Below are 72,089 nucleotides of genomic sequence, written 5' to 3' on the forward strand. Positions count from 1 at the left end.
GAAACCAATCAAACCACATCCGATTGACCTCAAATTTTGCACACAAGTCATATTAAACACTACGGACCTACTCATACTTCCGGAATCGGAATCTGACCCCGATATAAAAAAGTTCACTACCGGTCAAAATCTCCAAAAATTTGATTTTTGCCATTTCAAACCTAAATAAGCTATGGACCTCCAAAACACAATCTGAATACGCCTCTAAGTCCAAAATCACCTAACGGAGCTAACAGAACCGACGGAATTTCATTCCGGAGTCGTCTTCACACAGTTCCGACTACTGTCCAAATCCTAAGGCTTAAACCTCCATTTAGGGACTAAGTGTCCCAAACACTCCAAAAACCAAAACAAAACCTCCCGGCAAGTCACAATAGCAAAAATAGATATGGGAGAAGCAGTAAATAGGGGATCGGGGCTATTACTCTCAAAATGATCAGCCGGGTCGTTACATCCTCCCCTTCTTAAAATAATCATTCATCCTTAAACGAGCATAGAGACATATCTGAAGTGGTGAAAAGATGAGGATAACGGATGCGCATATCTTGCTCGGTCTCCCAAGTCGCCTCCTTGACCGGTTGTCCCCTCCATTGAACCTTCACGGAAGCAATATTCTTTGACATTAGCTTTCTGACATGCCTGTCTAAAATGGCCACTAGCTCTTCAACATAAGATAGATCCTTGTCCAATTTGACTGAGCTAAAATCCAATACGTGAGCCGGATCACCGTGATACTTTTGGAGCATCGAAATGTGAAATACCGGATGAACTCCTGCTAGGCTGGGAGGTAAGGCAAGCTCATAAGCAACCTCACCAACACGCCGCAACACCTCAAAAGGACCAATGAACCTTGGGCTCAGCTTGCCCTTCTTTTCGAATCTCATAACGCCCTTCATAGGCAAAACCCGGAGCAAGACCTGCTCTCCAACCATGAATGCAGCGTCGCGAACCTTTCGGTCCGCGTAACTCTTCTGTTTGGATTGGTATGTACGAAGTCTATCCTGAATCATCTTAACCCTTTCCAAGGCATCCTAAACCAAGTACTTACCCAATAATCTAGCCTCGCCCGACTCGAACCAACCCACTGGGGACCGACACCGCCTACTATACAGAGCCTCATATGGTGCCATCTGAATGCTAGACTGATAACTGTTATTGTAAGCAAACTCCGCAAGTGGCAAGAACTGGTCCCAAGCACCCCCAAAATCTATCACACAAGTGTGAAGCATATCCTCCAGTATCTGAATAGTGTGCTCGGACTGTCCGTCCGTCTGAGGGTGAAATGATATGCTTAACTCAACGCGAGTACCCAACTCATGCTGTACAGCTCTCCAAAATCGTGATGTAAACTGTGTACCCCGGTCAGAGATGATAGATACTGGTACGCCATGAATCCTGACGATCTCACGGATGTAGATTCGAGCTAGCTGCTTGGAAGAATAGGTAGTCATCACAGGAATGAAATGAGCCGACTTGGTCAGCCTATCCACAATCACCTAAATTGCATCAAACCTCCACTGTGTCCGTGGGAGTCCAACAACAAAATCCATAGTGATCCGCTCCCATTTCCATTCCGGAATCTCCAACTTCTAAAGCAATCCACCTGGCCGCTGATGCTCATACTTTACCTGTTGGCAATTCAGACACCGAGCTACATATTCTACTATGTCCTTCTTCATTCCCCTCCACTAGTAATGCTGTCTCAAGTCCTGATACATTTTTGCGGCACCTGGATGAATAGAGTACCGCGAACTGTGAGCCTCCTGGAGAATCAACTCACGCAAACCGTCCACATTAGGCATACATAGCCTGCCTTGCATCCTCAATGCATCATCATCTCCAATATTGACCTCCTTAGCATCACCGTGCTGGACCGTGTCCTTAAGGACAAGCATATGGGGGTCATCATACTGACGCTCCCTGATACGATCATAAAGAGAAGACCAAGAGACCACACAAGCCAATACTCGACTCGGCTCAGAAATATCCAATTTCACAAACTGGCTGGCTAAGGCCTGAACATCCAACACCAATGGCATCTCTGCTACTGGTAGATATGCTAAACTCCCCAAATTCTCTGCCCGATGACTCAAAGCATCGGCCACCACATTGTCCTTTCCAGGATGGTACAAAATGGTGATGTCATAATCCTTAAGCAGCTCTAACCACCTCCTCTGATGCAAATTAAGATCCTTCTGCTTGAACATATGCTGCAAACTCCTATGATCAGTATAGATCTCATAAGGGACACCGTACAAATAGTGCCTCCAAATCTTCAAGGCATGAACAATGGATGCTAGCTCAAGGTCGTGGATAAGATAGTTCTTTTCATGTACCTTCAACTGTCTGGACACGTAGGCAATCACCCTACGGTCCTGCATCAACACCGCACCGAGACCAATCTGCGATGCATCACAATATACAATATAAGACCCCGAACCTATAGGCAATACCAATACTGGGGCTGTAGTCAAAGCTGTCTTGAGCTTCTAAAAGTTCTCCTCACATTCCTCTGTCCACCTGAACGTAGCACCTTTCTGGGTCAGCCTAATCATAGGTGCTACAATAGATGAGAAACCCTTTACAAATCGACGGTAATACCCGCCAAACTAAGAAAACTCCAGATCTCCGTAGCTGAGGACGGTCTGGGCCAACTATGCACTGCTTGAATCTTCTTCGGATCCACCTGGATACCCTCACTCGATACTATATGACCCAAGAATGCTACTGAGTCTAGCCAAAACTCACACTTTGAAAATTTTGCATATAACTTCTTTTCTCTCAAGGTCTAAAGTGCAGTCCTCAGGTGCTGCTCATGATCTTCCCAAGTCCGAAAGTACACCAGAATGTTGTCAATAAACACAATGACGAATGAATCAAGATAAGGTCGGAACATACTGTGCATCAAGTGCATAAAAGTTGTTGGGGCATTGGTCATCCCGAAAGACATAACAAAAAACTCATAGTAACCATATCTGGTCGTGAATGCAGTCTTCGGGATATCTAGCTCCCGAATCTTCTACTGATGATATCTTGAACGTAAGTCAATCTTGGAAAACACTCTAGCACCCTGTAATTGTTCAACTGGCGGTAATCAATACACATCCGCATCGAACCATCCTTCTTCTTCACAAATAAGACAGGAGCACCCCAAGGTGACACACTGAGCTGAATGAAGCCCTTATCAAGCAATTCCTGTAACTGCTCCTTCAACTCCTTCAATTCAAAAGGAGCCATACGATATGGAGGAATAGAGATGGGATGAGTGCCCGGTAACAAATAAATGCCAAATCAATATCTCTGTCGGGCGGCATGCCCAGAAGATTAGCTGGAAATACATCTGGAAATTCCCTCACTACTGGGACTGACTCAATTGTAGGGGTATCAATACTAACATCTCTCACATAAGCTAGATACGCGTCACACCTCTTCTCAACCATTCGTTGAGTTTTAAAAAATGAAATAACTCTGCTGGGAGTATACTCTAAGGTACCTCTCCAATCTAATCGCGGTAAACCTGGCATAGCCAGCATCACAGTTTTGGCATGACAATCAAGAATAGCATAATGGGGCGACAACCAGTCCATGCCCAAGATAACATCAAAATCTACCATGCTGAGCAATAATAAGTCGGCTCTGATCTCAAAACCACTAAGAGCAATCAAACACGACCGATACATGCGGTCCACAATAAGAGAATCTCCCACAAGAGTAGACACATAAACAGGGGAACTCAAAGAATCCCGCGATACTCCCAAATACGAGGCAAAATAAGAGGACACATAGGAATATGTAGAGCCTGGGTCAAATAATACTGACGCATCTCTATGACAGATTGGAACAATACCTATAATGACAGAATCAGAAGCAACTGCCTCTGTACTAGCAGGAATGGCATAATATCTTGCCTGGCCTCCCCCTCTAGGGCGACCTCTACCTCCCCGACCTCCACCTCGAGCTGGCTGAGCAGGTGGGGTGGCAGCTGGTGCTGTAATCATGGCCTGAGGACCCGATGGAGCATGTTGTGGCTGAGAAGTCTCTGTAGGTGCACCCCTCCTAAATATAGGGCAATCCCTCACCATATGGCGAGTGTCGCCACACTCAAAACAAGTTATGGGAGGGCGTGGCTGCTATGACTGGCTCTGGCTAGATATGCTGGACTGGCCGCTAGGAACACCCCGTGCAGGAGGCACACTAGATAATGGCGGTGCATAATTAGGCTCTTGGGGCCTAGAAGGGACCGGAATACCACTGGCGGCTGGAAGAGCAGAATGGACAGGGTGACTCACATAACCCCTACCATGGCGAGCTGCTTGGGCATGAGCACCAGAATAAGAACCAGTCTCTCGAGACCTCTTGGCCTCCCTCTTCTCTCTATCCCAGGCAAGCATGCCCTCCAATATCTTGGCGATACTCATAACCTGCTGATAAGAAATATCCATCTCCAACTGGGGTAAAGTCCCTCAATAAATTGTCGAACCCTCTCTCGAACTGTGGCAACCAAGGCCGGTGCATGTCAGGCCAAAACACTTAAGCGAATTGCATACTCTGACACAATCATAGCACCCTGGCGCACCTGCTCAAACTCCGCGCGCCATGAGTCCCTGAGGCTCTGAGGGACATACTCTCTCAAAAACATGTCTGAGAACTGAGTCCATGTAAGTGAAGCTGCCTCAGCCGGACTACTCAACTCATAAGCACGCCACCACTGATAGGCTGCTCCTTTAAGCTGGAATGTCATAAAAGAAACCCCGCTCGTATCTGCTACGCCCATAGTATGGAGAATACGATGACACTCCTCCCGAAAACCCTGAGCATTATCTGTAGCCAATCCGTTGAAGGTAGGTGGGTGGTACTTCTTGTACCTCTCAAGTCTGAGCTGCTCCACTTCAGAAGTTGCTGCCCTAACCTCGGGCTGAGCTGGAGCTACCGGCTGCATTGGTACAATCTCTGGAACCTAGTCGACCTGAACTCGCTGCTCTGGAGTACCGGCAACGGGAGTCTGTGCTCCTCCCCCGGCCTGAGATGTGGCAGGAGCAAGTGGAATCAAACCAGCCTGAGCTAAGGTGTTGAACATGCTCAGAAACTGAGCTAGAGTCTCCTGGAGGGCTGGTGTAGGAACAGGTGCCTCAGGTGTCTGCCCTCCAGCTGGAGCTACTGAGGGCTCCTCTGTAGCAGCTCGTGCGGGTGCTCTGGCTGCACCAAGTGGACGTCCTCGGCTTCTACACCGGCCCCAGCCTCTCGCGGCTCTAGCAGGGGCGCGTGTGCCTAGTCATCAGATCCGCTTGTATGTGTCCTCACCATCTTTGAGAGAATGGAATACAGAAGTTTAGAGTTTTTGAAGTCAACAATTTTCGCACGACAAGGAATCAAAGTAGTGAAATTTTCCTAACAGTTCCACGGCCTCCCGAATATAAGTACAGACATCTCCATACCGATCCGCGACACTCTAATAAATCGGCTTGTGACTCACGACACCTATGAACCTAGAGCTCTGATACCAACTTGTCACGACCCAATTTCCACTCTGTGTGACGTCGTGACGACACCTAGTCTCTACAACTAGGTAAGCCTAACATTTTGTGGAATAATAAAATGAAAATATAAATTTAACCAACTATTCAAAAATACACAACAATCCAAAAACCCGAAAAATCGTAAATCACAAACTACAAAAGGAAAAATCTAGTACCTCTATACATCAAAGTCTAACAAAAGAAAAATACAGATGATAATGGATGTGGGGAAGAGTAGAAGGGGACTCCGAGGTCTGCGGACACGGCAGATATACCTTGAAGTCTCCAAAGCTGTCCCGACTCATTGATAGTGCCGGCTGATAAGGAGCACCTGGATCTGCACACGAAAAACAAGTGCAGAAGAGTAGCATGAGTACACCACAATCGGTACCCAGTAAGTGTCAAGCCTAACCTCGGTAGAGTAGTGACGAGGTCAGGTCCGGGCCCTACTGGAATATGATAATAAAGCAAGGCAAAAATGAAATATCGCAGTAAAATAAAGACTGAAATTTAACAAGAAAGAATTCATAGAAGGTAACAGCTCAATACACAGAGATAACAACACGGGATCTTCCGAGATACCGTCTTGTAGTACCAAACATAAATGTGCAGGGGGGATCTCCCGGAATACCGTTCAGTAATCCCAAAGTAAATATGCAAGACAGGGGGGTCTCTCGGAATACCATTCCGTAGTCCCAAAGTAAATATGCAGTACAGGGGGATCTCCCAGAATACCGTTCCATAGTCCCAAAGTAAATATGCAGCGAAAATAGATATACAACTACATCATGAAATCTTACATTTTATACTAAGTACCAGTCAGGGAAGAAGCAGGAAATTCACTAAGCATGCTGCACAGAGTTCACATAAGCAATTAAGACACGTAGACATGTTGTATTAGACTAAAAAAGATAGCTACACATATTGGAATAACTCAATTAAGAATGAAAATAGATTAATACTCATTAAAATGGTATAACTCAAAATAAAAGGAAAATAGGTTGCTGCTCAGTAAGAAAATCGGGTTTTTCCACAACTAGCCCGTATATGTACTCGTCACTTCACGTACAAGGCGCTCACATATCACAATAGTTCTAAATCTTAAGGGTATTTCCCCCACACAAAGTTAGGCAAGCCATTTACCTCGAACCAAGCTCAATTAATCGGTCAAAATGCCTTTACCACGAATATCCGACTCCGAATGGCCCAAATCTAGCCAAAATAATTACATATCATAAATACAACTATAATAGACTAATTTAATTAATGAAATTAAGATTTTAATAAAAATTCCGAAATTCATCCTAAAAAGTTGACCCGGGCCCACTTCTCGAAATTGGGTAAAAGTCATAAAATACGAACACTCATTCATTCACGAGTCTAACCATATAAAAATTACTCAAATCTGACCGCAAATCCCCTTACAAAACTCAAAATCTTTGTTAAAGAAGTTCTTCCATTTTCCTCCCAATTTCAACCACAAAATTCGAAATTTAGAAGGAAATTAATTATAGATTAGTGAAATATAACCAAAATGGAGTGTAGAATCATTACCCAATCGATATCTCTGAAACTCCCTCAAAATCTCGTCCAAATCCGAGCTCCCAACTCAAGTTTTTGATAAAATGGCAAAACCCCCGTTTTGGAATGTTTAAGTACTGCCCAGGAAATCCTTCTTCACGAACGCAGCCATCTCCTCGCATTCGCGTAGAACAAAAATCCACTTATCAAAATTCCTCTTTCGCGAACGTGAGAGTCCTCTCGCGAACGCGTAGCTTCACCTGCCAGACACTTCGCGAACGCGTTCTCCTCTACGCGAATGCGTAAAACAAATCCTTGGGGTCCCGATTGTTCCATTTTTCCTCTATGTGAACGCGTCCTACTCCTCGTGTTCGCGATGCTTCCACTGGCCATGCCTTCGCGAATGCGAGCTCTTCTTCGCGAACGCGAAGAACAAACTTATGCAACAAAAAAATTAGAAAAATCTGCTATCTTTCCAAAGTCCAAAATGATCCGTTGAGCATCTGAAACACACTCGAGGCCCCCGGGATGTCAACCAATCATACCGACAAGTCCTAAAATACCTTGCGAACTTAGTCGAGCCCTCAAATCACATCAAACAGCGCAAAAATCACGAATCACCCTCCAATTCAAACTTAAAGAAATTTGAAACTTCCAAATTCGATTACTGATGCCGAAACCAACCAAACCACGTCCAATTGACCTCAAATTTTGTACACAAGTCATATTCAACACTACGGACCTACTCCAACTTTCGGAATCGGAATCCAACCCCGATATCAAAAAGTCCACTACCGGTCAAAATCTCCAAAAATTTAATTTTTGCCATTTCAAGCCTAAATAAGCTACGGGCCTCCAAAACACAATCCGGATACTCCCCTAAGTCCAAAATCACCTAGCAGAGCTAACGGAACCGACAGAATTCCATTTCGGAGTCATCTTCACACAGTTCCTACTACAGTCCAAATCCTAAGGCTTAACCTCCATTTAGGGTCTAAGTGTCCCAAAACACTCCAAAACCCAACACGAAACCTCCCGGCAAGTCACAGTAGCATAAATAGATATGGGAGAAGCTGAAATAGGGGATCTGAGCTATGACTCTCAAAATGACCGGTCGGGTCGTTACAATCACTTGAACCATTTCAGATCGGAAGGATCATTAGGTGTCCTTGTGTGAAGTGCAAGTGTTTGCATTCTTTTTAATCGAAGGATGTTAAGACTCATCTTAATAAAAAGGATTTATGGATAATTATTTTGTGTGGACTAGTCATGGAGAGGTTAATGGTAGTGATGGTGTATTTCATAACATAGTTGTTGGTAAAAGTAGTAGGTCGGTGGGGAATAACGTTCAACATCCTAGATACCATAAAATGGTTGCAGATTCTTTTTGGATGCACTTCGAGTTTGAACCCCATGAAAGTGTTGAACAAGCTCCTAACGAAGAGGCAAAACATTTTTATGAAGAGTTAGAGGCCGCTAGTCGTCCACTAAGTTAAGAGAGTATGCACTCTCAGTTGTTTGTTGCAGTAATATTATTAAGTATCAAATCAGATACCAATATTTCTCAAGCGGGAATGGATTCTTTCATTGGCCTTTTGAGTGAACTAGTTGACCCAACTTTCAATATACCTGAAGATTTCTATAAGGCTAAAAGATTTGTTTCTAAGTTAGGACTCTCATCTATGAGAATTGATTGTTGTGAAGATGGTTGCATGTTGTATTATAAGGGTGATGCAGATTTAGAAAGTTGTAAATTTTGTAAAAAATCTCGTTTTAAGCGGGTTTCCAGCAGGAAGAAGTTTGTTGTGTAGTCGATGCATTATTTACCTCTTATTCCTAGATTAAAGAGGTTGTACGCATCGATGAGTTCCACTCCTCATATGAGATGGCACTATGAAAATAGAAGGCCGCCTGGTGTTATGTGTCATCCTTCAAATGGGGAAGCTTGGAAGTATTTTGATAGAACATATCCGGATTATGCTAGTGAATCGATGAATGTTTGGTTGGGTTTGTGTGCTGATGGTTTCACGCCATTTTCTATTTCTGCAACACCATATTCATGATGGCTAGCCTTTATTACGTCGTATAATCTTTCGCCTGAAATGTGTATGATTATCCCATATATTTTCTTAAATTGTATTATTCCCAGTCCCCGCAATCCAAAGAGTTTGATTGATGTATATTTGCAACCTCTGATTGATGAGCTAAAACAGTTGTGGTATGATGGAGTTGAGACATGGTCTAGAGTCTGGATCGCAGTAAGGGTCTAGATCGCAGCAGGGGTCTAGATCGCATCCATCTTCATCAGCGACCCCGTCTCCCTCTCCACCGAGTTCGTCTCCTAGCATTTCTAGACTTCGCCTTCGGGATAGTAGCGCTGAGCTAGATGCCTCCCCTTCTACGCACGCTTCAGATTCATCGGAGGATGATGATCCAGAGGAAGTGCGGTATGATCGTTATCATAGGATGATCATCAGGCCTGAGGGCAATGGGTAAGATTTATTTATTACTTCTTTGTTTTTGCTGAATTATAATAGCTAGTCTTGTTTATTTAATATAATTGTTATGTTGCAGGTTCAGACCAAGTCATCAGACTACAAAGATAATCACTGAAGCTCTTGGCCGATTGTATGATGCATTCTATGCGACTTGGAGTGAATTTTCACCGGAGTTCATGGAGCGAATTTTCAACCAATTTAAGATTTTAATATAATTCTTATCTATTTAAGCATTATATTAACAATAATTTCATCTAACGTTACACACTTCATTTGCAGACTAAGTGTGCCTGGGAGGACCGGCATAACAGTGCCATTCTTGCAAATTTTGAGTTCAAATGTCGTAAGAGACTATTTGATTCCTTTTGTTCTGCTCAGAAGAAGAGCAAGAAGCCTTCATCGGTTCTACCGCACATATGTGAGGATCTTCTGATGCAGTGGACTACTGAGACATTTGAGAAGAGGAGTGAACAGAGAAAGAAGGCCCAAGCATCTAAGAAGGGTGGCTCCTTGCACTGTGTGGGTGCAAGGAGCATGGGGAGTACGAGGAGACTACTGGTAATTCCTTAAAATATTTAATTCTATTTTTATTGAACTATATTTATATATTTTAATTTAGTTAACATGTTTTATTATATTTGTAGGAAATAAAATATGGGAGGAAGATGACTCATGATGAGTTCTTCATGGAGACTCACATCCGGAAGAAGAAGGCACCGACAGATCTAACTAGATGGGTCGAGGACCGGGCGAAGACTACATATGTAAGTTTCATAACTACTATAACTTGAAATTAGTGTTTATAATATTATATAGTTAATAATTTTCTATCTTCTAAATAAAGGGTCGCTACAAGACTAATGTGGAGGTGTACACTCAGAGCTTGCCACCGAATGAGCAAGGCGAGCGACCACCTCTTTCAGACGAAGAATCGCAAAAGATATGGTTGGATGTTGTCGGTGGTCCTAAAAAAGGGATAGCATATGACCTTCTAGAGAGCGCTAAAGGGCTGGATTGCAAAGTTTAGGGACTTCCGCCCAGGGCGAGGCAATTGATAGGTCGACTCTCTCGTCTATGGAGAAGAAGATCGCAAAGCTGACAGCAGAGCTTGAAGAGACAAAGGCTAGAGAACATAAGAGAGATAAACAATTTGATACCCTTCAAGTTCAGCTAGAAAAGAGGGACCAACAATTTAATGTCCTTCAAGGTTAGCTGGCCAACCTTCTTGCTAGTGGTGCTTTCCCCATTCCCCGGTCTCGTGAGCCTTCCCCAGATGTGTCTCCTTCTCGTCATGATCCTTCGAACCATGCCGACGATGAAGGTTCTAGTAGTGGAGATGGAGATGGTGCAGTACAAAACACTCATTGAATGATATTTGAACTTTTAACTTGTGAAACGTTTTGTTGTTGGGTATGATGTTTTGTTAATATAGTTTAGTGGAGATGGAGATGATATTTTGTTAATATAGTTTTGATAGTTGTTATTGTTGTTGTTATTGTTGTTCTTGTTGTTTTTGTTGATGTTGTTATTGGTTGAATGGCAGCAATGTAGTGGGTGTTTGGACATAAGAATTGTAAAATTTCAGAAAAAAGTGAAAAAAATTTCCAAGTGAAAGTGGTATTTGAAAACTAGAGATGTGTTTGGACATGAATGGGTTATTTTTTAAATTTTGTGAGTGATATAAGTGAAAATTTTAAAAAACAGCGTTTTGGAGTTTTTCAAATTTTTGAAAAATTTCAAAATCCATCTTTAAGTGAAAATTTGAAAAAAGTAAAAAAATTTTGGAAAAATCCATGTATGGCCAAACACTGATTTCGGAAAAAAGTAAAAAAATTTCGAAAAAAAGTAAAATTTTTCTTATGTCCAAACATGCTCGTAATACTGCCATTATAGATGATTGGTTGTTGGCAGGTGGTGCAACTATAAAACAGCAGTATTTTACCAAAAGCTTACCTAGAAAATCGACCGCCTACTGACCGAAGTCGGTCGGAAATGTTCAATTGATTTCCCAGAAATTTAAATTTATCGACCGACTTAGGTCGAAATTTTTGATTTTAAATATTAAATATTTTAATAATACCGACCGACTTCGGTCGGAATTTTTGATTTTAAATATTTTAATAATACCGACCGATTTCGGTCGGAATTGAACAATTTTTAAAAAATAAATAATTAAAATTCCGACCGAAGTTGGTCGCTAATTTTAAAAATAATTAAAAATTATTTTTAAGAATACCGACCGAATTTGGTCGGTAAGTTTATTTTATGTTAGAATATTTGATCAAAGTGCGTTGAAAATTACCGACCAACTTCGGTCGGAAATATCGATCGTATGCGGTCGATAGACGTTAGCGACCATTATTTTTTCGACGAATTGACAACAGTCGGAAATCGGTCGATTTTTATTCGATTCCAACCGATTTCGGTCAGTTTTTCTGGACGCTTTTTGACAGTTTTTTAGTAGTGTCTATTGTTAGATTAGCGTCAAATGCAAAACATATACTCCCCGTTTCAAATTAGATGAGGTACCCTTTTTAGTATGTTCCTAAATAAATGACACATTTTTAAATTTGGAAATAATTCAACTTTAAACTCTTCATTTTACCATTTACCCTTAATGAGAAATTTTATAACCACGCAAATGTCATGGTCCCACAAAACTTTTATCCCTTAAACTTTTAAGATCACAAGTTTCAAAAAGAAAAATCTTCTTAAACTTTGTACCAAGTCAAACTACCTATTTCTATCATATTTATTTTGTTCTAGTTTAAATCCGTCACTAACGATAAAGATTAGTGAGTTAAAACTTGAATATAGCAAGAAAGAAAAGACAATTAGTTCTTTAATTCTCCGCACGCACCCACCCATTTAATGCTGTCTAGGCTGAATGCGGTGCAAAGAATCGAACAAAGGGTATAATGAGCAATAGCATCAGTAGTTGGTATTGTTCCCCTCCCTCCCAATTTCAATCTCAGGAGTTTGAAAAGGAAAAAAAAAAACTTTAGATATTATGGTCTAAAAAAATTACTCCCTCCGTTTCAAATTAGATGAGTTACTTTCGTTTTTAGTCTATTTCAAAATAAATGACACATTTCTAAATTTGAAAATAATTCAACTTTAAATTCTTCATTTTACCCATTTTACCCTTAATGAGAAACTTTTATAATCACACAAATGTCATGACCTCACAAAAAACCCCTTAAACTTTTAAGACCACAAGTTTCAAAAGTCTTTTTATTTCTTAAATTTCGTGTCGAGTCAAACTAGCCCATCTAAATTGAAAAGGAGGGAGTACTATATAAGTATTTGTGTGACCGCAAACTCATTCATTAAAGAAAAATATTATTTTAAATAAAAAAATATAACATTAAAAAAATATTACCTAAATTGAGACGGATTAAATACTACTATTTATTTACTCGCCACATGTATCCAATTATGTCAATAGGTTAATAGCCTATTTGGCCAAGCCTCTAAAATTAGCTTATTTTGAGAAGTGTTTTTAAAAAAAATACTTTTGGTGAGAAACAATTTGTGTTTGGCTACTTAGTTTGAAAAGCACTTTTGAATAGCAATTAATATATAGCCAAACTTTTAAAAAGTGCTTATAAATGTATTTTTTTTAAAGTGTTTTTCAAAAAAGTACTTTTTGGAGAGAAACTACTTTCTTCTGCTTCTCAAAAACTGCTTTTGCTTCTTCTCAAAAGCACTCTTTCCTTTCAAAAGCTTTGTCAAACACCTTAATTAAAAAAAAATACTTTTGACAAAAAAACACACGTTTGCTTCAAAAAAACTTGTTCAAACTTTAGAACGAACAAGATGCCAGAAGAGTGAAGGTGGAGCACGATGGTTCCTGTATACAAGAATAAGGGTGATATCTAAAATTGCAATAACTTTTGGGGTATCAAGCTGCTTAGCCATACTGTGAAAGTCTGAGAGAGAGTGGTAGAGCTGAGGGCGAGGAGGAGTGTGTCTATTTTCGAGAACCAGTTTGGGTTTATGCCGGGGGCGTTCGACTACAGAAACCATCCACCTTGTTAGGAGATTGATGGAGCAGTATAGGGAGAGAAAGAAAGACTTGCATATGGTGTTCATCGACTTAGAAAATACGTACGATAAAGTCCCGATGGAGGTTTTATGGAGATGTTTGGAGGCTAGAGGTGTTCCTGTTGCCTACCTTAGGTTGATTAAGGACATGTATGATGGAGTAAAGACCCGAGTGAGGACGGTGGGTGGGGATTCAGACCATTTTCCGGTTATGATGGGGTTGCATCAGGGGTCGACACTCAGCCCTTTTTTGTTTGCTATGGTGATGGACGTACTGACGCGCCAAATCCAAGGGGAAGTGCCGTAGTGCATGCTATTTGCAGATGATATTGTATTTATTGACGAGTCGCGAGACGGTGTGAACGCGCAATTAGAGGTATGGAGGCAGACCTTAGAATCTAAAAGTTTCAAGTTGAGCAAGACCAAGACAGAATACTTGGAGTGTAAGTTCAGTGGCGAGACTCAAGGAGAGGAAAGGGAAGTGAGGCTGGACTCGCAGGTCATCCCTAGGAGAGGGAGTTTTAAGTACATTGGGTCTATTATTCAGGGAGATGGGGAGATTGATGAAGATGTCACACATCATATTGGGGAGGGATGGATGAAATGGAGACTCGCTTCCGGTGTTTTGTGTGACAAGAAGGTGCCACCGAAATATAAGGGTAAGTTCTACAGAGTGGTGGTTAGACCAACAATATTTTATGGGGTTGAGTGTTGGCCAGTCAAGATCGCTTATGTCCAGAAGATGAAGGTAGCATAGATGAGGATGTTGAGATGGATGTGCGGTCACACCAGGTTAGATAGGATAAAAAATGAGGTTAATCACGACAAGGTAGGTGTGGCCCCTATTGAGGACAAGATACGGGAAGCGTGGCTTAGGTGATTTGGTCATGTGAGGAGGAGCACAGACGCCCCGGTTAGGAGGTGTGAGAGGTTGACATTGGAGGGCCTACAGAGAGGTAGAGGTAGGCCAAAGAAAAGGTGGGGAAAGGTGATTAGGCAAAACATGACGTAGCTTCAGCTGACCGAGGACATGACCCTTGATAAGAAGGTATGGAGGTCGATGATTAGGGTAGTAGAGTAGGTAGTCTAGAGTGTTCATAACAGTAGTATTGGCACGCAGTCTTGCTTTCTGTTGGTAGTAGGTTTTTATGACTAACCATTGTTTTCTTTCATTGTTGATCACCTTACTGTCTTGTTGTTTTTATTCTGCTTTTTGTCTATATTTTCATTAATGTGGTGCTTATGTTTTCTTTTTTAATGTGGTGCTTATACTTTCCTGAGCCGAGGGTCTATTGGAAACACCCTCTCTATCCTCACAAGGTATGGGTAAAGTCTGCGCACACACTACCCTCCCCAAATTCTACGGTGTAGGATAATATTGGATATGTTGTTGCTGTTGTTGCTGTAAACACCTTAATTTTAAGAAGAAAAATAAACTTTTGACGAAAAAAAATACTTTTATCTCAAAAAAAAACTTGGTCAAATATGCTATAAATCTTACAAATTTGTCCTTACACTGTACCCCACGTAACATGGACCAGCCTTATCACAGTTAACACCTCTCCTCGGTAGTGTTGAATTCAACACTTGTCAACCTGCATGCTTGCAGAGTTTCAAACTCATCAAAAATTCCCCCGCTAAATCAAAGATCTCTTCATCAAAACTTCCGAATGAGCTTCCATCACAGTTCAAAATTCATAACTATGGCAATTTTCACTAAACCAAAGCTCTTATTTCTCTTCTTCTTGATCCTCTCAATCTTTCTTTCTTCTCAATGTGATGAAGAAGAGAACAATCCCTACTTATTTGAGTCACAGAGGTTCAGATCTCGATTTAAATCAAAACATGGTGAATTTCGAGTCCTTGAGAAATTCACTGAAAGATCTGAACTTCTTGGAGGACTAGAGAAGTATGGAGTTGCAGTCCTTGAATTTGAACCTCTGTCTTTCATGTTTCCTCATCACTGTGATGCTGAAATCATACTTTTTGTTGTTAGAGGTAAGTCCCTTTTGCTTGTATATTTGCTCATGGTTCATACTAAAACGACTAGGCGAACTCTGTGAATTACTACGTACGGAGTAATTGTTTTTCTTTCTTTTCAGGAAGAGGAACAATAAGTATAGCGGAACAAGAAGAGAAGAACTCCTTCAACTTGGAAAATGGAGATGTAATCAGAGTGAATGCTGGTTCAACAATCTACATGATCAACAGGAATAACAATGAAAGGTTCTTTGTTTACGTGCTAGCCAAGACCGTTCATATTCCTGGCCAATTTCAGGTAACCATAGTCCCTCCTATTTCAATTGATATGGCTTAATTTGATCTAACACGGAGTTTAGAGGTAGATTGTCACGACCTGGCGAGGGTCATGACCGGCGCTAAGTGGGTCTAAGACCACTAACTCTTTCTGTTTCATGTCAAAAATCCGGCAAGAGTCTCCTCTGTACCGGTAGCAATCCAAAACTTTAAACGTGTCAGCAAACCCAAACTCGACACACCATAACTACAATAACAGTAAAGTACAAAGTCTAAAATAAATATCAACAACACAAAGCCACATGATTCAACATCAACTTTACACGTCTCAAGCTACTCTATTACTACGCAAGCCAAAATATAAGTCCAAGACCGACTTAAGGAGCAGAACTCTAGGATTTAAACCAACAACATGCCAAAAGGTCTAAGCAAAATGACAACCCACGCGAAGCAAGTGCGAGGCTTACGGGATCCATGGTCAGCTCTGTCAATCACTATACCTGAGTCGAAATGTCAGCTTCAGCTATATTATCTGTGGTATGGAAAAAAAAAAAAAGAAACACGGCACCGATTGAGAGTAATAATGTCAACCATAGTAATTATTTGGAACAAGCATATATCAGAAATCATGTATCTCATAAGATCTTCAACAATAGTTTATTAACCCAACACAATAATTCATGTATGAAATGATAAATCAAGGGAGTGAAAACATGCTCATAATTATATTTTTCTATAATCTCTTTAAAATGAGAGATACTTAAGCTAGAGTCACCATGGGTCTACCATGGCCGTCTGACAACCCCGTCAGCTAGGTTCCCTTCTAGAGCGCATAAGTGTGATATACACCGGTCTATCATACCAGGTGCACCAGGTCTTTAGATAACGGCGATCTGGCCAAGTTGATTCTCAAAGCCATTTCCTTTATAGCACAGTATATTTTTACACTTCTTCTATCAAGAATTAAATCCAAAATAAGGAGAAGAAATCATAAATAAACTAACTCCAAAGCATATTAATTGTAAAAGACATCATGTATTAAAGCGTCATTTAGCATATATCAACATACCGAATTATACTATTGCTTGTCCATATGCAAGTAAATAAGCTTTTGTCAAATATTTTTGATGCAAGAAACTAGTTTCAAATATGCTATAGTTGAAAATCAACTATGGAAGAGTCATCACTCGCAATACTATTGCCGAACAACTTCAAGTTGCTTCCGATAATCGTGTCGTCAAATATCATTATCTAAAATACAATACAAGGTTTGATTAATTATTCTTAAACTCATGAAATTACATATTTCTAGTGATAAAAACTTATAATTTCTGATTCCCACTTCAACTATTGCACCAAGTCACTTCTCTGTACAAATAGTTTGAGTGGCAACTCTAGCATTCCTACCTAAATTTTTGTTCTAAAAATAATTTCAACATTCTTTAATAGCAGGTTATAAAAATTGTGCTTCATACTCGGAAAAGTTTATATTCGGCTGGTGTGTACATCAATTTATTTATTCCTAGCCATCTTCAAAAGGACTTGCGGTCTTTATTCTATTCTGGAAAAGAATATCTTTTCTCTTCTTTGCTTCCTGATAATTTGCTACCCGATTACTTTGCCCCAAAGTTGAAGTTTCCCCATTTTCATAATTGACTTTGTAAGTTTCAGCTATTACGTATTACTCCTAGAAAAAGAAGAGATCGATTGATGGGTAAATATTTTTTTCATACACACCTGAATGAAGGAGCAATAACAGAGTAAGGAATTTAGGTGTTTGCCGGGAGCGTTAGCCTTAGATTTTGCTTCTAGGTTTCTGGTTCTTGCTATTCTTTCCTTAATATTCTCTCTCTTCTTTTTCTTTTTCTTTTTCTTGGAGAGTTGCTGCCAACTTCACGATGAAACCAGCAAAGCTGGTTTTTCTTCTTCTTTTATAAACCTTCATAGACCGCCTCTTTTGTTCCCTCTCTCACCGCCTCTTTCTCTTTCTTTCTTTTTCCCTTTTTGTTTGTTTGTTACTTTGTTATAATATTTGTCTTATTAACTTAATTAGTTTCGTGGGCCAAGCCCCAGTTCGTTGGTCATTACATAGATGAAGATTTTTGAAATATATGGTATTAAGTCATAATATAAATAATTGTTTTTTTTTTATAATTTGTAATTTTAAATATATCATAATATTCGTGTGATTATAAGCTTGTATGAACGAACGGTAGAATAGAAATTTAAATTAAATTTGTTTAAATTTTGAAATGTGTTCCTTTTTTGGAAAGGATCTAATAAAGAAAGAGTGTCATTCTTTTGGATCGGAGGGAGTAGAATTGAAGATAATAGGCCCCAAAATTTTGTCTCTCCCCTGGGAAATTATTTTATTCAACCTTTTAAATTTGGGAGGGAATATTTTTATAATTGTTTAATATTTCTATTCTTGACCTGCAAATTTGGTCAAATGAGACTTCATACAAAATACCGACAATTTGGGACATGGTAGTGTAAGATGTTTTTGGATACTAATATAATATCTGAATTCAGGAATATTTTAGTGGTGGAGGTGAAAATCCAGAATCCTTCTACAGAGCTTTCAGCAGTGAGATTCTGGAGACTGCTTTCAATGTAAGCCAGCTGCTGCTTAATTCAGCAAAAGAATTACTCCTCTTTAATTCAGTGTTTTGATTCACGTTACTTGCAATCTTAATTACTTGTAAATTGTATTTGCTCTTATAATTCATTAGATCCCAAGGGACACGATAGAGGGGCTATTTGGACAACAAAGAAAGGGAATATTTGTCAAAGCCTCTGAAGAGCAAATTAGAGCAATAAGCGAACACGCTTCACGCTCCACTAAGCAACAAACTAGAGGTCCTTTCAATCTATTGAATGAACGCCCATTACTTGGAAACAGATTTGGACAGTACTTTGAAGCAACCCCAGAGAGATTCGAACAGTTGAGGGATTTGGATGCTGCTGCTGGTATCATGAACATAAACCAAGTAAGCGACTTTTCAATTTAAATAATTTCAGAGATGACCTCACATTGGATTTTGCTTCCTAACACTAACATCCCATGGACATATACTGAATGGAGCGATATGGACGATGAAGATTTATATAGCCGAACCTTACTTTTGAACGTTCTAGAATTAATTTTGCAGGGTGGAATGTTATTACCAGTCTACTGTACAAGGACAACATGGTTTGTCATGGTTGTAGAAGGAAATGGGCGCTTTGAAATGGCATGCCCTCATCTTGGTAGCCAAAGCCAGAGACAGGGGCGCCACTACCAGAAAGTCCAAGGTTCTCTATCAGTTGGTGATGTTCTGATAATTCGTGCAGGCCATCCTATTACCGTTGTAGCCACCGGGGATTCAGATCTCAGAATGGTTGGTATTGGATTCAATGCTCATAACAACAGAATGAACTTCCTTGCAGGTATGGTATTACTTTCCTCATTTCTTTATTACTTGACATAGTTGGAACATCTTATTTTTCATGGTACTAATTCCACTTTCTCTAAACAATTACGTGTAATTATTTACACTATCATTGTACAGAATTAAACTCTCTTTTTTATATTCTTGGCTGGTTTGAAATTTAAGGTCGACAAAGCATATGGAGAAATATAGACAGAGAAGCAAAAGAAGTGTCATTCAACATGCCAGCAAGGGAGGTGGAAGAAATCTTGCAGAAGCAAGATCAGTCCTATTTTGTGGCAGGACCAGAGCAGCGACAGCAACAGATGAGGGAAGAAGCAACAAGGGAACGACAATATGTTTCTTCAAGTTTGGACTTCGTTTTCTAAGTTGTAGACAGCACGAGGCACCTTTGGCCTAAGGTAAATCCGCCCCCTTAGCACAAGGCAGCAAGAATGAAGTGAGAGCTTTGTGAGTAAATACGAAAATGGGTCCAAGAGTAGATGTACTAACTGCGTACTTAAAATAAATGGGCGTCGTCTGTGGCATAGCGTTAATGGCGTCTTCTAATATCTTCTCAAGTGCAATGTAACTTTTGTAACATAAATAAAGTTCCTCCTTTTAAAACAGAAGATAGAGAACCTTGTGCTGAGTTCCTCGTATCCTCTTCTTTCTGTGAAGAAAATTGCATTTAATCTCATTCTTATCCCAAAATCTTCAAGGACTTAGAGATTTAAAGTTAGAAATGTAGCCTACTAAAAATGTGGGAAAATGGAATTAATATGATTTTCGTAAGTAATTAAGTAACAAGTCACCGCAAATGGACACTGAAAATATAAAGTGATTATTAAATGGGAGCAACTTTAAAGTACAGAACATGGCTTCTCCTTTTTTATCCCAAAAGTTAGCATATTCTCCCAAAGTAAACAAATCGAATAGAGTCTGGAAACAGTTTGGTTTCTGAATTCAAGAAATTCACAATGGCCAAGTGCGCAACCTTAGTTCTTGGTTTTCTAGCATATCTTTCAGGTACTTTCACATCTTCAAGAAATCCAAACTAATAAGTACTCCTGCTACTTTAAGATAAAAATTTCCATTGTTAATTGGCATTAATTTCCATTTGAAGGATTCTTTTTTTATTTAACTTTTATACATTTTCAAAGGATTATAACACAATTAATGTATTTCATCTGGTTATAACGAGTAATCTGTCTTACAACTTGTTTGTATGGTTGTTACTTGTTGTATTGTATTATATTGTTACTTAAAATATAATGTTTGTTTTGATTGTTACTTAAATTTTATTGTATCGTATCGTTAAATCTGTCGTTACATAACGACGAAAAGTGTCACTTTATGGAACAACCGATTTGGTGTGGTTGCGTCATTATCTTATATTTTTTCTCTCATCTTGCCCTTCCTTTATTATTAAATAATCATATTTAATCTTTTATCCTACCTTTTTATATAATAATTCTACCTTGTACCTTATTTTTTTTTTATAATATAACAAGTTTATTCTTTATATTTGTATACGGTCAAAATCGGGCCCGATTTTGTATGGTTAATCGAGACCGGGATGGCAGATCGAGGTTCAATCCCAAATTATATTGGATCGTTACATGAATAAATATTGTCTAGTTCGTGATTCAGGGATTGATCGAGATCGAGACCAGCTAAGGTCGAGACCGAGAAGGATAGAGATCTAGCGAGATCGAAGGAAGCCTGCTAAGTCGAATAACAGAAAGCCGAGGAATCCGTGACCGGGCGAGGATTGTGGCGGAGATCTCGGCATGTATCAAGTCAAGACCGGTTGATTAGCCAATCAAGAGATTTCCTTCTGTATTTAGAATTGTACCATATGTAGAACTCATCTACTATATAAAGGGGGTTTCAATCATTTTGTAAGCACAGATTCACGCATAACAAAGCAATATATTACGTTTTCTCTCTTAAGTTCTCTTATTCAGTAGTTCAGTTCTTACTCTTCAATAATACACTTAGTTGGTGCGAGGGAAACCTAGCTCAAGGTCCAAAGCTGTATGATATATTGGTTTGCCTTATTTTACAGTTAATTTCTAACTTCAATTTTCATATTTCTCAATTTGTGTCAAGTGAAATCACATATCCTTAAAACCATTTACAAATCTAATTGTTATCCGATTTTAAGGGTAAACAATATTGTTGGTGCATGATACCATGAAACGACAGCAAACAATACAATATATCCAGACATTGTATATATCAAAACGATACGATACGATACAATACGCTACATAACAATGATGACTTCACCTTTCACAATAGGTGAGCTGAATGTGAAAAAGTTATTTGCGCTGTTAGCATATTAAGTTTAACTCTTTTTTTTAACCCAGTTTTGGTAGCGGAAAGTATGGTATGCTTGCTATTTAGACAGTATACCAGGTGGTTGTGTTTACCGAAAAAATCGGATAACGTTAGATTTGTGTATGGTTCTAAGGATATGCGATGCAATTCGATATAAATCACGTAGAGAAATGGAAATATGTGTATTGTTGACTGTGAGGATGAAAATAATAAGCGAAAAGAATGAATAATTAAAACGAGCACAAGGGGATAACTGTCAATATAAGAAGTGATCTTCCTTTTGTTTTTCTCTTTTAGCTTACAAGAATTCTCCCTTTTATAGAAGAGGGTGATTACAAAAAAATAATAAAATAAAACATATAGTGGAAGGCCCATGATGACTTGTCTCTTCCTTGATTCCTGCCAAGATTTTCTCTCTTGGTGCGGTTGCAACGGCTCTTGTCTGTGAGCTCGATACTAGCTCGAACTCGTTACTTGGTCGGGCCCTTCGGTCTTGGATCGAGTTCGACCTTCGAGATGGGCGTCGCGCATTTCCGACCTCGGAGCAGTGCCTTGAGGATCGATTCGGTCACGGGCTCGATAGGATTATCGAGCCGCCTCCTCGAGTGACCTTCGGGCTCGAGGTTCGTTAGTATCGACCTCAGAGCTCACTCCCAAAATCTCATTCCGACTTTTTAACACTCGAACTCGATCGAACGTAGGAAGGCCGAAATCTATTTTGACCGTATACAGATAGTCCCCTCGTTTCTTGAAAAAGGATGTGGTGAGAAACGATATGATTTCCCAGCAGCTCGATCAGATATACACTAATGTTTTTATCGATCCCGACCATGACGTATGTAATGCTCGATCATCTTATGCGTCTTTACAGTCCCCGACTTTATCGAGGATACCCGAATTTTTTCTTCCCCTGTGGGAATTTCCAGTTACCTTCGGTCCTTGGTGACCGGAGAAGATCAATCAGTGATGAATGCGGTAGGGCCCGCCTGTCTTTTCAACGAGGCCCAACATGCTTTGAATCGTGTAACTTCTGATGACATTTTCACCGCTTCTTTTACACAGAGTTGTAGGTAATTCTAATGTTTCTCCTTTTGTTTACAGGCTTCGATGTTGAAGTTAATCAAGCCAAAGCCGTGGGCATGGTCGAACATGCAAAGTGGCAGGCTCGGAGAGAGGCTCTCAAAGGGGTCAAAGCTCAGGTCTTCGACATTGGGGCCGAGATTGAAGTCGCCAGGGCGGAGGAGAACAGAGCTCGGAGGTTGGCCTTTCCTGAGGAGGACTCCGATGACTCGGGGGAGTCTAAAGAAGAGGACGATGCCGAGAATACGGCCTCCGATGAAGATTGAGTCGTTTAGGGCCTTAGGTCGATCGCTGCGTTATTGTGATACCGCTTTCGATTTTTGTATAAAGAACTTCCTTTCGGAAGAGTAGCCGCCTCTGTAAGAAAAATTTGTAAATACAAATTTTTCTTATTTTTAAAGAGAAATGGCCTTTCAAACTAAATAGATAGTTTGAATTTAAATCTCCGTTGCCTTCGGGCCTCGTAGGTAGTCCCCTTTGCTTTATCGGGCTCGAGCGTCCTTCAGCTTAAATAGTCAAGTGTTTGTTTTAATTCGAAGAAATGAGTAGTTTTGCTCGAAATAATGTAGCCCGTAGGCGTAATAGTCGAGCGAGTGATTGCTCGAACTCGAAATAAAGGTAACCTGTAGGCTTGGCAGTCGAGCGAATGATTCGAACTCGATGCGATGTAGCCCGCAGACGTAATAGTCAAAGTAGCCCGTAGGCTTAATGATCGAGTGAGTGATTGCTCGAACTCGAAATAAAGGTAGCCCGTAGGCTTGGCAGTCGAGCGAATGATTCGAACTCGATGCGATGTAGCCCGTAGGCATAATAGTCAAAGTGGCCCGTAGGCTTAATGGTTGAGTGAGTGATTGCTCGAACTCGAAATAAAGGTAGCCCGTAGGCTTGGCAGTCGAGCGAATGATTCGAACTCGATGCGATGTAGCCCGTAGGCATAATAGTCAAAGTAGCCCATAGGCTTAATGGTCGAGTGAGTGATTGCTCGAACTCGAAATAAAGGTAGCCCGTAGGCTTGGTAGTCGAGCGAATGATTCGAACTCGATGCAATGTAGCCCGTAGGCGTAATAGTTGAAGTAGCCCGTAGGCTTAATGGTCGAGTGAGTGATTTCTCGAACTCGAAATAAAGGTAGCCCGTAGGCTTGGCAGTCGAGCGAATGAATCGAACTCGATCCTATTTGCATAATAAATCTTGAACATAGGATATCGGTAAAGAAGAGAGCTTTCTTTGCAAGTCATTATACATGGGTTCATGTTTTGCGTCAAGGCTCGGGCCAACTATATAAGCATGGTTCGTTTTGACCATTTGGCCTATACGACGTTTCCCATTGAGACACTGTTTGTCATGAAATAACGAAGTAACTTCCTTTGCACCGAACTTGATAATCATCACAGATGCGTTCAATGATAAAGCCCCCCTGTGTACGAGGTTGATTTTAAAGAGGCCTCGAATACTGAGCAGTAGTATCGTTCCCGCTATATGGCTGATATCGATCTCTGGCCGACTTTTGCTTTTTCGTAATGGACCTAGAAGTCAACTGGTCATCTTCGACTCTTATTTTGGATTGATATCGATTGTGCACATTGGTCCAAGTAATAGCTGGGTACTCAATCAGATTTTGCTTCAGCCGCCGTGAAGCCCTCGAGCTCCACTCATTTAGACCTTGAGTGAAAGCTTGAACAACCCAATCGTCTGTGACTGGTGGCAGATCCATTCGTTCCATTTGCAAACGAGCTACGAACTCCCTTAGCATCTCGTTATTCTTTTCTATTACCTTGAACAGGTCCGACTTTCTGGTTTCGACCTTTATGGCTCCGGCATGTGCATTTACGAAGCAATCTGCAAGCATAGCAAAAGAATTAATGGAGTTAGATGGTAAATTATGATACCATATCATTGCCCCCTTTGACAGGGTTTCACCGAATGTTTTCAATAATACAGATTCGATCTCATCATCTTCCAAATCATTGCCCTTGATAGCACACGTGTAAGAAGTGACGTGCTCGTTGGAATCGGTCGTTCCGTTATATTTGGGTATTTCGGGCATACGAAATTTTTTGGGGATTGGTTTTGGGGCTACACTTGAGGGAAAAGGCTTTTGAATGAATTTTTTCGAATCTAGACCTTTTATCATTGGTGGAGCTCCCGGGATCTGATCGACCCTGGAATTATATGTCTCTATTTTTTTATCGTTGGCTTCGACTCGTTTTGTGAGTTCCTCGAGCAATTTAGTAATTTCGGGAGTAGTCCCCGATTCTTGCTCATTTGACTTCTCTATGGCTGGTTCCGTTCTGTGGGTTACTTCTCGAAGCGGATTGGGCTCTGGCCTGCTTTGTACCTGAGTTTGGCTCTGCAACTGAGCTATCGCTATTTGCTGGGCTTGTAACATCTCGAAGATCATCCGTAAGCTGACTCCGATCTCCTCCACGTTATGGGTGTCTCGAGCTACGGATCGAGTACTACCCTGAATGCTTCTTTCCGGTTCGGAACGTTGATTCGCCCCTAGAGCTATTTGTGAATTGACATCCAATGGTACTTCGGCTCGAATTTCGGGTGCTTCGATTCGAGTCTCAGTGCCATCATCGAGTGGCCTTCCGGCCCCGGGTGCCAAGTTGTTGGCTTCATCTTGAAGGCCGGCTTCGTGGTCGATGGGTGAAGCCATTGCTGATTTGAAGTTGCAAACTGGCGTGTACTTTAGATTTATATCAAACAATCACTGTTATCCTTAGCCCCACGGTGGGCGCCAAACTGTTTACCGAAAAAATCGGATAACGTTAGATTTGCGTATGGTTCTAAGGATATGCGATGCAATTCGATATAAATCGCGTAGAGAAATGGAAATATGTGTATTGTTGACTGTGAGGATGAAAATAATAAGCGAAAAGAATGAATAATTAAAACGAGCATAAGGGGATAACTGTCAATATAAGAAGTGATCTTCCTTTTATTTTTCTCTTTTAGCTTACAAGGATTCCCCATTTTATAGAAGAGGGTGATTACAAAAAACAATAAAATAAAACATATAGTGGAAGGTCCATGATGATTTGTCTCTTCCTTGATTCATGCCAAGATTTTCTCTCTTGGTGCGGTTGCAACGGCTTTTGTCTGTGAGCTCGATACTAGCTCGAACTCGTTACTTGGTCGGGCCCTTCGGTCTTGGATCGAGTTCGACCTTCGAGATGGGCGTCGCGCATTTCCGACCTCGAAGCAGTGCCTTGCGGATCGATTCGGTCACGGGCTCGATAGGATTATCGAGCCGCCTCCTCGAGTGATCTTCGGGCTCGAGGTTCGTTAGTATCGACCTCAGAGCTCACTCCCAAAATCTCATTCCGACTTTTTAACACTCGAACTCGATCGAACGTAGGAAGGCCGAAATCTATTTCGACCGTATACAGGTTGCCCTGATAAAAATGCATGCTATGAAACTTGTAGACCTTGCTACAGAGGGATTGGACTATCAGGTGTACAGTACTTATTGTGTAGCACCTGGTGGAGGAATTTATTGGTGGAGATGCCGTTGTGATTTCATGAAGGGAGCACCTTGTCCACCAGTTGGACCACCTACTTGTCCTAAACCACCAGCTATGGCTCCTTATAACATCAATCACTGTCACTATTACAACGCAACCGCCGTTCTGGCGCCGCCTGCTACTGCTCTTGTCCACGGTGACATTGCTCTGGAGTCTCTTGCTTCAAACGAAAATCTGGAGTAGATCTGTTACCTGAGTTTTACTAGAGTGGTTCTTTTTTTTTGGGGGTTGCTTTTTGGATATACGAGCTTAAGAAAAGAATATGTAGTTTGCAAATCTGTTCTTCCTATTCTTTTAGGCGAATTTTATTTGACAGCTTCTCGTGTGTATTGATGGCATAGGAATGTTGAATCAGCTACAACAATCATGTCTCAATATCAAACTAATCAGGTTGCTATCGATATTGTTCTGATTAGAGCCGTCTTACAAGTTTAGGTCCTCTAACGTCACGGTTGAACCAATCAAAGAAAATTTAAAGTGTTTGATAAAAAGGGCTAATATATATATTTTTCTGTTAAAATGATTAAAATACCAATAATCTATTAATACTAAAAATAGCTTATTATTATTATAAGATATGTAATTTTAAATTGATTCAAATAAAAAATTCTCTTTAATTTTAAAATTGAATAGATAAGACACTACTAAAAAACTGCCAAAAAGCGTCCACAAAAACCGACCGAAATCGGTCGGAATCCATAAAAAATCGATCGATTTTTGACCGTTTTCAATTAGTCGATAAAACAATATATTTTCCGACTGAAGTCGGTCGGTAATTGTCAATGCACTTTGACCAAGTTGTATGAACACAAAATAAAGTTACCGACCGAATTCGGTCGGTATTGTTGAAAATAATTTTTAATTATCTTAAAAATACCAACCGAATTCGGTCGGAATTTTAATTATTTATTTTTTAAAAATTATTCAATTCCGACCGAAATCGGTTGGTATTTTTAAAATATATAATTATTCATTTTTATTTAAAATTATTAATTCCTGCCGAAATCGGTCGGTATTATTTAAATAATTAAAATTTAAAATCAAAAATTTCGATCAAAGCCAATCGATAAATTTGATTTTCTGGGAAATCAGATGAACATTTCCGACCGAAGTCGGTCGGTTTTCTGGGTAATGTTTTGGCAAAATACAGTTGTTTTATAGCTGCACCACCTGCCAACAACCAATCACCTATAATGGCAGCATTATATTGCAGACATTCAACCAATAACAACAACAACAATAATAACAACAACAATAACAACTATCAGAACTATATTAACAAAACATTATCACCAACTCCATCTCCACTAAACTATATTAACAAAATATCATACACAACAACAAAACGTTTCACAAGTTAAAAGTTCAAACATTATTCAGTGAGTGTTTTGTACTACATCATCTTCATCTCCACTACTATAGCATTCATCGTCGGCATAGTTCGAAGGATTAGCATCTGGGGAAGGCTCACGAGATCGGGGAATGGGGAAAGCACCACTAGCAAGAAGATTGACTAGCTGACCTTGAAGGATATTAAATTGTTGGTCTCTCTTTTCTAGCTGAACTTGAAGGGTATCAAATTGTTTATCTCTCTTTTGTTCTCTGGCCTTTATCTCTTCAAGCTTTGCTGTCAGCTTTGCGATCTTCTTCTCCATAGACGAGAAAGTCGACCTATCAATTGCCTCGCCCTGGGCGGAAGTCCCTATACCTTGCAATCCAGCCTTGTAACGCCGAAATGATCTCTCTGGAAGGCCGTATGCTATCCCCTTTTTAGGACCACCAAAAACATCCAACCATATCTTTTGTGCTTCTTCGTCCGAAATGGGTGGTCGCTCGCCTTGCTCATTCGGATGACAAGCTTTAAATGTACTCCTTCACAGTAGTCTTGTAGCGACCTTTTATTTAGAAGACAAAAATTATGAACTATATAATATTATAAATATTAATTTCAAGTTATAGTATTTATGAAACTTACATATGTAGTCTATGCCCCATCCTCGACCCATCTACTTGGATCTGTCAGTGCCTTCTTCTTCCGGATGTGAGTCTCCATGAAGAACTCATCATGAGTCATCTTCCTCGCATAGTTTTTTTCCTACAAATATAATAAAACATGTTAACTAAATTAAAATATATAAATATAGTTCGAGAAAAATATATGTAAATATTTTAAGAAATTACCAGTAGTCTCCTCGCAGTCCCCATGCTCCTTGCACCCACACAGTGCAAGGAGCCACCCTTCTCAGATGCTCGGGCCTTCTTTCCCTGTTCACTCATCTTCTTGAATTTCTCGGTGGTCCACTGCCTCAACAGATCCTCCCATATATGCGGTAGAACCCATGAAGTCTTCTTGTTCTTCTTTCGAGCTGAGCTGAACGAATTTGATAGTCTCTTACGGCATTTTAACACAAACTTTGCAAGAATTTCACTGTTATGTCGGTCCTTCTAGGCACACTTAGTCTACAAATGAAGTGTGTAACGTTAGATGAAAATATTGTTAATATAATGCTTAAATAGATAAGAATTGTATTAAAACCTTAAATTGGTTGAACACTTACTCCACGAGCTCCGGTGGAGATTCACTCCAAGTCGCATAGGGTGCATCATACAACCGGCCAAGAGCTTCAGTGATTATCTTTGGAGTTCGATGATTAGGTATGAACTGCAACATAGCAATTACATTAAATAAACAAGAGTAGCTATTATAATTCAGCAAAAATAAAGAAGTAATAAATAAATCTTACCCATTGCCCTCAGACCTGATGATCATCCTATCATGCCTGATGATACCGCACTTCATCTGGATCATCATCCTCCGATGAATCTGAAGCGTGCGCAGAAGGGGAGGCATCTGGCTCAGCGCTACTATCCCGAAGACGAAGTCTAGAAATGCTAGGAGACGAACTCTATGGAGAGGGAGACGGGGTCGCTGATGAAGATGGCTGCGATCCATACCCCTACAATGATCTAGACCCCTACTGCAATCCAGACCAATGTTGCGATCCGGCTGGCTGAAATCTAGATGGATGTGATCCAGATAGTGATGAAACAAATTGAGCAGATGATGGGCATATCACCACATGGCCCTGTGACTGCTGACTCGATAGACCTATGTAACTATATGCCAGATCATGTGGAGGAAGCGGGGTATAGCCCTGTGGCGGAGAATGGTAAGAATATTGATGGCCGGGTGAATGGTAGGTAGTCTGATGAGTAGATGGACAGGGGTGGATCTAGCGTATACTCTGCGGGTTCAATTGAACCCATAACTTTTGATGCAGAGTAAAAATTCATTAAAATTATAAAAATTAGTAGAGATGAACCTATAACTTTAAAATATAATGGGTTCAATGCTAAAAAATTTAAAATTTGAACCCATATGATTTAAATCCTGGATCCGCCTATGGATGTGGTGGAATATATGTGTGCCTAGAAGATTGTTGCCGGCCATCAACAACGGAGGGATGCAAGTGTGGAGTGGAAGGAAGCGAAGGTGTAGCACTATCATCATGATCAATAGGCCTCTTATTCTTCCTAGACCTACCTCGACCCCTACCAGTCATCTGCATAAATTTAAAAAAATGTTAGAATTGAGAATATAAATCTATATAAGTTGGGAGTTCTTGAAAAACTAACATGCTAGTCGTCTTCGAAGTATCCTTCCTTGTCCGATAATTCTTCCTCTTCACTTATTTCATTTTCATTAGGTGATTCTTCATTCTCATTTTCTATGATTGTTATTTCCTCCATATCAACTTCTTCTAATAAGCGTTGAGGATGCTCCAAGTCATTTTCTAACTGATCATCCACCATTTGGTTAACACTTGAGGTATCGTTTTGGTAAGCAACATCTAGAACATTTTCAACTTCCACCCTACCAACAGGCTTTGTTTTGATTACAACCAACCAATCAACCTTATCCCTCCACAATGGATCTAGAGCATAATATACTTGCCTGACTTTTTCTGCAATTATAAAAGGATCATAGAGATCATACTCCCTCTTTTTATTAACCTCAATTATGTTGTACTGCGAGTGTACATTTGTACCTCTTCTAGGTGTTGGGTCAAACCACTTGCATCGGAAAAGTATGATCTTCTTATTTGGCCAACCTGAATATGATAATTCTAGAATCTCTTTGATCACACCATAATAATCATTTTCCCCATCCTAGTTGTCTTCACCACCTTTGACACACACCCCACTATTATTGCATTTTTTATACTTGGAGCATTTCTCAGTGTGAAATTTGTAACCATTGACAAAATACTTAGACGTAGTTGTAACCGTAGGTACAGGTCCCCAAGATATGTCTTTCAAAAATTAATTAACACCGTTGTTTGGATTATTGACCTACATGTAATGTTAAATAAATCATAAGTGAGCAAGTATATTCACAAGTGACCAAATATGTATATTCACATGTGAGAAAGTATGTAAGATGCACTTACACACTCTTTAAACCATGCCTCAAATGTAGAATATACACCACCATGGCCAAATTGACTCACGAAGTCACTGAGCGACACATTAAAAATTTTGTTAGTTGCATCAACCAAATTAAATAGTAGTCCATGTAAATTAATCTTACATCAACACTTACTTAAGAAAGGGTTGAACTTCCAGACAAATTAGCAACATTTGAAGCTGATTTGTACTCCATACTACTTAGGCCGATTGGGCCACAATTTACGGGTTGATTGAATATGGACATTAGTGGATATAATGGATCAATCTCAATCATGATATTGTGCCGATTGGGCCTATTTCTAGCACATGGCACATGACTGTTGAAGTAGTAAGAACACAAATGGATTGTTTAACAAATCGTTTACACTTGCCAAAAGTCCTGCATATTGTCATATTAGACGATAACATTAAAGAAAATTACAAGAATAAATCATGATTTGATCATTACCTCTCGGATGGATACATCCACCTGTATTGAACCGGCCCTCCAAGTCGCGCCTCGTGTACAAGGTGAATTGGAAGGTGTTCCATCACATCAAAGAAACTACATGGAAAAATCCTTTCCAGCTTATTACTGATTACAGGAATATTCCGATTCATTTGAAATAGGTTTTCTTCTTTTAATGTGGTAGAACATAAGTCTTTGAATAACAAACTTAACTCTGTGATGGGTTTCCAGATATTTTCAGGTAAACCACAAAATGCAATAGGGATTAAGGTTTCCATGAAGATATGACAATCATGACTTTTCATATGAGTCAGCTTACCTTCAACCATATCGGCACATTTTTCCAGGTTTGAAGCATAGCCCTCGAGCATCTTTAGGTTTGCAACCCACTCACAAATATATCGTCTTTGTTCCAAAGTGAATGTGTAGCTGGCCTTGGGCTTGAACACCTTACCATTGTTCGCAGACTACAAATGTAATTTAGGTCGCCTGTAATATTCTTGTAAGTCCAGTCTAGCCTTCGGGTTATCTTTTGTCTTATTCTTATCATCCATCACTGTGTTGAACAAATTATCAAAATAGTTCTTCTCAATATGCATGACATCAAGATTGTATCGGAGAAGATTATCCTTCTAATATGGCAATTCCCAAAATATGCTCTATTTTGTCTAGTTATGAGTAACATCATATCCAGGAAATATTGATGGTGGGGCCTCAGTAACTTTAGTGAAGTTCCGAACCCTCTCCCAAATCTTCTCACCGGACAAAATTAGAGGTAGAAAATCACGTTCAACTGTGTTCTTTTTGAATGCGTTCTTCATCCTTCTGAACCTATGATCAACTGGCAAGAACTGACGATGACAATCAAACCATGACTGCTTTCGGCCATGTCTTAAAGTGATTGCTTTACCATTTTCCATGCAGTAAGGACATGCTAACTTTCCAGCAGTCATCCACCCAGACAACATTCCATACATAGGAAAATCATTAATGGTCCATATTAAGTTAGCACGCAAGTTGAAAGTTTGCTTAGTTGATATGTCATATGTCTCAACTCCATCACACCACAACTGTTTTAGCTTATTAATCAAAGTTTGCAAATATACATCAATCAAAATCTTTGGATTGCGGGGACTGGGAATAACACAATTTAAGAAAATATATGGACTAGTCATACATATTTCATGCAGAAGATTATACGGCGTAATAAAGACCAGCCAACATGAATATGGTGTTGTAACGACCCGACCGATCATTTTGAGCATTTGCATCCCGTTCATCTATTCGAAGTCTTGGGCAGCATCGTATTATGTATTATGACTGGTGTGAATCGTCGGTTTTGGCTTTCAGGCTATTCAAAATCGATTTGGAAGAATGAATTTCATTATTGAAGCTTTAAGTTGGAAGAGTTGATCAAGTTTGACTATTTAGTATTTGACCTCGGATTGGAGTTTTTACGGTTTCGTTAGATCCAGATGGTAATTTTGGACTCGGGCGTATGCCCGAATTTGTATTTGGATGTTCCTAGAAGGATTCGACACTAATTGGCGGAAGCTGGAAATTTGAAGGTTTGGAAAGTTTATAAGTTTGACGGGAAGTTGACTTTTGGATATTAGATTCAGATTATGGTTCCGGGAATTGGAATAGCTTTGTTATGTCATTTTGGACTTGTGTGCAAAATTTGGGTTCATTCCGAGTTGATTTTATATGTTTCGGTACGAGTTTTGGAAGTTGAAAGTTCAAAGTTCATCCAAGTTTGAATTGAGGTGTGATTCATCATTTCGAAGTTGTTATGCAAGATTTGAGGCCTCGAGTAGGTTTGTGTTATATTATGGGACTCGTTGGTATATTCGGACGGGGTCCAGAGTGACTCGGGTAAGTTTCGGACGAGGTTCGGATTTTGGCTAAATTGCTGGTGGCAGATATGGTGTGATCGCTCCTGCGGCTGGTTTGCGCAGGTGCGATGGTCGTAGAGGCGAGGTGAGGAAGACCGCAGTAGCGGCGATTTGGAGCGCATATGTGGATGCGCAGGAGCGAGGAATTTCGCAGGTACGAACACCTGCGATGTCGCAGAAGCAGATATTTTATCTGCATGTGCGAGGGTCGAGTTCTCAGCTGGTTTCGTAGAAGCATAGGTTATGTCTCAAAAGCGACGCCGCAGAAGCTGCTTATTTGTTCGCAAAAGCGAAGATGCTAGGCAAAATGCTATATTTAGAGATGTAGGACTCAAATTGAGGAGACTTTTGAAGCAATTTTTGTCACAAGGATTGGGGTAAGTGTTCTACACTTTATTTTGATTTTATTTGATGAATCCATCTTCATTTTTGGCAATTGGTAGATGAATTTTAAAGAGAAATTGGGGGTTTTTGTCTAAAACTTCATAAAGCGGATTTTTTAGTTTTGAACGTCGATTCGGAGTCGGATTTGAGTGAAACTAGTATGGTTGGGCTCATAATTGAATGGGTTGTCGGATTTAGTGAGTTTCATCGGGTTCCGAGGTGCGGGCCTAGGTTGGGCTTTTGGGTCGATTTTGGGATTTTAATTAAAGATTCGACCTTTATCATTTGGAATTGTTTCCTTAGGCATTAATTGATGCATTTGAGTTGCTTTTGGCTAGTTTCGAGGCGTTCAGAGGTCGGTACGCACGGGATGGCATTTGTCAAGCATCGCTTGGCCTGCTCGGTATTGGATTTGGCTTGTTCGAGGTAAGTAACACTTCTAAACTTGGTGCTGAGGGTATGAAACCCCGAATTACGTGTTATGTGTTTGGTGTTGAGGTGACGCACATGCTAGGTGACAGGCGTGTAGGCGTGCATCGTGTGAATTGTGACTCCGTTATTTTTCTGGTACTGTGTAGTTACCCGATCTTATCTGTAACCATGAAATCTCTACGTACTAGAGCTGTTGAGTTGTGATACATGTTAGAAACCATGTCTAGGCCACATGCTTATTTTGTTGGGACCCACTGAGGTCATTCCTGTTGTTGAGTTATTTGCTTAATGTAACGACCCGGCTGGTCGCTTTGAGTATTATAACCCTGTTTCCCCCATTTACTGCTCAATTTATGCTTTACAATTATTATGTGACTTGCTTGGGTGATTGGTTCGAGTCCGCTGAGGTTTTTGGAATGAATTGGAACACTTAGTTCAAAGGTGTAAAGCTTAAGTTAAAATAGTGAACGACTGTCGATTTATGTGTAAACGGCACCGGAATAAAGTTTTGATGATTCCAATAGCTCTGTATGGTGATTTTGGACTTAGGAGCTTGTCCAGAAAAGTTTGTGGAAGCTCGTAGCCAAATTAGGCTCGAAATGGCTAAAATAGAAATTTAAGTTTAGAAGTTTGACTAGGGAGTTGACTTTTGATATTTGAGTCGGAATCCAGTTTTGAAAATTTTCATAGCTCCATTATGTCATTTATGACTTGTGTGCAAAATTTTAGGCCAATCTGAATTGATTTGATATGTTTCGGCATCGAATGTAGAAGTTGGAAATTCTTAAGTTCCTTAAGCTTGAATTGGGATATGATTCGTGGTTTTAGCTTTGTTTTATGTGATTTGAGGTTTTGACTAAGTTCGTATGATGTTTTAGGATTTTTTGGTGTATTTGGTTGAGGTCCCGAGGGCCTCGGGTGAGTTTTGAATGGTTAACGGATCGAAATTTGGACTTAAACAGCTGCTGGAATTTTTTTGCTGGAAATCGGGGGAGAAATCGAGGGCAGCGATCAGGGGCAGCGATCGAGATAGAGATCGGGGGCAGCGATCGAGGCAGAGATCGGGGGCAGCGATCGAGGGCCACGCCTTGACAGAAACTTTAAGTTATAAAAAGGAAACTTCGTCCCATTTTCCATTTTTAACAAATTGGAACTTGGGGAAAGGCGATTTTTGAGAGATTTTCAAGGAAAAATATTGTGGTAAGTGATTTTAACTCGGATTTGGTCAATATACGCGAGTATATCATTGTTTTCATTATTTAATTAGTGTTTTGAGATGGAAATTTGTGAAATTTTTTAGAAATCTCATAAAATGAATTATTGAGATTTCGATGTCGATTCGTCGGATTTGAGTGAAACTAGATGGTTGGACTTGCAATTGAATGGGTTGTTGGATTTTATGAGTATTATCGGGTTCCGAGACATGGGCCCCACGAGCGAGTTTTGGGTGAAATTTCTGATTTTTATGAAAAATTTGTATTTTCATATGGAATTAATTTCTATAATTTTTATTGACTGAATCATATTATTTGTGGCTAGATTTGAGGCATTTGGAGGCCGATTCGCAAGGCAAAGACATTGCAGAATAAAGAATTACACGGTTTGAGGTAAGTAACAGTTCTAAATTTGGTCATGAGGGTATGAAACCCCAGATTATGTGTTATGTGATTTGTTTTGCGGTGACGCACATGCTAGATGACAGGCGTGTGGGTGTGCACCGTAGGAATTGTGACTTGGTCAATTCCATGAAGCTGTGTAGTAGAATAATCTGTTGATTCCGTACATTTACCACGTATTAGAGAAATCGAACTATAAATCATGTTTAAACCATGTATTTACACTGTTGGGACCCACATAGGTCGTGTGCTTGTGGAATTATCTGCTAAATTGCTATTTTGCACTCAGTCATAGTTTTATTTGCACATTTCATCTCAGTCTCTATTGTTCATTATTGATGCATCATATCATTGTTGTTTGGGCTCCTTATCATGATTTCTAAGAGCCCGAGAGACTGGAGAGGTTGATGATTGAGTGAGACTGAGGGCCTGATTGTGGGGATATTTATGGGATCGGGCTGCATGCCACAACATGTTTCATTTTTATATGCCATGATTGGCTTGTTATAGATCTTGGGCTGAAGGAGCCCCTCCGGAGTCTGTACACACCCCCAGTGAGCGCAGGTACCTACTGAGTGTGAGTGCCGAGTGATTGAGAGGAATGCGTGACTGTGAGAAATGAGTGAATGTGAGGAAAGAGTGACTATAAGGTTGGAGTGAATGGGAGGACTGAGTGACTGTTATTCTGAGAGGATGCATTGATTGCAATAATGTTGCATTTCAGTTATCATATATCACTGTTTTGGAAAACTCTGAAAGACATTATTTCTATTTCAGTCAAATTTGATATGAAATTACTATAGAGTTTTAAATGTTGAACTTGAAAGCATGCCTACCTTTTTATGTTGGAAATTACTGTATTTGGACTTAGCTGTGAAGCTCGTCACTACTTTCAGTTCTTTATTTATTATTGTTACTTACTAAGTATTGGTTGTACTCATACTACATCCTGCACTTCGCGTGCAGATCCGGGAGATCTCAGACACAGCGGGTGTTGATTCTTTCGCACAATTGATTTTCCATAGATTTCGAGGTAACTGCAGTGTTTCGCAAACCTTATGTCTCATTCCCTATCTCCTTGTTTACTGTATTTGGTCTCAGACTATTATAGACCATGTTTTCCAAACTTGTAATGTATAGATGCTCATGTACTTAGTGACACCGAGTTTTGGGAGTGTATTTATACCCAGTATTTGTGGGATTTTCTCTTAAACTTAAATTATTATATTTTTCTGTATTTAAAAGAAATCGTGGGTTTTTGATGTTGTAGGCTTGCCTAGTATTGAGATAGGCCCCATCACGATGGTTAGGATTTTGGGTCGTGACAAGTTGGTATCAGAGCCTAGGTTACATAGGTCTCACGAGTCCTGAGCAGGTTTAGTAGAGTCTTGCGGATCGGTACAGAGAAGTCTGTACTTATCTTCGAGAGGCTGTCGAACCCTCAGTAAATTTTTACTTTCTTGTATTCTTTCATGCGAATTATTTAATTCCGGAAACTAAAAATTCTGTTATTATATTCTCTCACAGATGTTGAGGACACGTACTACCGGATCAGGCGGTCAGCCACCAGTGCCACCAGTTAGGGCCGCGAGAGGTCGGGGCCGGGGCCGAGGTAAAGGTCGAGGTGTTGCTCGTACAACAGTGGAGCAGCACCTATAGCACTACGAGTTGCTCCAGCTCAGGAGCAGATTCTAGATATACTTGAGCCGGCGGGACCAGCTCAGGCACCAACTGTGCTTATTGTGATTCTAGGCCTTCTAGAGGCTCTAGCACATATATTGACTGTTTGCACAGGCCTTGCTCAGGTGGTTTCGGGTCAGGCCACACCAGCCACTTCTCAGGCTAGGGGATGTACTCATACCCCTGTTACCAGTAATCCAGAGCAGGTAGTGCATAACATCAGATACCGGGGGCACTACCAGCCCAGCCAGTTGCAGCTGATCAAACCCCGATAGTCCCTGTTATGGCAGATGATGAGCAGAGGAGACTTAAGAGATTTGGGAGGCTTTGACCTCCATCATTTAGTGGTGCTGAGTCAGAGGATGCTTAGGGTTTTTTGGACAAGTGCCAGCGGATGCTTCAGACAATAGGTATTCTGGAGACCAGGGGGGTCTCGTTCACTACTTTTCAGTTTTCTGGGGCTGCCTTTAGATGGTGGGAGGATTATGAGAGGAGCATGCCGATCGGTGCGGCACCACTTACATCACAGGAGTTCTCCGTTCTCTTTTTGGAGAAGATTGTTCCACAGTCTCACAGAGAGGAGCTGCGCAGATAGTTTGAGCAGCTTCGGAAGGATGGCATGTCTGTGACCCAGTATGAGATGAGGTTTTCTGAGTTGGCTTATCATGCAGTCTGGTTGGTTCCCACTGATAGGGAGAGGATTATGAGGTTCATTGATGGCCTCACATAGCAGCTTCGGTTACTTATGACCTCGGAGAGGGTATTTGGTGCTACTTTTGATGAGGTAGTTGACATTGCTCGGCAGATAGAGGTAGTCCGTAGTAAAGAGCGTGGTGAGAGGGAGGCCATGAGGCCTCGTGGACTAGGTGATTTCAGCGGTGTTCCTTCAGGGGGTCAGTTTTACCGCGGCAGGGGTCGTCCTTACAGGCACGCTCAGACGGGTCGTCCAGTTCACTGTGGTGCATCATCCAGCCATATTTCATAGAGTTCTCATTAGGGTCAGTCATATCTCAGTGCCCTTCTAGACCAGAGTTTGTCCTGTGCTCCTCCAGTTCAGGGTTCATTTGCACCGGATGCTTCAAGCGGTTATTCTGGTTCTCGGGACCTGATTTAGTCCGCACCACCACCAGTACCGAGGAGTTTGGGCATATGTGGAGACAATGTCCTTGTCGCCCTGGAGTTCTAGTGAGCAGAGGAGTCAGACTATGACTTCAACACCAGTTACTTCACCACCCGCCCAGCCAGCTCGGGGTGGGGGTCAATTAGCTAGGGGTCGCCCAAGAGGGGGAGGTCGATCAGGTGGCGGTCAGGCCCAATTCCATGCTTTTCCTTCCAGGCCAGATGTTATTGCTTCAGATGCAGTGATCATAGGTACTGTTTTAGTGTGCCACATGGAGGCTTCTATGTTATTTGACCATGGTTTCACTTATTCCTATGAATCATCGTATTTTGCTCATTATCTGGATACGCCCTGTGAGTCCTTAGTTTCACCTATTGATGTATCTACACTGGTGGGCGATACTATTACTGTGGACATGTGTATCGATCGTGTGTGGTAACTATTGGGGGACTGGAGACTAGAGTCGATCTTTTACTGCTCAGTATGGTTGATTTTGATGTAATTCTGGGTATGGATTGGTTGTCTCTATGTTATGCTATTCTGGACTGTCACGCAAAAACCGTGACATTAGCAATGCTAGGGTTGCCGAAGGTCGAATGGAGAGTTTGCTAGATTATGTTCCCAGTTGGGTAATTTCTTATCGGAAGGCCCAACGTATGGTTGAGAAAGGGTGTTTACCATATTTGGCCTTTGTGAGAGATGTTGATGCAGATACTCCTACAATTGATTCAGCACCAGTCGTGAGAGACTTTCTAGATGTATTTTCTGCATACCATCCGGGTATGCCACCCGATAGGGATATTGCTTTCGGTATTGACTTGGTGCCGGACACTCAGCCCATTTCTATTCCTTCGTATCGTATGGCACCAGCTGAATTGAAATAATTAAAATAGAAACTTCAGGAACTTCTCGATGAGGGGTTTATTAGGCCTAGTATGTCACCTTGGGGTGTACCGGTTCTGTTTGTGAAAAAGAAAGATGGTACTATACGGATATGCATCGATTATAGGCAGTTGAACAAAGTTACGGTCAAGAATAAGTATCCTTTGTCGCGTATTGATGATTTATTTGACCAACTTCAGGGAGCGAGGGTATTCTCCAAAATTGATTTGAGATTGGGGTATCACCAGTTGAAAATGCGGGATTCGGATATTCTAAAGACGGTATTCAGGACTCGTTATGGTCACTATGAATTTCTTGTGATGTCATTTGGGCTAACCAATACCCCAGCAATATTTATGCACTTGATGAATAACGTATTCCAGCCGTATCTTAACTTACCTATCGTGGTATTTATTGATGATATCCTGGTGTATTCACGTAGGCAGGAGGAGCATGCACAACACTTGTGTATTGTGTTGCAGAGGCCGAGAGAGGAGAAACTATATGCCAAATTCTCTAAGTGTGAATTCTTGCTTAGTTTGGTGGCATTCTTGGGACACATAGTGTCTAGTGAAGGAATTGAGGTGGATCCGAAGAAGATAGAGGTAGTCCAGAGTTGGCCCAAGCCATCCTCAGCTACTGAGATTTGGAGTTTTCTCGGCTTGGTCGGTTATTATCGACGCTTTGTGGAGGGTTTCTCGTTTATTGCATCGCCTATGACTAAATTAACCCAGAAAGGTGCTCCGTTCAGGTGGTCGGAAGAGTGTGAAGAGTGCTTTCAGAAGCTCAAGACGGCTTTGACTACAGCCCCAATATTGTGTTGCCTACAGGTTCAGAGTCTTATACCGTGTATTGTGATGCATCGCGTATTGGTCTTGGTGTAGTGCTGATGCAAGACGGTAGGGTGATTGCCTATGCATCCAGACAGTTAAAGGTACATGAGAAGAATTATCCGGTCCACGACCTTGAGTTAGCAGCTATTGTTCATGCCTTGAAGATTTAGCGGCATTATTTGTACGGTTTCCATTGTGAGGTTTAGACCGATCACCGGAGCCTACAACATCTGTTTAAACAGAAGGATCTTAATTTGCGGTAGCGAAGGTGGTTGGAGTTGCTTAAGGATTATGACATCGCCATTCCCTATCACCCCAGAAAGGCAAATGTGGTGGCCGATGCCTTGAGTTGTAAGGCGGAGAGTTTGGGCAGCTTAGCATACTTACCGGTAGTAGAGAGGCATTTAGCCTTAGATGTTCAGGCCTTGGCAACAAATTTGTTAGACTGGATGTTTTCGAGTCGAATCGAGTTTTGGCTTGTATGGTTTCTCAGTCTTCTCTTTATGATCGTATCAGAGAACATCAGTATGATGACCCCCCATCTGCTTTTCCTTAAGGACAAGGTTTAACACGGTGATGCCAAAGAGCTCACTATTGGGGATGACGGTGTATTACGGATGCAGGGAAGGCTATGTGTGCCTAATATAGATGGTTTGCGTGAGTTGATTCTATAGGAGGCTCACAATTCATGGTACTCCATTCATCCAGGTGTCGCGAAGATGTATCAGAATTTAAGGCAGCACTATTTGTGGAGGCGAATGAAGAAAGATATAGTTGGGTTTGTTGCTCGATGTTTAAATTGTCAACAAGTGGAATATGAGCATCAGAGACCGGGCGGATCCCTTCAGAAACTTGAGATTCCGGAGTGGAAATGGGAGCGTATTACCATGGACTTCGTAGTTGGGCTCCCACGGACTTTGAGAAAGTTTGATGTTGTTTGGGTGATTATAGATCGGTTGACCAAGTCCGTGCATTTCATTCCAGTTGGCACTACTTATTCTTCGGAGCGGTCGGCTGAGATTTATATCCGCAAGATTATTCGCCTACACGTGGTGCCAGTGTCCATCATTTCGGGCGGGGGCATGCAGTTTACATCACAGTTTTGGAGAGTAGTGCAGCGAGAATTGGGCACACAGGTTCGGTTGAGTACAACATTTCACCCTCAGACGGACGTACAGTCCGAGCGTACTATTCAGATATTGGAGGATATGCTACGCGCATGTGTCATTGATTTTGAGGGTTCTTGGAATCAATTTCTTCCACTGGCAGAGTTTTCTTACAATAACAGCTACCAATCGAGCATTCAGATAGCTCCGTATGAGCCTTTATATGGAAGACGGTGTCGGTCTCCGGTGGGTTGGTTTGAGTCGGGTGAGACTAGGCTATTGGGTACTGATTTGGTTCAGGATGCTTTGGGGAAGGTTAAATTAAATCAGGAGCGGCTTCGCACGTCGCAGTCTAGACAGAAGAGTTATGCCGACCAGAAGGTCCATTATGTTGCTTACATGGTTGGGGAAAAGGTTCTGCTCAAGATTTCACCCATGAAAGGTGTGTTGAGGTTCGTGAAGAAGGGAAAGTTGAGCCCTCGATATATTGGGCATTTTGAGATACTTAAGAAGATTGGAGAAATGGCTTATGAACTTGCTTTGCCACCTAGTCTATCGATTGTTCATCCGGTGTTTCATGTATCTATGCTCCGTAAGTATGTCGGGGGTCCGTCGCATATTTTGGATTTCAGCACAGTGCAGTTAGATGGTAATTTGACTTATGATGTGGAGCCGATGGCCATTTTAGACCGGCAGATTCGAAAGTTTAGATTAAAGAACATAGCTTCACTGAAAGTACAGTGGAGAGGCCAGCCAGTCAGAGAAGCTACTTGGGAGACTGAGCAGGAGATGCAGAGCAAATACCCATACCTATTTGAGACTCCAGGTATAATTCTAAACTCATTCGAGGACGAACGTTTGTTTTAGAGGGGGAGAATATAACGACCCGACCGGTCGCTTTGAGTATTACAACCTCGTTTCCCTATTTACTACTCAATTTATGCTTTACAGTTGTTATGTGACTTGCCATGGTGATTGGTTCGGGCCCGGTGAGGTTTTTGGGACGAATTGGAGCACATAGTGCCAAGGTTTAAAGCTTAAGTTAAAATAATGACCGGATATCGAATTATGTGTAAACGACCTCGGAATAAAGTTTTGATGATTTCAATAGCTCCGTATGGTGATTTTGGACTTAGGAGCATGTACGGAAAAAATTTTGGAAGCCCGTAGCTAAATTAGGCTCGAAATGGCTAAAATAGAAATTTAAGTTTGGAAGTTTGATCGGGGAGTTGACTTTTTGATATCGGAGTTGGAATCTAGTTCTGAAAATTTTTATAGCTCCATTATGTCATTTATGAATTGTGTGCAAAATTTGAGGCCAATCGGAACTGATTTGATAGGTTTCGGCATCGAATGTAGAAGTTGAAAATTCTTAAGTTCCTTAAGCTTGAATTGGGGTATGATTCGTCGTTTTAGCATTGTTTTATGTGATTTGAGGTTTTGACTAAGTTCGTATGATGTTTTAGGACTTATTGGTGTATTTGGTTGAGGTCCCGAGGGCCTCGGGTGAGTTTCGGATGGTTAACGGATCGAAATTTGGACTTAAACAGCTGCTGGAATTTTTCTACTGAAAATAGGGGGCAGAAATCGAGGGCAGCGATTGGGGTAGCGATCGAGGAAGTGATCGGGGGCAGCAATCGAGGGAAGTGATCGGGGCATCGATCGAGGCAGCGATCAGGGGCATCGATCGAGGGCAGCGCCTGGGTTGAAACTTTAAGTTATAAAAAGGGGACTTCGTCCCATTTTCCATTTTTGGAAATTTGAGCTTGGGGAGAGACGTTATTTGAGATATTTTCAAGGAAAAACGTTGGGGGTAAGTGATTCTAACTCGGATTTGGTCAATATACGTGAGTATATCATTGTTTTCATCATTTAATTAGTGTTTTGAGATGAAAATTTGGGAAAAATTATAGATATCTCATAAAATGAATTATTGAGATTTTGATGTCGATTCAGAGTCGGATTTGAGTGAAACTAGTATGGTTTGACTTGCAATTGAATGGGTTGTCAGATTTTGTGAGTTTTGTCGGATTCCGAGACGTGGGCCTCACGAGCGATTTTTGGGTGAAATTTTTGATTTTTATGGAAAATTTGTATTTTCATATGAAATTAATTCCTATAATTTTTATTGACTGAATCAGATTATTTCTGGCTAGATTCGAGGCGTTTGGAGGCTAATTCGCGAGGCGAAGGCATTTCAGAATAAAGAATTACATGGTTTGAGGTAAGTACCAGTTCTAAATTTGGTTCTGAGGGTATGAAACCACGGATTATGTGTTATATGATTGGTTTTGCTGTGACGCACATGCTAGGTGACGGGCGTGTGGGCGTGCACCGTAGAAATTGTGACTTGGTCAATTCCATGGAACGGTGTAGTTGAATAATCTGTTGATTCCGTACATTTTCCACGTATTAGAGAAATTAAACTATAAATCATGTTTAAACCATGTGTTTACACTGTTGGGACCCACATAGGTCGTGTACTTGTTGAATTATTTGCTAAATTATTGTTTTGCACTCAGTCACAGATTTATTTGCACATTTCATCTCTGTCTCTATTGTTCATTATTGATGCATCATATCATTGCTGTTTGGACTGCTTATCCTGATTTCTAAGAGCCCGAGAGACTGGAGAGGTTAATGACTGAGTGAGGCCGAGGGCCTGATTGTGAGGATATTTATGGAATCGGGCTGCACGCCGAAGCATGTTTCATTATCATATGCCATGATTGGCTTGTTATAGCGCTTGGGCTGAAGGAACCCCTCCGGAGTCTGTACACACCCCCAGTGAGCGCAGGTACCTACTGAGTGCGAGTGCCAAGTGAGAGTGATTGAGAGGAATGGGTGACTGTGAGGAATGAGTAAATTTGAGGAAAGAGTGACTGTGAGGTTGGAATGAATATGAGGAATGAGTGACTGTTACTCTGAGAGGATGCATTGATTCCATTATTGCTGTATTTCAGTTGTCATATATCATAGTTTTGGAAAACTCTAAAAGACATTATTTCTGTTTCAGTCAAATTTGATATGAAATTACTATGGAATTTTAAATGTTGAACTTGAAAGCATGCCTACCTTTTTATGTTGGAAATTACTGTATTTGGACTTACATGTGAAGCTCGTCACTTCTTTCAGCTCTTTATTTATTATTGTTACTTACTGAGTTGGTTGTACTCATACTACACCCTGCATTTCGTGTGCAGATCCAGGTGATCTCGGACACTACGAGTGTTGATTCTTTCGCACTATTGATTTTCCATAGATTTCGAGGTACCTGCAGTGTTTCACAGACCTTGTCTTTCCTTCCCTATCTCCTTGTTTACTGTATTTGGTCTCAGACTATTATAGACCGTGTTTTCCACCATCACGACGATTAGGATTTTGGGTCGTGACATTTACATTGCAGTTTCATACTCAGTCATGTTCATTCATTTCATATCATATCTCATTCTCTGTTGCTATATATTGACACATCATATCATTATTTTTGGGCTAGTTTCATGGCATTGTGATCCCGAGAGACTGGAGATATTCATAACCGAGTGAGGCCGAGGGATTGATTGTGAGTGATATTATAGGATAGGGCTGCACGCCGCAGCATGTTATATTGATTTATGCCTGGATTTGGATTATTATGGCGCTTGGGATGAAGGAGCCCCTCCAGAGTCTATACACACCCCCAGTGAGCGCAGTTGATTATATTGAGGGATTGATCTTCCCTGGGCATGGATCTTGCCCGAAGCATTTATATTTGGGAATGGATCTTCCCCGAGCTGGATTGGCCTTATACAATACTGAGTAATATTATTTGATATATATATATATATATATATATATATATATATATATATATATATATATATATATATATATATATATATATATATTTGGGATGGATCTTTCCTGGGCTGAATTGGCCATATACATTACTGAGTGATTGAGTGTGTCAAGTGATTGGGCATGATGAGTGGAAAGTATGAGACAGTGAGATTGAGTAGTTTGAGAGTGTGAGTACATGAGCTCATCACTGAGATACATTGCATTTGACATGCATACTTGAGATACATGCATAGAGATGCATTTCTTTCTGCCACTCCGGTTTTTGGTGCCATTCATGATTTCACCTGCATATTTTTTTTAAGCAACTATACCACTCGGCAGCACTTGCCTAGTGGCTAATATATAAATAAAATCCCAAAATGGGTCCAAAGCTTACAAGATGTCCAAACCAAAATAGAAGTTACATGAAGCTACTAGCTATTAAAAAGATAGAAAAGCTAAAATCTAATGAACTAGCTATTACAACATGATAAGTTGAATGCTTCCTTCTCCTATTAGTGTATGTGAATCCAATTGTCATTGGCAAATACCAAGCAACACCTATCAAGCTCTCACCAGGCGCCAGGGTATACTGCCCATAGGCTAAAATGAATTCCAAACATCTCCACCACAGAGTTGAAGCCAACATAGTCTTCCAAGTGTAGCTACTATATGATCTCCATATGCAGTGGACTGATTTTGTTCCAAGTATTAATCATGTGCTCACTCATCAAAATTAATGTGTAGAAGAGGAGCCTGGCTTTAGGTAGGCTTTTCAAGGCAAAATCCAGGCGTGAGCTGGCTTTAGGTAGGCTTTGCAAGGCAAAAACCAGGCTTGAGCTGGCTTTAGGCAGGCTTTGCAGGGCATATTGACATGTAAGCATAGAGATGTATTTTCTCATGCCATTTGATAATGAAACATCTTATCTATTGTTGAAATGGTTTTGGAAAAAATTATAGTTTTCAAACTTACTCATAAATTTGGTGATTTCGGTAAAGGAGTTGGCTTTTCATTGATATACTTGAAAGGCAAGCCTATTTTTCTGGAACTGTGAACGATCTGAGCATTTTATCTCTGAGCTACTTCTTTTATTATTTCTATTATGTTGTTATGAAATGTTGTTAGCTATTGGTGTTGGACCCCGACCGGTGTTCCAGCTCGTCACTACTTTTACCCTAATGTTAAGTTTCTTACTTATTGAGTACATAGGGTCGGTTGTACTCATACTACACTTCTGCACCTTGCGTGCCAATATTGGATGCTGATGTTGCTGTGATCGACGGGGGCTGGAGTTGAAGACTTGCCTGCGTTTCGTTTGTAGCTGCCTCTTATTCATGGTAGCCTTAGATTTATAAAAGTCTGTTTATGTATATTTCAGACAGATGATGTATTTATTTCATACCAGCTTTGTAAATTCTAATCTTAGAAGCTCATGATTTGTACTACCAGTCCTTGGGAAATTCTTGTATAAAAGCAGTTGTATTTTCATTTATTTTCTTAATAAATCTCATTTAAATTGAATAGTTGTTAATTGACTTACCTAGCGGGTTGGGTTAGGTGCCATCACGACTAGTTAGATTTTGGGTCGTGACAGGTGTTGCAGAAATAGAAAATGGAGTGAAACCATCAACACACAAACCCAACCGAACATTCCTCAGTTCACTAGCATAATCTGGATATGTTCTATTAAAATGCTTCCAAGCTTCCCCATCTGAAGGATGACACTTAACACCCGGCGACCTTCTATTTTCATAGTGCCATCTCATATGAGGAGCGGAACTCATCGATGCGTACAACCTCTTTAATCTTGGAATAAGAGGTAAGTAATGCATCGACTCCACAACAACCTTCTTCCCACTAGAAACCCACTTAAAACGAGATTTTTCACAAAATTTACAACTTTCTAAATCTGGATCACCCTTATAATACAACATGCAACCATCTTCACAACAATCGATTCTCATAGATGAGAGTCCTAACTTAGAAACCAATCTTTTAGCCTTATAGAAATCTTCCGGTATGTTGAAAGTTGGGTCAACTGGTTCACTCATAAGGCCAATGAAAGAATCCATTCCCGCTTGAGAAATATTGGTATATGATTTGATACTTAATAATCTAACCGCAATAGACAACTGAGAGTGCATACTCCCTTTACTTAGTGGACGACTAGCGGCCTCTAACTTTTCATAAAAATGTTTTGCCTCTTCATTAGGAGGTTGTTCAACACTTTCATGGGTTTCAAAATCGAAGTGCATCCCAAAAGCATCTACAACCATTTCATGGTATCTAGGATGTGGAACGCTATTCTTCACTGACCTACTACTTTCACTAACAATTACATTATGAAATATACCATCAACCTCTCCATGACTAGTCCACAAAAAATAATTATCCATAAACCCCTTTCTATAAAGATGAGTCGTAACATCCTCCGAACCCAAAAAATTTAAACACTTGCACTTCGTACAAGGATACCCAATCATCCCTTCAATTCGAAACGGTTCAAGTGACTTTGCATGCTTAATAAATTTCTTAACTCCTTCTATAAATTCCTCCCTCAAAAACCAATGATTAGGATAATACCTATTATATATCCATCCACGATATTCCATCTACATAAAAAACAAAAACATTACATGTTATATTAATCATAATTTAAATTAATTTATAGAATTAAGTTACATAATAAACTTTAGTTACAAGGTACAACATATAAATAATTTGAGTGCATATTAATTTGAATACAATATTATTCTAACCCTACCATTAAACATAATTAGACTCGCTAGAATATTTAATTAGTTAAGCCATTCAATTAGACTAACTCACTTACTATTAATCATAATTAATAAACCCTAAATCATAATTTAATATGCCTTAAATCATGAGCAATAAAATATAAAAATTAGATAATTAAGCAAGTACCTTACATGATATCATAAACAAAATCAATTAGAGTAAACCTTAAATCTAAAGAATTATAATCAATTGAAATAATCCCAAAATCCCAAATTGTAAACCCTAGTTTATACAATTGAAAGAATTTAAATAACTAAAATTAACAAGTATAGATAACTAACCTTCAAAGAGAGGAGAGGGGTATGGTTTTGGAAGTGGCACGGCAGTGGGCGGCGCAACAATGGTTGCGCGGCAGTGGGCGGAGGAGAAGTGGTGGGGAGGCAGGACCAATGGAGAACGGGGAGAGACAAAGTGGGGGCTTTGATTTTGGATGAGAAGGGAGTGATGAGTGGATTTTGGTAGAATTTGGGAAGGGTTAGCGGATGTGGAAGAAACCCGTTGCTGGGCACCCTAAATTATAAGTTTCTGACCGACTTCGGTCGGAAAATTCGGTCAGTATTTTAAGTGGAGTGTTTGACCGTTTGACCCCACGTTTCCAACCGAATTCGGTCGGTATTTCAATTTTAAATTTTTTATAATATTAATTTAATGAAAATACCGACCGAAGTCGGTCTATTTTAGTCAATTTATATAAATAGCTTTTAAATAAATAATATTTAATACTTAATTAATATATATATATATATATATATATATATATATATATATATATATATATATATATATATATATATATATAAAATATGTGTGTGTGTGTGTGTATTTTTAAAATTATTTTTATATGTACATAATATTTAATTGATTTAACATCCTAAATTATAATATTTAATATTTAATTAATTTTATATTTATACACACACACACACACACACACACACACACACACACACACACACATATATATATATATATATATATATATATATATATATATAATAGTCTTGAATATTTTATTCTCGATCACCTTATTAGTACTTTGCTCGGATACTTCATCAGTGGATCAATTGAAAATTCAATTATATTCGATTAAAACTTACTATAACACATTTAAAAACAAAGTGTATAGTTTTAAAAGATGTAGTGCTATATTAATACTTAAGTTTTAGCAACAACAACATATGAATATAGCATATATTAATATAGCATTAATATGTATACATATGTTGTTGTTGCTACAACTTAAGTATTAATATAGCTTATGTGTGTGTGTGTGTGTATATATATATATATATATATATATATATATATATATATATAGCTCTATAAGATGGAGAATGTAATGACCCGACTTGTTATTTTAAGAATTTATGCCCCGTTTAGTGACTTAAGGTCTCGAGCGACCTCGCAATATGTATTATGACCCGCGTGTGTGGTCGAGTTTGATTTACGGATGATTCAGAGAGACTTGAGACACTTAGTCCCTGAGATGGAAGCTTAAGTCTTAGGATTTTTACCGTAGTCAGAACTATGTAAAGACGACTTCGGAATAGAGTTTTGTCGGTTCCGTTGGGTGATTTTGGACTTAGGAGCATGTTCAGACTGTGAATCTGAGGTTTGTAGCCAATTTAGGTTTGAAATGGCGAAAGTCGAATTTTTGAGAAGTTTGACCGGGGGTTGACTTTTTGATATCGGGGTCGGAATGCGATTCCGAGAGTTGGAACAGCTCCATTATGTTATTTGGGACTTGCCTGAAAAATTTGACGTCATTCCGAGTTGGTTTGATAGGTTTCGGCACGAGTTTTAGAAGTTGGAAGTTTTGGAAGTTCATAATTCGATTCGATGCGCGATTCATAATTCCGGCATTGATTGATGTGGTTTGAAGCCTAGACTAAGTTATTATGATGTTTTTGGACTTGATGGTATTTTTGGTTGAGGTCCCGGGTGGCTCGGGTGAGTTTCAGAATGGTTTCGGATCATTTTTCCTTGTTTTGCAACTGCTAGAACTGATATCTAGTATTGTTCTTCGCGAATGTGAAGGGTCTCACGCATTCGCGAAGAAGGATTTTTGGACGGCTGGGATTTTCCCATCGCAAAGCGATGAAGAAGATGCGAACGCGAACAACGAGATGAGGAAAGCCTACGCGACGCGAGTGGTTAGACGCGAACGCGAAGAGGAAAGAGAGTTGGGGGCCTGCCTGGCGTTAAGCCTTCGCGAACACGACTCGTGTCTCGCGAACGCAAAAGGCAGAGGTCGGAAGGCATCGCGACGCGATGAGGATGGTCGCGAACGCGATGTAGGCACTTCTGGGCAGAATTAAATGTCCCAAAACGGGGGTTTGAGTTCATAACTCAAAATCAAATTTGGAGCTCGGTAGAAGGCGATTTATGGATAGATTCTTGCATGAGTGTTTGGGGTAAGTGATTCTTATCCAGTTTTGATTAATTTTCATGATTATGTCTTTGAATCCATCATTTAATTCGGATTTAATGGAGAAAAATTAAGATTTTTGTAAAATCTTCCAAAAAAGAAAATTTAAGATTTGGAAGTCGAATTGTTATTGGAATTCGATAAAATTGGTATGGTTGAATTTGTATCGGAATGGGTGTTCGGATTTCATGAAAATTATATCGGGTTCCGAGAGACGGGTCCCCGCATTGACTTTTGTTGACTTTTTGGAATAAATTTTTAAGTCGACGTATTATTATCCGGAATTATTTCCGATGAATATTTATGGAGTTATACAATTAATTTGGATAGATTTGAGCTGTCCGGAGGTCAATTCAAGCAAAAAGGCTATTTTGGAATATCAGCATAACTTCAAAGAGGTAAGTGTCTTGCTTAACCTCGCGTGAGAGAATTTTTCCTTAGGCATTGAGTCTTATGTGCAATTTGTGTAATTGAAAACCATGTACGCGAGGTGACGAATACATACTTGGTTTATATGCGCAAATTTTATTGAGTTAAAGTCTTGAGCATATTGTGTAGTAAATTGGATAATTATTGGCATATATTTAATCATCTACTTGTCGTGCCTAAATCCTTGTTGTTGACTTTGTTGTTATATGACAATTTGATGTGATTGTTATTTGATTATTTATGAAATTTCGTGAATTTGCTGGTTTGATAATTATTGAAATTTAATTTTATTTTGGATTTTCCCTCTGTAAATAATTAATTAAATGAGCTTAAGAAGAGGTGTTTATAGAATTATTGAAAATTTAATTTTTATGAAGACTTTGCTTTATGTTGAGTATTTTCTATCTCTATTGATTGTTTTTGGGTGTTGTACTCATTGTGTGGAGCTTTTGACTATTTATTGTGAAATTAATTGACTTGGTTGTAGCTTTGGAATTTGGTTGTGGCCATTGGGCAAATTGTGATATGAATTGATTTTTGTTATGTTGCTGTGATAATTTCTCGTGTAAATTATTGTGTTGTGTGAGTTGTTATTTTAGGAAGATAAGGGTGGCATTTCACCGTTGATATTATGTGGTTATAAGAGTGGTATTTCACTATTATTGTGTTTGTTGGAATATTGTCTGGGCGGAGCGATAAGGGTGGCTATAGAAGCGATAAAGGTGGCAATATCAGCGATAAGGGTGGCTATTGATATTGTCTGGGCGGAGCGATAATGGTGGCTATAGGAGTGATAAGGGTGGCAATAGGAGCGATAAGGGTGGCTATTGTCAGGGACGATATGTGATGATGTGGGGTTGTGGTGTTGATAATTTTTATGTGATATTGTGATTTTTCTTGTGTTTATTTTTATGCCTTGTGCAATTGGTCTTGTTGATAGTAAATTGATAACAATCTGTTTTATATTGAAATTGAGAGCCTGTGGCTATTGCCATGCGGATTATAAAATGAAATGTGGGCACGAGGTGTTGTGAGTAAATAATGAGAATATTTGGCACGTGATGATGGAAATTTAGGTCTTGACAAATGCTATATTAACATATGCTATATTAATATAAGCTATATTCTTATGTTGTTGTTGCTAAAACTTAAATATTAATATAGCACTACATCTTATAGAACTATACACTTTATTTTTATATGTGTTATAGTAAGTTTTAATCGAATATAATTAAATTTTCAATTGATCCACTGACGAAGTATCCGACCAAAGTACTAATAAGGTGATCGAGAATAAAACATTCAAGATTATGTGTGTGTGTGCGCATATATATATATATATATATATATATATATATATATATATATATATATATATATATGTGTGTGTGTGTGTGTGTGTGTGTGTATGTATGTATATAAATACAAAATTAATTAAATATTGAATATTACAATTTAGGATGTTAAATCAATTAAATATTATGTACATATATGTATATATACATACAGAGATAGGACATAGTATCCATATAAAAGTAATTTAAAAAATAAAATACACACACACACACACACACACACACTATATATATATATATATATATATATATATATATATATATATATATATATATATCAATTAAGTATTAAATATTATTTATTTAAAAGCTATTTATATAAATTGACTAAAACCGATCGACTTCGGTCGGTATTTTTATTAAATTAATATTTTAAAAAAATTAAAGTTAAATTTTAATATATATATGGATAAAAATAAATTTTATATATATATATATATATATATATATATATATATATATATATATATATATATATATAAAATTTTTGTTATATTAAAAAACCAATGGCCTTGGGCGGGAAAGAATAATTTCAAATATACCGACCGATTTCGGTCGGTATATTTGAAATTATTTTAATTAAATATTATTTTGTTAGATAATATGCAAGTATGACCAGGTTTTGGTCAAAGATTGACCAATTTCCGAGCTACATCGGTCGGAATATTTATATCTTTGTTGTGGGACCATTATTTCAGTTGTCAGAAATATTTTCTTTGACTTTTGCGACCAATTTACTTATTTTTCGATCGATTTCGGTTGGAATTCTGTGGACGGGTTTTGCTATTATTCTAGTAGTGAGATTATTTCAGATAGATATACAATATTTGTTGAAATTACATAATGAATGTATTTTGCTCAGTATTTAGCCTGTAACGTTTCAATCTATGAATCTAATTTCAAAAAGTAAACTTCATTATACAAGTCCACGCAAGGAGTGAATTTCTTATAAAACCTTCTATTTTATGTCTTGTGAATGAGAGACTATTGGCATTAGAATGCTTCGTATTAAAAAAGAAAATTAATCGGCAGATTGCTTCGTGAAAACCAGTCAACGGAAGAAATGAAATGAAATCTTACATGTTAATCATTTGACAACCTAATATGCTGGGTTAGAAATTTTGATAAGGCAAGACAATATGAAGGAGTAGTGAAAGATAATTTAGGGAATATAAATAAATACTAGGTAAAACAAAGTAAAATAATTGGTTTGACCAAATGAGTTGAGCAACCTCAACTTATGATTTTTGGCTTGTTTTGGCTTAAAAGTATTTTAGTACTCCACTTATCAAATACAAAAACAAGTCAAGAAATACTTTTAAGCTGGTTTGATCGGTTATTAGTGTAACGACCCGACCAATCGTTTTGAGAATTAACGTCCCGTTCGGCGGCTTACATCGGTTTCTTACTCGTGCAAAGGAACTCTTTCTTGACAACTTGGACAACTTATAACGATGTTTGTCCCGCATATCACTAGGAAGATCGGGATCTTTACAAAGGGCTCTTAGTTGAAGTCCAAACCCGTGTTCCTTTGCTCCTGCCTTCGCTTCCAGGAGGATCTCTTTTATGTATATAAGTTTTTCGATGAAAAGAGGGGATTATGATACCCTAGGAGCGTGTCAGAAAGATGGGTCTCAATCATGGGCGATTGAAGCAAATACAATAAAAAAATGCAAGGAAGGGTTCCCCCAGCAAAGGCATCTCGACTGCTCTTAAGGTCTCGAGCAGCTTCGTGTTATGTGTTATGACGTGCATGCGTGGTCGAGTTCGGATTTCGGATGATTCAGGATTAATTTGGAAGAAGGATTCTTGTTTTAGAGTAAGAGTTGACCGAAGTTTGACTTTTATGTAGATGACTCCGAAATGGCGTTTTGATGATTCCAATAGCTTTGTATGATAATTTTAGACTTAGGCGTGCGTCCGGATTTGGATTTGGAGGTCCGTAGGTTAATTTGAAGCATTTTGGCGAAAATTGAAAAGTTAAAATTTTGGAAGGTTAAGAGGTTTTGACCAGGAGTTGACTTGGTTGATATTGGGCTCAGATTGTGATTTCGAGAGTTGAATTAGCTCTGTTATGCCATTTGGGACTTGCATACAAAATTCGACGTCATTCCGGGTTGGTTTGATATGTTTTAGCATGAGTTTTGGAAGTTGGAAGATTTAAAAGTTTATAAGTTCGATTCGAGGTACGATTCGTAGTTTCGACATTGTTTGATGTAATTTGAGGCCTCGAGTAGGTCCGCGTTATGTTATGGAACTTGTTGGTATGTTTGGACGGGTCCCGAGGGCCCCCGGGTGTGTTTCGGACGAGCTTCGAATCATTTTCATGCTTTGGGCAGGTCTGGTTCTGGTGCTTCACACTTGCGACCTTTTGGAGCACAGGCACGGCTCCGCTTCTACATGAGTCTGGTTGCTTCTGCGATGATTGAGGCCTGGGAGGAAGTTTCGCTTCTGTGGAGTTTTGCATGCAGGTGCGATGGCCACTTTTGCGGCCCAGTGATCACATATGCGAAGTTGTTTGCTTGTGCGGCTTGTTTGGTGCTTCTATGCTGTCATTGGTGCGACTGTATTTTTTGCAGCTGCGGATCCTGGTCCGGTATGTTGTGTCCGCAGATGCGGCATTTCTGTTCGCAAATGCAAAAAATGTTGGGAAGAAAGGTTATATTCGAGGGTTTGCCATTTTTACCATATTTTGAGTTGTAGACCTTGGATTTGAGCGATGTTTGAGGGGTTCTTCACGCGTTCGATTGGGGTAAGTGCTCTATATCCGAAATTGATTACATTTTATGATTTCATACTTATTTATATCATTAAATTAGTGAATTGAATGGAAGAAAATGGAAAATTGTGTAAAAATCTTTTAAAATGTAAAATGAGGATTTAAAGGGGGATTCGATATCGAAAATTATTAATTTTGGTATGGTTGAAATCGTATCGGAACGGGTGTTCGGATTTTATAAATTTGTGCGAGTTCCAAGGTACGAGCTCGGGGCTGACTTTTGGGTTGACTTTTTAGTTTTAATTGAAAGCCAATATTTTATTATCCGAAATTATTTTCTATGAGTTTTATTTATGTTATGAAATTATTACGGCTAGATTTGAGCCTTTCGAAGATTGTTTCACATGAGAAGGTCATTTTAGAGTGTCAGCCTAGCTTCTTTGAGATAAGTATCTTGCCTAACTTTGTGTGAGGGAACTTCCCCTTAGGATTGAGTCATTTGTGCTAATTGGGTCATGTGAAGGCCGTGTACACGAGGTGACGAGTACGTACTCAGGTTTATTAGTGGAAATTTGATCGTTTAGGGCTCTTAGGTTCTTACGTTCATTAAATGTGAAGTTGTTTTAGCATGTTAAATCCTCTATTTCAAATTTGAACAAACAAAGATAAAATGGATTCAAACCACACAAGAAGGGTAGTTTTAGCCTTAATGAAGTATTCTCCCTCGATCCGGGCTCACTATGGCCAACACTGATGAACAAGAAAAAGAGATAATAATAGAGAAAGTAATAATATATTACTTTGGAATGCGTGTTACAGCATATCCCTTGAATAAAAATAATATCATTTATATAGTAGGAGAGTTTCATCCCTAGTACAATTAAAAAAGGTAAAAATCTTCTTTTTCGTTAACCACTAATCTGCTGCCGATACAGGCAGAGATCTGCGTCGTGATATCCGGTCGGGCGCGAATATTACGGCCCTTCATTAATCATGTGCAACCATTTGGTAAGGCTTTTACGAGGTCTTAGAGCTTGAACCGAATCCAAGGGCGTGGTCTCGATGGCTCCGGTTATAAGCGATCTGTTCGGACCCTAGCACGAGAGGTATATCTGGCCGGTCCAGGACATGACGTCCCTCCGTTGGTCATGCTTGATTTCCCGACAATGTTCTTCGAAGTCGTTCGAGGCTAGGACCAATTTCGAACCATGACTCGATGAGACTCTTGCCCCGATTCGGTCCCCTGTCATCTTGTCTCGAGCTTGGCTTATTTTGTCGGAGACCGAGGTGTACCATGAGCCCGATTTTAACCATATACAGATAATTCCCTCGTTATTCGGAGATTAAATGATGAGAAACGACATGAGCACCCGATTCTTATTCGACACATTACGGCAGAAAATGACAAAACATCCGAAATATATCGTCAGCCATGTCATAATCGCATTAAATGCATGTCAGCCGCCGGTCGTCCATCCCTAGACGTGAAACGTCGCTGAACTCCTATAAATACCCCCTCTCTTATCAATTTTTCCCTTTACACCAAATCTTCTACCTTCGTACCCTTAGGACTTCAATATTATCTAGCGTTTTCACCTCTGTTACCCAAGGTTCTTCAGTACTTTGCAAAAACTTTTACTCATCTCCTACTCAAGCCAACAAGTCTGATCTTTCAACTTTCACTCTTTCTCCATGTTTTCCAAACTTTTTCTTCCATAACAATGGCAAAAACCTCAAAATCCATTCTTCATAAGGATGCTCCTTCTTCCTCGCGTCTGGCCACTGAGGTCGAGAAGACCGTCTCCGATATGATTGTTGATGAACCGGTGGAAGAGCCCCCCTTGAAGATGTTCATTACCGGTGGTTGTTCGGTCATTGGCGACTTTAAGGTTGAAAAGCCTTCTTCTGTATAGGGTCGGGGTGAGGAGGCCTTGAGATACATCTACTCAATTACTGAAGAGGTCCTCCCCATGGTCCGAAAAGACTGTAACTGGGCCGACAAAGATATAGTGATCCCTGACCCCAAAGAGGCCATTACCACCTATGTCGAGGGATATCTAAGTGTTTATACTTATTCCTTTCCATTGGGCCCGGTAGACCCGATCATTTTAGACATCTGCAAAAGGTACAATATGTGTCTAGGCCAGATTCATCCATCATTGTGGAGGATCATGATCCTCCTCTGATTTTTTGTGAACAAAATTGATGGGTGCTCATTCACCATCAATCATCTACTCCGCTTATACAGTGCCCAAATCTTCCGAGGGGACTGATAAAGCCAGTACACCAGGCCAGCACTCGAGCATCGGCGAGGACCAAGATCGGGGTTGGCAAGCACATTTTATTCGAGTGAGGACCGTTGACCCGATACCCGCTGAGTGGAGGCCGTTCCCCGAAAGGTGGAACGTACCACGTAAGTATTCCCTTTAATCATCTATTTTAAAACTTATCTTCCCTTTTCTTATTTGTGCTTGTTATGTTATAACCCTTGCTCGGGTCCCGAATGCTATCTCTCGACTCAAGGAGTGGGTCGAGGGCATTGTGTCACAGATGCCCTACTCCGAGTGCTAATGGCGTAAACATTCAAAAGGCCGTTGGGAGGCCCGTTCCCATGGTAAGTTTCTTTTCTCGAACAAGTCGTAGTGAACATTTTCTTCAAACATCGCGTCCTTATCTTCTTTACTTTCCTTTGAAGATTTGCCTAAGAACGTCGAGCTTAGGCCGTCGGTTGGGGACAAGGACTTGCATGTTGAGTCTTCTTCTCCGGGGCAAGCCAGAGAGAAGAAGAGGAGGAGGGCTCCAAGTTCCTTGAGCTCTGAGCAAAAGAAAACAAGGAGAAGGCTGGTGCGCAAGCCAAAGGAAAACACCAGCTCCCCAGTACCAACTTCGGACTTGCTCTATCAGCTTAGGGATAAGCCCGAGGAGAAAGAGCCTTTTGTTTTTGTGGCCCACAAGCCTCGCCCCTTGAAGAGCAGGGGGCCGTCAAAATAGAGACCCGTGAGGCCATTCTACCTTAGGCCAGGGAGGTCGATAAGGAGACCGAGGCTGAGGCTTCTCGAGATGTGGGCAATGCCCCGAAGGAGGCACTTGGTGTGATAGACATCACCGAGTAACCTTCGTTTACCGAGTCGATGTACAACGAGGCCCAAACTGTGAACGAATGACCCAACAAGGGGGCCCATGGAGCGGACGATCCCCTCTGCTGTTGTTTTGATGGCGTGGATTCCACCGCCACGGAGGACGTCATCGAGTCAGATGACTTAGAGGTACAGAGGAAAAGTCCATCTTCGGGGGCAGGTGGGCCTAACTCGATCCCGAGACTGGTCAACCAGTTCCCTGCCTCGAGTGCAGATCCTAGTCGGAAGTGGTCAATTATCATCACTGTTCCGGAGGATGTCCGGGTTCTTTCCACCCCCGTAGGGATATCCAGTTACCTCCAGTGCCTGGTGACTGAGGAAGATCAGGCCAAAATGAACAAGGTAGACTCACCATGCCTGTTCAACGAAGCACAATAGATGCTGAACTGGGTAACTCTTGATAATCCCTGATGATTCCAATTATTCTTCTGATATTTGAACTAAGTTTTTCATAATTCTAATATCTTTCCTCGTATTTGCAGGTCTCGATTCTCCACCACGAGACCTTACTCCGGTACCGAGACGAGTTGAGCCAACTCGAGGCCGAAGCCAAAGAGCTTGCTGAGAAAAGAAACATGTATAAACATCTCAGCAAGCAATGTGAGGGTGAAATCAAGAGTCTCCTAGCCGAGTTGGATGCGGCTCATAAAGAACATGCCGACCTGTTGGAACAGGTAAATATTTTTGAAGTTAGTGATGATGAGCTAGACACGATTTCTAACGGTCAGAATCCACAGGTCTAGCAGAAGGTAGATCAGGTTGATGAGCTCCGGGCTGAGATGGACGAAGTCAAGGCCCTTCCGAGGAGTGGAAGGGCAAGATGGACCAGTTGACTTCTGAAAAGGAAACAGCCCGGGAGCAATTGGACTCGGCATAGGCCCAACTTCAATTGAGGAGCTCTAATCTCAATTGAGGAGCTCTAATCTCAACTGAGCTCGGTTGTTACCGATCGGGAAACCCTCACCAAGGAGCTTAAAGCAGCCAAGTCAGTAGCTGAAATAGCCAAAGTCGATGCCGATGAGATGGTGGACCTGTACAAAGCCGATGCTGAGGCTGCTCAGGAGCGCCTAAAGGCCATAGTCGATCATACGAAATAGCAGTCCCAGAGGGAGGCTCTCGAAGAGGTTCATGCCCGGGGGTTCGATTTATCGGTCAAGCTTGATAATGTTAAGAGGCTCGAGGCCGAGGCCGAGAAGTTGGTGTACCCCGAGGATGAGGAAGATTTTGAGGGTTCGGACGGGGAGTATTCCGACGGCCCCGGTGATGAGGCGGGCTCCGGTGAGGATTAGGCTTCTTAGGTGCCTTGTAGTTTTTTGCTTTTGTACCTTTGTATTTTATTTAGGCCGTTGGTGTTTATAAAAATTTGCATATTTATATATATATATATAGCTTTTTTCCCTTTGGCAATTTTCAAGCTTGATTCTTTTTGCTTTTTCTTTATGATTGCAAAGATTTTGGATGCCTCAGCATGTAATAATTAGGTCTTATTCAGAGGTTCGAACATTGTTCGCTTTCAATACTATTTTTCTTAAGGATGGTTGGGGGGGGGGGGGCTTGGTATGACCGGAAGCTTACCCCGAAATGTTCACTTAGGATTTTTTATAATTTTTCCGAGGGTAGTGTTCGAACAGGTTTAGAAATTTTGAAGGAATTATGTTTTGGTTACGGATCCCGGACGTCTCCGAGCCGTTCTAGGATGGCCATAGCCTTTTAAGTTTGGGTATTTCCCAATGGGATCGCTACCCTGAGTTATTCGAGCTTGCCCAGGATGATAGTTTCGAATGGGATGGTCGTGGCCTTTAGAGTTCGGGCACTACCTAATAAGCTTTGTGCCTTCGAGCTTTGATACCCCGGGTCGCCCGAGCCTGTCTTGGACGATGGTCCCCGAGTGAGGGTGACCTCTTGGATCCGGATAGAGATTGCCTTTGGGCTCGATATCTTTAGGGACCGAATGTAGAAATTTTTAAGGGAAAAAATATCTATCCGCAAGGAAAAACTTTCTTTCATTTCTATACAAGGCTACAAATGTGTACATGCTTCGTGTCAGATATTGGGTGGTCTATGTTGGCATAGTTCATTTGACCATTTGGCCCTTACAATAAATCCTATCCACAAAGCCTAGGTAGTTTGAAAATAAAGTCTCTCTTCTTGGCAAAATTATTATCCCAGGGTGATGTCCCACAATATCGGAGGCCGATCATATAGAGGCCTCTGATACTGCTGATGTGGTCCTTGAATCCGATCTTCGGTTCTAAGTTAGCATGATCCAGTGTTGCCTCGTTAAAAACCTTGCCGGAAAACCCATTTGGGACAAAACCGGTCCAAGAAAAAAAAAGTGCAACACATGCTTTCGGGCCTAATAGTTGTATCGTCCCTTGATTGTTACCTGCAAGTATTAGTCTAATATGTAAAGAAAACAAATGAATGGTGTCGTACCTCAACAATTGTATCGTTCTAAGTGGGCCACATTCTAGTTTTTCGGTGGTCGTTCACCATTCATTGCTTCGAGTTTGTATGATCCTTTGGCGGTGATCTCGATAATTCTATACGGGCCTTCCCAATTCGGCCCCAACTTCCCCTCATTCGGGTTTCGGGTGCTCAGTGTCACCTTCCTTAACACCAAGTCCCTGATACTGAAGTTTCAAAGATTGGCTCTTCGATTGTAATACCTTTCAATTTGTTGCCTTTGGGCGCCATCCTGTCGAGGGCGGCCTCACGCCTTTTATCTAGCAATTCCAGGCTCGTATTCATGGCCTCATCGTTTGACTCTTCGGTCACATATCGAAACCTAAGACTTGGTTCCCCTACTTCGACCGGTATTAGAGCTTCAACATCGTAAACCAACGAGAACGGGGTGGCCCCGGTACTAGACTTCGAGGTCATACGGTATGCCCGTAGGACTTCGGGAAAAATTTCTTTCCATTTTCCTTTGGCGTCAGTCAATCTCTTTTTGAGGTTTTAGAATATGGTTTTGTTGGTGGACTCTACTTGCCCGTTCACACTAGGGTGGTAGGTTGTTGATAGGATCCTTTTGATCTTATGATCTTCGAGGAACTTGCTTACTTTGTTGTCGATGAACTGTTTCCCATTGTCGCACACAATCTCAGCCGACATTCGGAACGGTCATATTATGTGGTCCCAAATGAAAAATAGTTCATCAGGGCTTCCACCCACTTAAAAAAATAGTCAGTCATAAATAATATAAATTGAGCCTTACCGAGTGCCCATGGAAGGGGGCCGACGATATCCATCCCCCATTTCATGAATGGCCAGGGTGAAAAGACCGAATGCAATAGCTCCAAGGGCTGATGAATCATCAGAGCATGCCTTTGACATTCGTCACATTTTCGTACGAATTCCTTCGCGTCCCTTTCCATATCGATTCAGTAGTAGCCGGCTCTGATTATTTTCCGAACTACTGATTCGGCGCCCAAATGATTTCCGCAGGTGCCTTCGTGGACCTGCCTTAGAACATACTCAGTATCTCCCGGTCCTAGACATATTGAGAGTGGGCCATCGAATGTTGGGTTGAACAGGGTACCATCTACGGACAAGCTGAACTGGGCCGCCTTTGTACGCAGAGCCCTCGATTCTTTAGGATCTGAGGGCAGTTTTCTTGTCTTCAGATACACTGTATATTTGTTTCTCCAGTACCAAGTTAGGCTTATTGAGTTTATCTCAGCGTGACCTTCTTCCACTACCGATCTCATGAGTTGCATGACCTCCCCCGAGTTGAACTCATCATCATCGACCGACGATCCCAAATTATCAAGCGCATCGGCCTCACTGTTTTGATCCCAAGGTACATGTTGTAGAGTCCACTCCATGAACCGATGTAACGTTATCTGCAGCTTATCCAGATATCTTTGCATTTGTTACTCTCTGACCTCGAACGTCCCATTATCTTGGTTCACCACAAGGAGGGAGTTGCACTTAGCTTCGATCACCTCTGCCCCCGAGCTTTTGGTCAGTTCGAGACCTGCAATTATGGCCTCATATTCGACCTCGTTGTTAGTCAATTTTAAAATCCTAATAGATTGTCTAACTACATTGCCTATTGGTAGCTTAAATACGATGCCAAGTCTGGACCCTTTTGCGTTCGAGGCACCCTCCATAAAGAGGGTCCAGACTCCCGAGGAGGTCCCCGAGTTTAACAAAAACTCTCTTTCCCCTCGGGTATTAAGGCCGACGTAAAGTCGACCACAAAGTCCGCCAAAATTTGAGATTTAATAGCGGTCCGGGGCTAATATTCGACATCGTACTCGTTGATCTCTATGGCCCATTTGGTCAATCGTCCCGAGAGCCTAGGTTTCTGCATTACATTCCTCAATGGGTAAGTAGTTACAACACATATGGGGTGACAATGTAAGTACAATTTCAGCTTCCTAGAGGTGCTTAGCAAAGCAAGCGTTAGTTTTTCTAGGTGAGGGTATCTAGTTTCGGCCTCGCCTAGAGTCCTGCTAACATAATAGATTGGAAGTTGCGTATCTTCCTCTTCTCGGACCAGGACTCCACTTACCGCTATATCGGATACTGCTAAGTACATGTATAGATGTTCGTCTGTCTTTGAACTATGAAGTAGAGGTGGGCTTGAGAGATACCACTTGAGTTCCTCCCAGGCTCGTTGGCACTCCGGGGTCCATCAGAAGTTATTCTTTTTCTTCAACAGTGAGAAGAACAGGCGGCTCTTGTCGGAGGACCTCGGGATAAATCGTCCCAGGGCGGCTATGCGTCCGGTTAACCTTTGAACAGACTTGACGTTATCCACAACAGTGATATCTTCGATGGCCTTGATCTTATCGAGATTAATCTCGATTCCCCGGTTGGATACCATGAACCCGAGGAACTTCCCGTACCCGACTCCAAATGTAAATTTCTCCGAGTTCAGCTTCATATTGTACTTATTCAATATACTGAAGGTTTCCTGCAAATATTTCAAATGGTCCTCTGCTCGCATGGACTTAACCAACATATTATCAATGTAAACCTTCATTTATTTTCCTATTTGTTCTTCGAATATCCGATTCACTAGGCGTTGGTAAGTGGCACCGGCATTTTTTAGTCCAAATGGCATCACGTTATAGCGGTAAGTGCAGTACTTAGTAATGAAAGAAGTTTTTTCCTGATCGCCTGGGTCCATCCGAATTTGGTTGTACTCGGAATAAGCGTCGAGAAAACTAAGGATCTCGTGACCGCCCGTTGCATCGATCATGCGATTGATATTAGGCAAAGGAAAGAGTCGTTGGGACATGCTTTATTCAAGTCTTTATAGTCTACATACATTCTTAATTTGTTTCGCTTTTTAGGGACTACTACTACGTTTGCTAACCAATTCGGGTACTTAACCTCCCGAATGGACCCTATTTTAAGGAGTTTAGATACCTCATCCTTGATGAACGCCTGCTTGACCTCGGACTACGGTCTCATCTTCTACTTGATCGGGCAAAACTTTGGGTCTAGGCTTAGCTTGTGAGTTGTTATTTCCGGCAGGATCCCTGTCATATCAAGGTGGGACCAAGCGAAATAATTTATGTTAGCTATAAGGAATTGAATGAGTTTTTTCTGAGCTCGGGACTCAACCCCATGCCCAGGTATACCTTTCGATTGGGCAAGTGCTAGATCAGTACGAATCTCTCCAGTTCCTCGACTGTCAATTTGGTAGCATCGGAATCGTCGAGGGCTATAAATGACCTGGGAACCCAGTAATGGTCATCTTCACTATTTTTCTGGTTGGGTCAGGGCCGGTACAGGTAATTTCTATTTGGCTTCTTGCTTGGCGACCGAACCCAGATCTTTTGTCGTTGTAAGTGCGGATACCGGGACCACCTCGTTGATCGCAAACTTCTCCTTTGCAGCCGGCATTGGGAATTTCAACACTTGGTGCAGAGTCGAGGGTACCGCCCTTATGTTGTGGATCCATGACCTTCTGAACAGAGCATTGTACCTTATGTCTTCTTCGATTACATAGAACTTGGCTTCCTGAATGGTCCCAACGACGTTCACCGGTAATTTTATCTCCCCTTTAGTGGTCTCACATGCCATGTTGAGTCCACTTAGATATCGGACTGTAGGCATGATCGGATCTTGTGATCGAGATCGAGCAGCTCCACGACCTCGATCTGATGATGTTGGCCGAGCTACCTGGATCAATTAATACATGCTTAACTCAAGATTTATTTATGAGTACATATATTACCAGTGCATCGTTGTGGGGCTGCACGATCCCTTTAGCATCCTCGTTGTTGAAAGACAAGGTTCCCTTTGGCACGTAATCCCGAGTCCATTTTTCCCTTGTGATGGATACTTTGGTGCACTTCAGCATTGGCCACTGGGAATGTCGACCGCGTCGATGATCATGTTAATGATGTGCTAAGGTTTCTCCTGCTCGATCTGTTTATTAGAATCTCTATTCCTGAAATGATTCTTGGCTCGATCGCTCAGGAACTCTCGGAGATGTCCATTGTTGAATAGCCGGGCTACTTCATCTCTTAATTATCGGCAGTCCTCCGTTCTGTGGCCGTGATGCCATGATATTTGCACATTAGGGTAGGATCCCTTTAGGCTGGATCATACTATAGAGGTTGAGGCCACTTGGTGTCTGATGCATCTGATGGCCGTTACGATAGCAGCAACATCGATGTTGAAGTTGTACTCTGATAATCTCGGTGCTTCCTTATGCCGATAGGCCCGTCAAAACTGTTTTTGCTCCTGAGTCCCCGGTTATTTTGACTCTGATAGCTTCTCCTTTCATTTCTCACAGGGTTTCGTCCAGATCCGTTACTCCTACGATCACCAATATACGGCTTATATTGGTCCCTACTTGGCCTTGGTTCACGATCAATGTCTCTTTTGGGTCTGTCACTGGTTCGGATAGGATAAACAAACCCAGAAGGGGCCCCAAGGTGATCATCTTCGACTCTAATTTTGACTGATATCGATTATGCACATCGGCCCAAGTTATATCCGGATATTCTACAAGATTTTGCTTCAATTGCTGCGAAGCCAACAAGATTCGAGTATGGAGTCCTTGGGTGAAGGCCTGAACGGCCCAATCGTCCATGACCGGAGGCAAGTCTATCCTTTCCATCTGAAACCGGGACACGAATTCTCTAAGCATCTCATTATCCATCTGTTTCACTTTGAAAAGGTACGACTTCCTGGTCTCGACCTTGATGGCCTCGACGTGTTCTTTTAAGAAGGAATCTGCAAACATAGCAAACGAGTCAATAGAGTTAGGAGGTAGGTTGTGATACCATATCATAGCCCCTTTTGACAAAGTCTCTCCGAACCTTTTCAGCAAGACAAATTTGATCTCATCATCTTCTAAGTCATTCCCCTTGATGGCACACATGTATGAGGTCACATGTTCATTTGGGTTAGTTGTCCCATTGTACTTAGGAATTTCAAGCATGCGAAACTTTTTGGGGATCGGCTTTAGGGCTACGCTCGGAGGGAAGGGTTTCTGAATAAACTTCTTGGCGTCTAGGCCTTTCAATATCGGTGACGCTACGGGAATTTGGTCGACCGTGGAGCTGTAAGTCTCCACCTTGTTGTCGTGGGCTTCGATTTTCTTTTCTCCCATTTCCACCCGCTTTTTCAATTCCTCTATCATCTTTATTATCTCGAGGTTGGTTCCGGGTTCAACTTTATTTGGCCTATCTGCAACTGGTTCATTTTTACGAGTGTTTTTCCAGGATGATTTGGGCTCAACTCTACTAGGAGCACAACTTCGGTTCTGAAGTTGGGCTATCATTGCCTATTGATCCTGCAATATTTCGAAGATCACCCGCAAGATGATCCCATATCCTGCATCGTCACGAGCATTTTGAGCTACAGACCGGACTCCTCCGCGGATGCTGTTCTCATGATCGGTGGGCAAATTCGTGTTGATGGCCACATGTGAGCTGGCATCGATCAGGTCCGCGACCGGAATTCCGTTGGGTTCGGCAGGGGGAACCTCGTTACCGGGCACTATATTGTTGTTCTCGCCATGGTGGCCACACTCAACATCCATGTTTAGAGGGACAGATTGGGAGTTCGATATTTTAAACGCAGACCTGACATCAAAGGCACTTCAAAGAATAAGTGTGAAGTAGGGTATATTATGGAAATTTATATCAAATCGCCGCTATCATCCTTAGTCCCACAGTGGGTGCCAAACTGTTTACCCTCAAAATCGGATAACAATTAAATTTGTAAGTTGTTTTAAAGATACGCGGATTAATTTGATACAGAGTAATAAATTAAGTCAAATTTGAACAAACAAAGATAAAATGGATTCAAACCACACAAGGAGGGTAGTTTCAACCTTAATGAATTATTCGCCCTCGATCCGGGCTCACTATTGATGAACAAGAGAAAGAGCTAATAATAGAGAAAATAATAATATATTGCTTTGGAATGGGTGTTACAATGTGTTCTTTGAATAAAAATCATATCTTTTATATAGTAGGAGAGTTTAATCCCTAGTACAATTCTAAAAAGGGTAAAAATCTTCTTTTTCGTTAACCATTGATCTGCTGCCGATACGGGTCGAGATCCGCTCCGTGATATCCGGTCAGGCGAGGATATCACGGCCCTTCATTAGTCATGTGCAACCGTTTGGTAAGACTTTTCCGAGGTCTTGGAGCTTGAACCGAATCCGAGGGCGTGGTCTCGATGGCTCCACTGATAAGCGATTTGTTCGGGCCCTAGCACGAGAGGTATATCCGGCCGGTCCAGGACATGACGGCCCTCCGTTGGTCGTGCTTGATTTCCCGACAATGTTCTTTGAAGTCGTTCGAGACTAGGACCGATTCCGAACCATGACTCGATGAGACTCTTTCCCTGATTTCTGTCATCATGTCTCGAGCTTGGCTTATTTTGTGGGAGGCCGGGGTATACCATGAGCCCGATTTTAACCGTATACAATTTTATTTTTATATTCGTGAAAAGTAAAGATAGTCACATTTAATCCCAATCTTAAATTAAACTCCTCTTCGATCCAAAAGAAAAAAATAGATATTGCATTTGCTACTTGCGTTACCTTCTTTTCTGGAAAAAGTAAAAAAAAAAAAAATGGAATATCACATTAATCCCATTCTTTTCCTAAAATCTATAATAATTTGAAATTTATTGTAAGATATGTGAACTCCAATAAATTTTGAAGAAAGCATTTAATACTCTGTTCATATGTTTGGTAACTAGAAAATATGACAACCATCAATAATATTAGATGGGATCACATGAGAATGGCTCTCCGATTCAGATAATCGCCAAAAATTTGCCTATAAAAGTTCCCTAAGCTAATTGAAATTCCAAGTTACTCTTTAAAACAGTTTGGTTTCTAATTCAAGCAGTTCAAAATGGCTAGGTACTCCACTTTGATTCTGGTTTTGCTGATATACCTCTCAGGTACATGTCAGAAACAGACAAACTAGCTCCTCTCTTTATTCTTTTATGTTAACTAATCTTAGTGTACGCGCGTTGCGCGTGTTTTCCATCTCAATAAGTAATTGTTTTGAAAGAAACTTACATATTTTAAAAAAATTACGTTTGAGTAATAAAATAAAGTGTAAGCTTAGGAAATTATTGAATATTGATCCTATATAACTAACACGATAAAAGAAAAAAATTTGTTCATATGAAAGTCCTCAATCATTTTATGTTTAATTTCATAAGTTATCATACTTTCTTTTTTAGTTTCGGTAAAACACATAGCCCTTGAAGATTTAAAAAATAATTATGATTTTTTTTCCAAAAGCTATTCTCAAGTTCATTCGAGAAGACACAAACATGGTATAGACTTTTATTATGATTCTTTAAAGATTTATCAAATAACATATATTAAAAAATTTAAATCATACGTTTTCTCAATTTATCTCTCTTCAAATGTTTCAACGTTACCCATTTAGTGAAGTTTTAGTTGTTGAAACAAAAAAAATATATAATAGGAGTACCTAACTTTGTCTAAACATGTGTGCGCAAAGTAAGTATTGTTAAAATATGAAAATTTTATAGAAAGAATAAATTACTATAACAAGTTATTGAATTCACTAAGTGCGTGTGTGACTATATATATATTAATTTAGATATTTTCTTATATATAATTTATTTTTAATTCCTAAATATTTGAACTTCCTACGTAGTTCAAATAAGAAAAGATTCAATAAGTAAAATTCTAATTGATCTTAAGATCTTAAAAATTAGTAAAATATTTTTATTAAAATTTTATTCAGTATAAGATTTATTTTTAACGGATAAAAGGTCAATTAATATTTCGTGTAGAGGTTTCGTACTTTATAATATAAATTTAGGCCTGTACGGTTTAATATGATTGAATATGGTATCAAATAATTATTTTGGCTACTTAATTGAACATGGATCAATTATTTTGTATGATTAAAAGAAGAATTTTTAAATATATATTCAATTAGTTTGCATTAAAATAATTTTAATTTAAACGTTATTGTACTATAATTTTAATGGAATATGTGACTTTATGTCCCCATATTTTAATTTTGTAATTAGAAATCAATTGAATTCACCATATAAGTTCATTTTTATATTGGTTCTACGTATTGCACAAAGGATTTATTTTCAAATAGTACGATATATAAGGTAATACTCATTGATTTTAAATTTCTAAATATTAGGGCTTCTTACATTTAATATATAATAGTTTATTGATTTCAAAGTCCTAAATATTAGAAAAGTAACTTAAATTATAATTTTCTATATTGTAAAAGCTATTTTTAAAGGGTAAAAAAGGCGAATGATATTTCGTTTAATATAGTATAGATTAATATAGTGGTGTGTTATAAGCTCCGACTCAGCTTCCATCACTTTAACTACTTCCAGTTTATCTATTTGTTATTCTAGCTCACACTAGCACATAGTATATAAGGTATCTCTACCCACTAAAGTTTAGGTAGATCAGTGAAAGAAAGTATCAACTACGTAATTAATATAATTAGTATTTCTTTATTTCTGAAAATTGAAAACCTGATATTCCATAGTTTCCACTCATTTCATATTAACTGTTAAGCACACTCTTGAATGCGACAAACTAACACTTTTTAAAAGAAATCTCAAAAAAAGTCAATAAATACTAGTACTAGTAGGTACCTTAAGATAAGATAATCGAAATTTTTGTTTGGAATTTTAGTTTGAACCTGTTTTTCCTTCTTTTTATGGTAGTGAAAAGTATGGTACCATCAGCAGAAGCTTGCTATTTAGACAGCACACCGGGTGGCTGCCCTGATAAAAATGCATGCGCTGAAACTTGTCGACCGTGCTACAGAGGCATTGGATTAGTGTATTCCTATTGCGTAGCACCAGGAGGAGGAATTCCTTATTGGATTTGCCGCTGTGATATGAAGAATGGAGCACCTTGTCAACCAGTTGGTCCACCAATTTGTCCCAAACCACCCGCGACAGCTCGTTACCTCAACCAATATTTAGGCAGCAACGAGGATACAACTACAGTGCCACCCCCTACAGCTATTGTCATCGGTAACATCAGTGAAGTCGGATCGCCTGCTCCAGCGTCGGCTGAATGAGAAATTTAGATTTTCTTTTTTTTTTTTTTTTGCAAAAGAAAAAGGAACAAGAACATGAATATGCAGTATAATATTGAGCAAGAATGAGAATGTGAATTTTCGAATTTGGATCTGCCTATTTCGTTAAAATTTCTATTCCTCTTCTTGCGTGGCACTAAAGACAATTCAGAACTTTAATGTACACAAATTACCCCGCTCCTATAATATTCTATACGGTCAAAACCGAGTTCGGCCTTCGAACGACTGGTCGAGATGGGAACATAATGGACCGAAGAGCGTCTTCATAATATCGGGATGAGATCCTAAGCCAGGTTACCGAGCATCGAGTTTCAGGGACCGATCAATACCGAGCTCGAAGTCATTATCGAGCTCGAATCCAAAATCGAACTATGATGTGAAACGACGTTATCAAGCTTACGAGTCAAAGACCAACCAATACTGAGCCCGAATTAATACCGGGCCCCGAGTCAAAATCGAGCTCGAGTCAATATCGAGCTCGAGTCAAAATCGAGCTCGAGTCAATATCGAGCTCGGGTCAATATCGAGCTCATAGACAAGAGCCGTTACAGCCGCACTAAGAAAGAAAATCTCGGCGGAAATTAGGAAAAAGTTGATTTATCATGGGTTCTCCACTATGTATTTTTAATTATATCTAAAGTAGGATCCCTCTACTATAAGAGGAATGGCTTTCATACACTATAACTAAAATACTTTTGATACATTCCTATATTGGAAGATTATTCTTTGGAGTTTCATACATTATTTTATCTTGCTTGTTCATAAATCATCCCCTTTTCAACTTTTCTTGTTTTCCATCCTTTACAGTCAATATTTGATATTTGTATTTCTCTTTACGATTCATGTCAAGTTATACCGCGTATCCTTAGAACTACATACAAATTCAACTCTATCTGTTTTTCGGATATCCGTTTTTCGAAAATCATACGCAAGCTGATTCAGTTATTTAATACTAATTTGCAAAACACACCATTTTACGTTTGTTGTTGAAAGTGTCTTTGATTTCGGATTAGCAACGACGAACTCTCAATTAATAGCCTTACCTATCGACAACGAAGCTGGCCTTCAAGGTGAGAACAACAACTTGACGCCCAAGGCCGAAAGGCCGCTTATCGATACCGTTGGGGCTCGAGTCAAAGTACCATTAGACGTTAATTCGCATGTAGCCATTGAGGCAAACCAACATTCTGAACCTGAAAATAGCATTCATGGTAGTACTTGATCTGCAGCTCGAGATACCCATAACGTTGAGGAAAATTGAATCAGCTTGCGTATGATTTTCGAAATATTGCAAGCTCAACAGGTAGTGAAAGCTCAGTTGCAGAGTCAAACCCAGATACTGAGTAGGCCAGAGCCTAGTCCACCCTGAAAAGTCACCCACAGAACGGAGCCAGCTATAGTAAGGTCAAATGAGAAAGAATCGGGGACTAATCCCGAAATTACTAAGATATTCGAAGAACTGACCAAACGAATAGAATCAGGAGAAAGGAGGATCGAGGCAAACGACAAAAAAGGTAGAAACGTATAACTCCAGGGTCGATCAGATCCCGGGGGAACCACCTGTGTTGAAAGATTTGGATTCCAAACAATTCGTGCAAAAGCCTTTTCCACCAAGTGCAGCTCCAAAACTGATCCCAAAAAAATTTCACATGCCCGATATTCCTCAATATAATGGAATGACCGACCCCAACGAACATGTCACCTCTTATACATGTGCCATTAAAAGGGAATAACCTAGAAGATGATGACATCGAATCTGTACTGCTAAAAAAATTCGGAGAGACCCTTTCGAAGAGGGCAATGATTTGGTATCACAACCTGCCACCAAACTCTATCGACTCATTCGCCATGTTAGCAGATTCTTTCGTAAAGGCACACACAGGGGCCATAAAGTTCGCAACGAGGAAATCAGACCTTTTCAAGGTGAGACAAAGGGGTAATGAAATGGTGAGGGAGTTCGTGTCCCGATTTCAAATAGAACACATGGAATTGCCACCGGTCACAGATGATTGAGCCATTCAAGCTTTCACCCAAGGGTTGAACGAGAGAAGTTCGATAGCATCACGTCAGTTGAAACAAAGTTTGATCGAGTATCCGGCCGTAACCTGGGCAGATGTGCACAACCGATATCAATCGAAGATCAGGGTCGAAGCTGACCAACTAGGGGCCCCTTCCGGTTCAGTACATCCAAACAGGTCGGTAGTCAAAAACTAGAGGGACATCGATAGGGAGCTAAGGTCAAACAGAGACTGACATCAACCATATACCGCAAATCGAAGGAACAATGGTTCAGGATGCAATTCCGCCCGGAACAATCGAAGAAGTGATCGAGGACAGAGTTCTCAGGGACTTATGAGCAAAAGTGGTTTTGACAAGTATGCTGATCCCACAGAGGCACCTCGGTTATTAGAATATAACTGTAGCATCGATGCATCAGGCATTGTATCGGCAATCGGAAGGATCAAAGATACTAGGTGGCCCAGACCCATACAGACCGATCCTTCACAAACAAAACCCAAATTTGATATGAAAGTATCATGGAATGCATAGTCACAAGACCGAGGATTGCAGACAATTAAGGGAGGAGGTAGCCCGTCTATTCATCGAGGGCCACCTTCGAGAGTTCCTCAGCGATCGAGCCAAGAATCATTTCAGAGAAAGAGAAGCCAACAGGAAAAATGAACAAGAGGAACCCCAACATGTCATTCATATGATCGTCGGTGGGGTCAACATTCCACAGGAACCCATGTTCAAACACACTAAGGTATCAACCACT

At 40.3% G+C, this 72,089-nt stretch overlaps 1 protein-coding gene and 1 long non-coding RNA gene across 2 annotated transcripts; one reads left to right on the forward strand and one right to left on the reverse strand.

The window, feature by feature from the left end:
- Positions 1-15,161: 15,161 nt before the first annotated feature.
- On the forward strand, positions 15,162-19,877 carry LOC107832658 (vicilin Cor a 11.0101-like). Its single transcript, XM_016660521.2, has 6 exons — positions 15,162-15,580; positions 15,685-15,860; positions 18,371-18,451; positions 18,571-18,828; positions 18,991-19,267; positions 19,435-19,877. Exons 1-6 carry the CDS (start codon positions 15,253-15,255, stop codon positions 19,635-19,637), a joined length of 1,323 nt encoding a protein of 440 aa, XP_016516007.1. The 5' UTR covers positions 15,162-15,252; the 3' UTR covers positions 19,638-19,877.
- On the reverse strand, positions 16,098-18,357 carry LOC107832659 (uncharacterized). The gene is made up of 2 exons (XR_001658618.2): positions 17,576-18,357; positions 16,098-16,370 (listed from the first exon to the last, which is right to left on the reverse strand). It is a non-coding gene; the product is annotated as an uncharacterized LOC107832659 (long non-coding RNA).
- Positions 19,878-72,089: the final 52,212 nt, after the last annotated feature.

Source organism: Nicotiana tabacum, chromosome 14, assembly GCF_000715075.1.
Source record: "Nicotiana tabacum cultivar K326 chromosome 14, ASM71507v2, whole genome shotgun sequence".
Classification (NCBI taxonomy): Eukaryota; Viridiplantae; Streptophyta; class Magnoliopsida; order Solanales; family Solanaceae; genus Nicotiana; species Nicotiana tabacum.

Coding starts and splice junctions, on each gene's coding strand:
- LOC107832658 (XM_016660521.2), top strand. CDS start 15,253: ATGAGCTTCCATCACAGTTCAAAATTCATAACTATGGCAATTTTCACT. Junction 18,829..18,990: donor GTATCATGAACATAAACCAA/GTAAGCGACTTT, acceptor TTAATTTTGCAG/GGTGGAATGTTATTACCAGT. Junction 19,268..19,434: donor CAGAATGAACTTCCTTGCAG/GTATGGTATTAC, acceptor TTGAAATTTAAG/GTCGACAAAGCATATGGAGA.